General features: G+C 40.9%; 1 protein-coding gene across 5 annotated transcripts; it reads right to left on the reverse strand.

Moving 5' to 3' along the window:
• Positions 1–8,482: 8,482 nt before the first annotated feature.
• Positions 8,483–48,702, reverse strand: Glb1l3 (galactosidase beta 1 like 3). Of its 5 annotated transcripts, none has more exons than XM_006976580.4 (20): positions 48,363–48,702; positions 47,642–47,755; positions 47,273–47,485; positions 42,754–42,822; positions 42,070–42,165; positions 40,719–40,827; positions 38,740–38,832; positions 36,648–36,729; positions 35,765–35,829; positions 25,158–25,242; positions 22,766–22,903; positions 22,187–22,267; positions 21,392–21,495; positions 20,421–20,561; positions 20,031–20,102; positions 19,342–19,420; positions 18,812–18,899; positions 18,417–18,528; positions 8,797–8,913; positions 8,483–8,672 (listed from the first exon to the last, which is right to left on the reverse strand). In XM_006976580.4, the coding sequence occupies exons 1-20, from the start codon at positions 48,374–48,376 to the stop codon at positions 8,601–8,603; spliced, it is 1,944 nt and encodes a 647-aa protein (XP_006976642.1). In that variant the 5' UTR covers positions 48,377–48,702; the 3' UTR covers positions 8,483–8,600. The 5 variants fall into 5 exon arrangements, with proteins under 5 accessions (XP_006976642.1, XP_042136513.1, XP_042136516.1 ...); XM_042280579.2 differs by having other exon boundaries at positions 19,342–19,423; positions 48,363–48,701; XM_042280582.2 differs by lacking the exon at positions 20,421–20,561 and having other exon boundaries at positions 48,363–48,701.
• Between the last annotated feature and the right edge of the window lie 23,387 nt (positions 48,703–72,089).

A 72,089-nucleotide genomic window follows, 5' to 3' on the forward strand; every position in this document is an offset into this window, starting at 1 on the left:
GAACGCTGTCTGGGGAAAGAGCCCAGCCAGGGCAGAACAGAACTATCCAGGAGTAAAGCTTTCTTTTCTATCAGAGAAAGCATCTTTTTGAGAAAAGCTTTGTTTCAACTGACTCCCTGAGATGAGGGAGTGTAGCCCTGAGGGGTGATTGCCTCTGGCATAAGCTCTGTCCTTGAGCACCCAGAGAAGCAAATGCAACCCACTGGGGGACTGGGCCAGGTGAAGGCCTGATGAGGCAAAACACCTTCCTACTGGGAGTTTAGAGATGGCAAAAACCTCCCTTGTTAGATTTTCAGTCTGTACGCAAACCACACAGACCCCAAAAACAGAAACAGACAAAAAGCCCCTACCTTTAGTAGCAGGGAAAGCCGCCACTGTAGTGTCGGAAACTGTTTCTGGGGTAGAGGGGATAAACTGAGACCAAACTGGATACTGTCAGGGAGAAAGACTCTGAAGAAACAGAGGGGACAGATTCCTCCCCAGAAAATGCATGACCTGACAAAGCTGCTAAAGTTTGAGGCAGATTCAGGGGGAGAAAAAAAGCCCCTACCTCCAAAGGCAGCTAGCAGAGGTACAGAGCCGCAGACAGATACCTTGAAGCTCTGCATCTAGGGGGGAAGGAACAAGCAAAATGAGAATAAGATCAGTGGGAGAAAATCTCTCTGAAGGAGCTATGGAAAAGCTGCTGTACGTGATCTTGCTTTTCACTGACTGGCTAAAACAAACACAACCCCCGAGGAAAGTTGCTATCAGAAATGCCAGCCTCAATGCCGGCTAACCAGGCAGGTGTGGTTCTGATCCAGGGCCAGTGTCTGATGCTGAAACACCTGTTGAAGCCAGCTGAGGAGAGAATAGGAATCTCCCAATGTGCCATAACTGAAAATGTAAAATGCTTGTTCAAATCTCCGGTTGCAAAGGCAAGAGACTTTGTTCAAACCTCCCAGGCAAGTCTGGTAAAAGAAAACCAGTTGACTATCAGACCCAAAAGAAATATGGGAAATGATATAAGGGACTGATATTATTATGGACTGATATAAGGGAAATGCATTCTGGGAAAGGTAGTTTTTCCGCTAAAGATGGCGACATTGCCCTGAAACACTTTTGTCAGCTCTAAAATTAAAATACAGCTTTTAAAAGAATAAAGAGGAAAATTGTCTGAGTTTAAGTGTCAGTTCCAATGAAAAATTGAAAGGATACGGAACTAAGTGTTGGTAAAATGCCTTATTTACCCTAATAGCTGTGCAAAGTTTTTATGGTAATTGGATGACAAAAAGCTACCTATAAGAGCAAACTAGCCACTTTAAAATCCTTAAAACAAGGGAAAGCAGTTTATACACTGAACGTTGTCTTAGATATGAAGAAACTTATGTTGAAATTAAAAAAGTTCTTTGCCTTTTGAACAAACTGCCTGCAATGAGTAATTCCTTTACAAAATCTAATAAGGATACAAGGAAACAGGCATTCAAAAAAGAAATGACTGCTTTATAGATGGGAAACAAACTTCAGAAAATCTAGCTGTCTCACAAAATAGTTGCTTCACCTGAAAGTTCCTTATAAGAAATCAATGCTAAATATTACAGCTGCTAATAATTACATCAGGAGTTAAAGCTAATGAAGTGAAAATGCTAAATCCTGAAAATGCTTTTTCTCAAAGTAAGCTAATGAAGGATATGTTTCATGAAAGAATATCTATGTTCTTGACTCCTTTGAATAGTAACAGTTTTGGTGAAAATATTGGAACTAACAACAATCAGGTCAAAATGTTTCAACAAATTCAAGACGCTATCCACAAAAGAAAGCTGCCATGCTTTGTGGGCCATATTAGAGCTCACTTCAATCTTCCTGGTCCTTTAGCTGAGAAGTAATGCCATGGCTGAGAAGTTAACACAGATAGTAGCATTATCCCAAGTGGAAATGGCTCAACAGTCACATGCTCTTCATCAAAATAGCAAAAGCTTAAGAGAAAGTAATTCAATCTTGCTAAAGAAGCAGCTTGTCAAATAATTAAACGATGTGGGGTATGTCCAAAATATTTTCCTATCCCTCACTTAGGGGTAAACCCTCGAGGTCTTCTTCCCAATCATCTATGGCAAATGGATGTTACTCATATTGCAGAATTTGGCAAATTAAAATATGTACATGTGACCACTGACACTTATTCAGGATTTTTAATGGCTAGTGTACAACCTGGGGAAGCCACAAAACATGTAATTATGCACTGCTTGAAGTGTTTTTCCTATATGGGTATACCAAAAATTATTAAAACTGATAATGGTTTTGGATATAGTAGTAAGGCATTTCAACAATTTTGTACCCAATGGGAAATCGTACATAAAACAGATATTCCTTATAATCCTCAGGGAAAAGGTATTGTGGAAAGGGCTCATAGCAGTCTTAAAATACAACTTCAAAAAATAAATATAAAAAAGGAAGAAATTAACCCTCAGTCGCCACAATGCATTAAATCATGCTCTTTTTGTTCTGATCTTTTTGAATATGGATGTCTATGAACAGTCTGCCGCAGACAGATTTTGGCACAGTGGCACCCAAGCGACTTTTGCTCAAATGAAATGGAAAGATCCCTGCTCAGGATTATGGAAGGGCCCTGATCCTGTTTTAATATGGGGTCAAGGACATGTTTGTGTTTTTTTCACAAGAGGAGAATGAAGCTCGGTGGTTACTGGAGCGTCTGGTAAGGAGCGTGGAACTAAGTAAGGGTCAGCTCCAATGACATTTCCTATAAAGGAACCAAAATGAAAGTGGCTCGATTAGTATTTCTGAGGTTTTGTCACTGGTTAATGCAAACAGTGAGGAAATAGAGTTCGGAGCTGTGACGCTTTTGGCTTTACTAGCTCCTTTAGAAAAATACTTTAGAAAAATACTTTAGAAAAATTACCTAATAGCTGTGCAGTATTTGGCGAAGAGCTTTACAGCAGCTAAATATGGTAATTTCACCCTCATCGTGAAGTGAAGTTTTTCGGTAGGACGAACCAATAGTACTGCTGTAATAGAAACGTTTGTCTGAATTGAGGCATTTAGGGGAGCTATTATGAATTTGGGTGAAGGGACAGCCTCTAGTTAAAAAACGTTTACTGCTGACAGTGCATCTCTGCCGGTTCGGAAAGGCTGAGAGAACTCGGCAACTTTGGAGTGTCATTTTGTCCGGAGAATGTTACAGTCCCCTAGCAACAAGTATCACAACTCTATAACGACAACACTCACTAAATCCCAGTGTTGTATAGAAAAGCTGACTATAAACTCTAAACTTTAGAAATGATGTACGTACTTCCTGTCTAGTTAAGAAAATCTTTCTAATAGAGATAGTGATGATAATTGAGTAAGAAGTAGAAAAAGATGAAAATAAGATATATGAGTTTTCAGAAATTATTCTGTCTTGTTAGATCTGTGTTAAGAAATCTTTAGGTGCGGGCTGGAGAGATGGCTCAGCGGTTAAGAACACTGGCTGTTCTTCCAGAGGATCTGAGTTCAATTCCCAGCAACCACATGGTGGCTCACAACCATCTGTAATGAGATCTGGTGCCCTCTTCTGGCCTGCAAGGATACATGCAGACATTACACTGTATAATAAATAAATAAATAAATCTTTTAAAAAAAAAAAAGAAATCTTTAGGTGCTTGCTAAGTTAAATATATGCTAATGGTAGCCCTATATAAGTTTGTAAAATAGATCTATAGAGTTCCTCTAAGGTTATAAGCTTGCAAGAAGTATCTAAGGTAGTCTTAAGACATGTAGTAATAAGCTTGTAAGTAAAGATGCTAGTTGTAAAAGAAGTATATAAGAAGTAATAAGAAATATATTTGCTAAAGTAGTTCTATAGTTTCCTTAAGGAGTATAAATAAATAGATGTTAATACGTTATATGTGAGTTTGTAAAAAAAAATGTAAATATTGAGTGTGAGTCTAAATGCTTTGCAAGGCAAAAAAAAATGTTATATGTGAGTTTGTAAAGTGTAAATGTTAAGTGTGAGTCTATTCTTAATGTATATGGTTGAAAGAACCTGAGACACAGAAGGTAGTGTCCTAGTAGACTGCAAAGTAGTCAGTTTGAGCAGTTTTCAAAAGCTCCAGAAGTCACTAAGAAGTTAATGGCGGACGCCAGAACAAGCACAACAAGGCATCCGCAGCTGAGATCCGTGGAAAATCAACGCAACACAGAAAAACCTGAGCTAACATCAAAAACGGTGTGGTTTAGACTACTGCTGTACCTAAAAAGGTCTCTGGCTTGAGAATAAAAGTTCAAAGACGCTTGTTTGAACAAAAATTGTTAACTGCAAAAAGTTTTGGTTGAAAAACATCTCTTCATATTTGGAAGTGAAAGCCTGATACCAGAATTTATTTTTTGTTTGAACTTTTTGAACTTAAAATGAGATAAAATTACAAAAAGATTTTGGTTATGGATTTCTCATTATTTGGAAAGCTAGTACCAGAATTTATCTTTTGAATTTTAAGACTTAAGAAATGAAATAAACAATAGAGATTTCATTGCAATGGGATAATTTTGAGTAATGACCTAGGAATGGTTTTCTGGAATTGGGGTAAAAATGGAACTGTTTAAATGAAGAAATTTATTTCTACCTAGAATCAAGATGAAGTTTTGTGTATGCATATATGCTTTATTAACTAGTGATTCATGAATTGTTTTGTGGAACTGTTTATGTAAAAATGGAATTACTTATGGAACTGGTTTTGTGTTACAAATGGAACTGTTTAAATAGAAAAGTTTGGATTTTCTAACTAGGCTTGAGATTTTGCTTAAAATTATAAAGAAAAGGGAGAGTTAATATTCCTTAGTTTATTTAATTTAAATTGTTGTTTGAGTGGATTAATGTCATGTTTTGTTAGTAAGAAATGCAAATGGGGTATACTAAGAGACTACTTTTAAAGTGTGTAAAGAGTTTTATTAAAAAACTGCTTTTGGGGGGGCTGGAGAGATGGCTCAGAGGTTAAGAGCACTGACTGTTCTTCCAGAGGTCCTGAGTTCAATTCCCAGCAACCACATGGTGGCTCACAACCATCTGTAACGAGATCTGGTGCCCTCTTCTGGCCTGCAGTCATACATGCTGTATACATAATAAATAAATAAATCTTTAAAAAAAAAAAACAAAAACTGCTTTTGGATGTTTTGCTAAAAGTATTCAAAGTGTTGATGGTTAGATTGAAAATATTGCTTTTCAATATGGGTTTGTAGGAATTGTATAAGTTTGGGTTCCTCTAACTAGGTTTGAAATTTTGTTTAAAAAATTATAAAGAAAAGGAGGAGTTATGAGATTGAATTATGTTTGCAGAAACCCATTGATATTAATGCACCCTGGTTTTGTGGAGTTAAGGAAATGTTTAAGTTTGATGTGAATACATCGAAGTTTTTCCTATGTTCTGTTAACAAGAAAATTCAAATGATTGAGTTAAAGTTGTAAGACGGAGAAAATTGTTAACTATATATAGCAACATATATGCGAATTCAAATGGTTCTGTTAAGAGTTTGCTTTGAGTTGTATGATTGAGAGAATTGTGACTACGTATAGTAATATTTATGTTAACCAGTTACTGGTAATGATGAAGCTAAGGGATTCTTTAAGTTTGTAGTCGCCTCAAGAGTTTTTGGTTTAGAAAGGGCTTGAGGCAGCTAAGACTGCTGTAGTCACCTTGGACCTAATTCAAAAGAGAAATGCCATCTTTATCATCCTCTACTCCCATACTGGGAGGTGTAACAGCTATGGAGATTGCTGTAAGCCAGTAATGAGTTATTTTTCATATATTAAGAAGGGGGGGACCTGTGGGAGCCCGTTCTCAGGTTCCTTGTGGCTTTACCCAGCAGGTTCCAATAGAGGATGATTAGGGCCACGGGCCTGAGTGCAGGTGTCTGAGATGGTCTGCACTTGGCTATGCTGGGGGAGGAGGTCTTTTGCTCCACCCCTTGGCGTCTCTATAAAAACCCTGGGGCAGAGACAGGGCCCGTTGGAAAAGGTTCCTCCAGGTCCTCTTGAGTTATCCTTTATTTTCTATCTGTTTATCTCCATAAGATTCTCCGCAATAAATCCTTCTATCTAATATTTCCTGCTGCTCACACTCAAGAAAACTCTGGGAAGCTGTGGGGTTGGTGGGTAAACGCCCCACATGAGTTCTACCTGTATGCTACAGCAAATAGGACCATAGGAGTCCGGCCTAATATTTGTTATCACCACCTAGTGTTTAGAGTCATGCCACTACATCAGCTTCATAGCTATTGAGATTAAGGTCTTGAGAAGATCATCACCTGTTTACCTAGTTGGCTTAGTTGGCTGATTTTGAAGTTTGAAATCTGGCTTGGAATATTAATGGAACATGACTTTATAGGAGGGAACACGTTCACATACAGAACCATGCTAGTGTTGAAAAGGGACAATGTGACCAATTGTCTCTAAGGCTGAATCTCATGTGTAACAAAATGAAGTGTTGTAGTTTTCTCTGTGCCCTGATATGATGTATAGTATTAGATTATCCAAACTTCAGTGTGATTTGATCAGTATGAAATGGCCTTGTAACATCTAAATTTTGTATTTGTAGCAGTCCAGTGCAAAAGTGCATTTATAGTTTTTTTTTCATACAACTTATACTTGGAAGGGGAAATTTTTGAAGAAAAAAATGTAGTATTTGAGAGGAAAATGTGACCAATAAAGAAAAAAAAAAAAAACGGAAATCAAAGCAACAGCCTCTTGAGAGCTGATATTTGGTTACATATGTGTGAGATTCCGGTTATTATGAATTGTGTCCATCTCCCTCATGCTGTGAGATCCTGTACGCTGTGTTGCTGTCATTGGTTGATAATGAAGCTGTTTGGCCAATGAGAGGCAAGATAAGGTTGGGTAGTACAATCAAACTAAGGACAGAGCTTAAAAAAAAAAAAAAGGCAGAATCAGGGCAGATGCCAGTCAGCTGCTGAGGAAGCAAGACATGTAGAAAATGAGGTAGCAAGCCACAAATCATGTGGCAAAGCATAGATAAGAAATATGGGTTAATTTAAAAGTAAGCGCTATCTAGTAATAAGCTTGAGCTATCAGCCAAGCATTTATAATTAATAAAAGCCTTGGAGTGGTAATTTGAGAAGCAACTGCCAGGTATAATCAGGTGTACTGGAAAGAAAGCTCTACTTCCTTTACACCCTCTCCTGTGCTACTCTCTCGATGTTTTTATAAATGATTTCCAACCTAAGACACTAGCTTCTTGGATAAGTTACAGCTGCTAGTACCTTCTGGTTACCCACAGTCTGCTTCTTACTTTAAAAGACCTGGGGACTGGAGAGGGCTCAGCCAGTAAAAGTATGCCCTGCTCTTGCAGAAGACCAGGATTCCATTTCCAGAACCCACACTGGGTGGCTCAAAACTACCTGCAACTACAGCTCCAGGGGAATCCTGCATCCCTGGTCTCCAGGAATGTTTATATTCACACATATGTATGTACACACACACACACACACACACACACACACACACACGCACGCACGCACGCACGCACGCGCGCGCACACGCACGCACGCGTACACACACACCCATGCATATACACACACACATTGAGAATCTTTTTTAAAAGACTCTTTGATCAGTGTCATTTTTCTGTATTTCCATTTTTATTGAAACCAAGCAAAAATTTGATCATCAAAATTAGAATATATAAAAGGGGCTGTTTTTTTTTTCCTTTTTGAACACCTGACACTTACTACATTGCTTGAAGCACATGGGCACTATAATAAACAGGTAAGATCTTGTAAAGGGTTAGTGATTGGAAGTTGAGCCAGAATATTCTTTCTAGGTGAGAATATGTTTGACTTCAAATGGTGTGATTTGAGAAGTTTGGTAGGATTATTCATGGATGTGTGTTAATCTCACTAACACCTGTTCACTGTACATAAGAGGCTCTACTATACCCAAATAACCAAGAAGGAATAAGCTATAGAGGCCTCAGTGCCAGGCTTTGCCACTATGTATATCTGAGCCAAACCAAATGGCTATCTGATCTTTGATTGAGTGTCACCCAAGAGATCATCTTAAAGACAAACAGGACAGAGAAATGCCTAAATACATTGATCAGTGACCTATGTTGCCTCTTCCACCATGCACGCATGCATACACACACACACACACACACACACACACACACACACACACACACACACACCGCAAAGACCATGAATTTACAAGTCACTACTTCAAAACTCTCTTTTGCAATGGAAGGCCAGCATGCTTATTCTCCCCTGAGATAGAGATAATTCTTTTCCTCCCAAATGAGCACGAGGAAGCAGAAGTTAAACTTGCTTTTATTGTGTTCCTCTCTAAAGGCACTTCTGAACAGAGAAGAAGAACCTACTACGGATTAAGCATTAAACTAGATAAATTTGTTTATTAAAGATTTTTAAAGACTATAGCCTAAAAATAGGAATTAAATGGAGAGTATAAAACATGTAATCATTTCTCTGGGTATTTAGGTTAGTTCTGTTTTTTTTTTTTTTTTTTTCTGCAGGCTACACTATGTTTGATATTCTTAGCAGTGATCAATATTCTGAAGAAACATTCTGGAATGGCTCCAACGATCCAGACTTGTGTTATACTAGTTTTGCAGCTGGGGTTTCTTTGTAGTTTGGATGTAAAATCCCTTCCTTATCTTCTCAAACACGATGATCTGGGAGAAGAGAATACTGGTGGTGAGAACAGCCAGGCCTGGTTGGCAGAGGATGAAGCAAACACTGGAACAAAAGGCCCATCTAAAAGTTTATGACACCTTGGGGCAAGGTTAGGTAACTCACCTCATTGTCTTCTGGATTAAGCCAGGGACCAGGAAGGTACAGTGTTCTCTGAGGCCCAATGTCCTGATATCTTCCAAGATTACGTCCGTTGATGAACACAAACCCGTAATGCCAGTTCTGAAAAGAATGGGCGTTCGAGACACAGGAACAGAAAGTGAAACCTAAGGCACTGTGGAGTGAGAGCAAGACTAAGGAGCCTAGGGGTACTGAATATGAAAGCGACTTAGAACGGAAGACATCTAGAACTTCTCCATTGTCTGAGAAGATGCAAGGATGCAAGAAGACAATGGAGCCAACCCTTCCCTGGAGATGCTGCTGTGGTCCTGCTGAATGATATGTGTGTGTTGCATTTTTAAAGCAGGGATTTTTATTTCCAAAATAAGTACAAGGTAAATGGACGAACAGTACTGCTGACAGTGATGGGGACATCTACATGGTCTTTTTTTTATTACATTTTTATGTTCATTCATTTGATTTGTATAGGTCTGAGAATTCTGCCTTAATGTATATGTGCATTCCGAATGCCTTGGTCTAGATGAGGTCGGAAGGAGGCATCAGACCCTCCTGGTACTGGAGTTAGACAGCTGTGAGCCACCATGTGGGTGCTAAGAACTGAACCCAGATCCTCTGAAAGAGTGGCCAGTACTCTTAACTGCTAAGCCATTTCTCCAGGCTGAACATAATCTTTTATAATCTACTGGCAATACAGCATATAGTTACAGGAAGAATATTTAGGACAAGAAAACGAAGAGTCAAGGGGACTTCTTGGTGACTTTTTTCCTCTAGAGAAATCTTACTCATGGAGAGCTGCTGAGAACCTAAATAGAGCCTTCCTAGCTCACCAAGGGTTAAAACATGGCTATCGAGGAAGCTCATTAAATAATGTACTCTCTGAGTTGGGGCTCTTAGGGATCGATACCCTAGGAAAGGGTGAAATAGAAATTGTTCATTCACCAGAAGCGATAGTATGCTAGCAGCTGAGTGACAGAGTCATCCTTAGGAGAAATTCTACGTGATTCCAGTTGTGTGTTCATTGTAAAGTCTCCATAAAAACAGCTGAAAAAAACCAAAGACTGGGGAAAAAGGATAATCAAAGTTTGTACACCCGAGAGGCCACAAATAAATGCTCCTGTAGTGAGTCTACAAGACATAAATAGGTTATTTAATTTAAATGCACATAAAAATACTAAGTGGTCATCCCTAAGATAATATACATAAAGGTAACATTATGTGGACTGAGCTGGTTATATTTATGTATTTATGAATATATATATAGTACATATATATATATTCAACAATTAAAGAAAAAAGACATGAATTTGAGAAAAAATAAGGGGAGTATATGAGAGGGATTGGAAGGAGGAAAGGGAAGGTAATAATTTAAAAATATTATTTGAGGCTTGCTGCTGGTGTTGATACAGATGATGGTCCCCTTAAGAAAGGTGGTGGCCACCTAACAATGAGATACCTCCTTGGGGTTGGTTATTGCGTTTAAGGACAGTTGCTAAAACTTCACTGCTTAATAAAAGACAACAAAATCCTGATTACAGGGCAGTCATTGGGCAGTTCGAACCCCACACTAGGTATCTAATGCTCTGGGAACAAAGTTATCACTGGTTAATAAGTAAATAAAGATTACAGTACCACTCTCAATCAACACACTCACCATCAACACCATCACCCCATTTTCCTTTAAAATCTTGTCAGAACCTTAACCCAGTCACTCAGGTACCTGTTTCACAAGAGCCTCTAATATGTGATTGTTCAGAGCTAACAGTCAGCTGTGCCAAACAGAAAGAAAAAAAATGCAAGCTGAGCTCTGGCCAAGTGAGGCAAAAATACAGTTTGTAGATGGAGCAAGTCTATGACAGTGAATGTCAAGCTGGTTACACAACAATCTTATCCCATGGGACTACTGAGGCAAAAAGTCTTTGTCACCAGGCAAAAAAATTTTTGATACAAAAGCCTGAGAAACTAATCCTGACTCAGAAAAAAAAATAGAAGAGCGTTAACTTTATTTTGTAGATTCCAGATATGCCTTCTGAGTTTACATTCTCATAGCACAATCTAGAAAGAGAGAAGTCTTCTAAACACAAAGGGAAAAGAAATTCACACAGAAAGGGGATCCACAGGTTGCTCCAGGCAGTAAATGACTCTGAAGAAATGGCAGTGGTGTAATGCAGAGAACACAGAAGAGAAGACTTAGAAACAGCAAAAGAAAACTCCAGCTGGCACTACAGCTAAGTGTGTCATCTGGTCCAAACAGGTACCCTGCCTATCCTTGGTCCCCTCCCTGCCTCTACCAAAAGAAATCATTCCCCCCTACTCTAAGGAAGACATTTTAAAACAAAACAACAGATTTTGAGACATTTCCTATCTTTGTGGGCAAAGCCTTCCCCAGGTGAGGCTCAGGGAACTGGCAAAGCCTCCCTCTGGTCCATGGATTAGTGCTTCTGAATGATTTATCAGTGTATGCAGAAACTATCAACCACAGCATCCCAGACTACTGCAGCCTGAAACTGTTCTCCCCTACAGACCCCCTACCTAGGTTAACTAAGCCTGCTTCCTTGTGCAGCCGTGCATCACAAACCCACTTTCTTAGTTACTGTTCTATTGCTATGAACAGACACCATGACCAAGGCACCTTATAGAAGAAAGCATTTAATTGGGGGCTTGCTTACAGCTTCAGGAGCTTAGTCCACAAACAACATGGCTGGGAGCAGACATCAAGCTGGCATGGTGCTGAAGCAGCAGTAGAGAGAAAGGGGGCCTGGGCCTGGTGTTAGCTTTTGAAACATCGAAGCCCGTCCTCAGTGACACAACTCCTCCAAGAAGGCCACACCTCCTAATCCTTCCTCAACACTTCCACTAACTAGAGACCAAGCATTCAAACATAGGAGCCAATAGGGGCAATCCTCATTCAAACCACCACACCCACCTCTGTTTCCAGCTATATACAATTAACACACCTCCTCAACTCAGATGAATAGAATAAAGCACATTTTTCCAGGTTGCTGCTTTTGCTGGTGTGTCTTCATCAGAGCATACATGGCCCACCTGATCCTAGCTCTTCTGTCCATGTATCTGTTCTTTCTTCATTCCTCCATCACCTTAGATTTCCAGAACAAAGCCATGCAGGACAGGGCAGTGTACTGTCAAAAGACTAACATTCAACTAAGAACTGCACGCTCACTGGGAAGAGCAGGACAAGCCATAGGCATGCTGCCAGGAGAGGACTTCCAAGTACATTGCAAAGTCATGACAACTACCCCAGGAGGATTTAAATATTTCATGGATTCCTTGGCTTGGGGAGGGGAATGGAAGCCTTTGCTGACAGGACAGGAAAAGTAGGGAAAGTTATTCAAGGATGTTTAAAAGAAGTTATCCCCAAGTTTGGGCCATACCAGTCTATCCATAGTAACACCAGGCCCACTTTTATTTCAAAGATGGTGTATGGGATTTCCCAGAGGTTGGGAACACAATGGACAGTGCAGGATGGACACTCTAGTCCTCTGGCAAACCTTAAAGGGCCAGTCACACTTAAGGTCAGCCCAGCCACTTTACCAGAAAGCTGCTTTCGCCCATTGTCCAGACTCACATCAGGGATGACACCAAAGAAGCTCAAGCTCAACTCTGTGAAATGTTATATGAATAAAATCCTTCCTGGGGGGGCACAAGCTCCAACATACCCGTGGATGCAGAAATTGGACTGCCAATTAATCACACAACCCATCTAGGGCAAGCAATGCCCACCCTTGTTAAGGATACAGACCTAAAAATGTATTCTCATTCAGGGATAAGATTTCACCCCTATCAACCAGAAGAGTAGGTATTTCAAAATGTGAAAATCAGGATCCTCTTAAGACTAGTGTGGTGGTTTGAATAAGAATGGCCCACATAGGCTCATATATTTGAATGCTTAGTCATCAGAAGTAGCACTATTTGAGAAGGATTAGGAGGTGTGGCCTTGTTGGAGGAAGTGGGTCACTGGGGGTGGGTTTTGAGGTTTCAAAGACCCACACCAGACTCAGAGTCTTTCTTCCTGCTATCTTTGGATCTAGAAGTAGAACTCTCAACTACTTCTCAAGTAACATCTTTGTCTGAGTGTAGCTGTGCTCTCTGCTATCATGATAATGAACTAAACCTCTGAAATTGTAATCAAGCCCCAATTAAATGCTTTCTTTTATAAGAGTTGCTGTCGTCATGGTGTCTCTTCACAGCAATAGAAAAATGACTAAAACAAGAGGTTTAATACAACCTGGGAAACACTTTTGACTTAGTCATTATTCTACTGCTTTGAAGAAATATCATGACCACAACAACTCTTATAAGAGAAACCATTTAACTGGGCACTTGCTTACAGTTTCAGAGGCCTGGTCCATTCTCATCAAGGTGGGAAGCACGGTGGCAGGCATGGCAGTGCTGGAGAAGTAGTTGAGAGCTACATCCTAATCAGTATGGGGGAGGGGCAGTGAGATGGAGAGGGATAAAGAGACTGGACCTAGCATGGGCATTTGAAACCTCAAAGGTGACCTCTACTGACATGCTTCCTCTAACAAAGCCACATTTCCTAATCCTTTTCAAATAGTGCCACTCCATTATTACTAAGCATTCAAATATATGAGCCCATGGAGGCCATTCTAATTCAAAACACCACAACCTTATTGAGAACTCATACAAGGATAGCACCCTGGATTTATTATAAACCAGAATAAAGAGAGCACAGAACCAATGTACTAGAGACAAGATATTCATTTGTTTGGTGGAGGTTTGTGTATACCCATCGTGATATAGATAGATGATAGATGGATGAGAGACAGACAGACAGATAGAAAGATAGATAGATAGATAGATAGATGGAAGGTTTGTCAAACTTCTGTGTTGAGGCATCTGATGACAATTTTATTCATCTACCATCTCGAGAAAGTAAACACTGCCCCAGCTAACCAATATTGTTCTTGAGAAGTAAGGAAACCCTCTGAGTATTTGCCTTGGAACCAGGAAAGTGGATTCTGGCACACGTCTGAAAAAACATTTTTGCCCTAGTAGGGAATCATGTACACACAATTTAAAACTCTAAAGATTATTTGGTATTTTGATGTCTAGTTTCTTGAGTTCTTTATATATTTTGGGGATCAGCCCTCTCTGTCAGATGCTAAAAAATGGCTACAGATCTAAACAGAATTCTCAACAGAAGAATCTCAGATGGCCAAAAGACACTTAAAGAATTGCTCAACATCCTTAGCTATCAGAGAAATGCAAATCAAAACAACTCTGAGATACCATCTCACACCTGTCAAAATGGCTAAGATCAAAAACACTGATGACAGCCTCTGCTGGAGAGGATGTGGAGCAAGGGGAACACTGCTCCATTGCTGGTGGGAGTGCAAACTTGTACAGCCACTTTGGAAATCAGTATGGTGGTTTCTCAGAAAATTCTACCTCATGATGCAGCAATACCATTCTTGGACATATACCCAAAAGATGCTCAATCATATTACAAGGATAGTTGCTCAAATATATTCACAGAATTATTATTCATAATAGCCAGAACCTGGAAACAACCTAGATGCCTCTCAACTGAAGAATGGATAAAGAAAATGTGGTACATTTACACAACCAAGTATTACTTAGTGGTTTAAAAAAAAAATAACATCATGAAATTTGTAGGCAAATGGATGGAACTAGAATAAACCATCTCGAGTGAGGTAATCCAGACCCAGAAAGACAAACATTAGGTATGCACTCACTCATAAGTGGATATTATGTAAAGCAAAGGATAACCAGGCTACAATCCGAAACCCCAGAGAAGCTAGCTAACAAGAAGGACCCTGAGAGAAACATGCATGGATCTCCCTAGGAAGGGGAAATAGATAAGATCTCTTGAGTAAATTGGGAGTGTTGGGGTGGGGAGAGGAGATAAGGGGAGGTGGGAAGAGAACATGAAAAAACCATCGAGTTGGGGGAGAGACAGAAAGGGAGAGCAAGGAAAGAGATATCTTGATAGAGGGAACCATTATAGAGTTAGAGAGAAACTTAGTGCTAAGAAAATTCCCAGGAATCCACAAGGAGGACCCCAGTTAAGACTCTAAGCAATAGTGGAGAGGGTGCCTGAACTGGCCTTCCCCTGTAATCAGACTGATAACTACCCTAATTGTCATCATAGACCTTTCTCCAGTAACTGATAGAAGCAGAAGCAGAGATCATTGCTAAGCACTGAGCAGAGCTCCTGGAGTCCAGTTGAAGAGAGAGAAGGGATTATATGAGCAAAGGGGTCAAAATAATGATGGAGAAACCCACAGAGACAGCTGACCCAAGCTAGTTGGAGCTCACTGACTCTGGACTGACAGCTGGGGAACTTGCGTGGGACCAAACTAGGCCCTCTGAATGTGGGTGACAGTTGTGAGGCTTGGGCAGTTTGTGGGGCCACTGGCAGTGGGGCCAGGATTTATCCCTAGTGCATGAACTGGCTTTTTGGAGCCCATTCCCTATGGAGAGACACCTTGCTCAGCCTTGATACAGGGGGGAGGGGCTTGGCCTACCTCAACTTGATGTGCCAGACTTTGTTGACTCCCCATGGGAAGCCTTATCCTCTATGAGGAGTGGATGGGGGGTGGTTTTTGAGGGAAAGGGGGTGGGGGAAAAGGAGAAGGAGGAAAAAAGAAAGGGAGGGCGAAAAGGGGAGGATATGTAAAATGAAAAAAAAAACTTTTAAATAAATAAATAAAACTTTAAAGAAAGTACCTAATGATATGGCCTGGGTCATTTCTGCTCAATAGAGAAGGATAATTCCTTGGCCAAACTAGTGTTCAATAACCAAATCACCTTAGTGTTCAATAACCAAATCACCTTAGTGGTCAATAACCAAATCACCTTAGTGGTCAATAACCAAATCACCTTAGTGTTCAATAACCAAATCACCTTAGTGTTCAATAACCAAATCACCTTAGTGTTCAGTAACCAAATCACCGTAGACTCTATTCTGCCTCAGCAAGGACAGATACATTCTATCACAACTGTCTCTTCTCTTTCCATTCCCACTCTTTCCTAACTTAAAATTTATTTTTAAAGGATAAGAAGACATGCATCCTGGCTTTTAGAAATAACCCCCAAAGCACCAGAATAAATGACATTGCCTGGGTTGTTCTGGCACTTTCGATTCACAAGCCTGCACATATCGGTATAGCAAAGCATTTTTAAAGAAAGCACATTCATGAGCAAACTCAGTTTAAGATGTATGTTAATGAGCATGCTCAGTTTAATGTCACAGTTCAACAAGGAAAGATGGTGGACACATTCCTAGGAAGGACTTCAAGGTCATGGGACATGTGTTTAAAATGTTAGAAGGAACACTTCTGGGTATACTCAGCTTATGTCATTAAGATGGGAGACAAAAGCCCTTTAGCATGTTGAGCTTCTTTTTCTCAAAAAGATTTATGCCCCTTAAGGACACTTGACTCATTTAGGTATAAAGAGGTTTGCCACTCTTGCCCACCATGCTAAGATATGTTACTGTGCATTCTAAAAGGGAGCCATGGCTGGTGAGGTATGTTGTATAAAAGGTTAGGGGATTTATTTATCGTCATCATCATCATCATCATCCTAAAATAAGCCTTAGAATTCTTGGGACATCCCATAACACTATAATTTGCTTCTTTGTATTGTTTCACTATAACATTTAAAGACATATCTACTTATGACATAAGCCACAGAGAGATTTTAAGAAGAGAAAAAGGAAGGAGGAGACAGCCTATGAAATGATGAAATGTCAGTAAGCAAATACTTCCACACATCACAGTAGGAAGGAAGAAGAGAAGTGGCATAGAAACATACTTGTTGAAATAATAGTAAAATTTTCCCAAATATTGGACAAGACCCAGACACTCAAGAAGTTGAAAGAACCTCAATTACATTCTGGCAAAAAAAAAAAAAGGTTTTCTCTGAAGCATATTATTATCAAACCAGCAAACCTTCAAAGAGAATTCAACATCAGTAAGAGAAAAACACCAGGCTGCACAGAGGGGAATCTTTGCTACAGTAGCTGTACATTTCTCAGAAGAACACTTACAGGCAGAAGTGAATGAGATGGCATGCCCAAAGCCCAAAAAGAGAAAATATGCCAACCAAGAACACTACACCTGAAAACGTGTCCTTCAGAAATGAAAGAGAAGTAAATCCTCCCCAAGACTATAGGAAACTAAGGGGTTACAACAATCACAAGAAATGTTTGATTGAGTTATACATCTAAAAGCAAAAATATGACAACTAAAATCAGTAAAGCAATTAAAATGTAGGATTCTCAGATATAGTAAATGTATAGAAGAAAAAGATGAAAGGCCCAACCCTAATTTAAAACAAAAAACTGAAAGTGAGGTGTGGTGGTAGTTCATGTCTCTGTTCCCAGAAGCCAGAAGACTAAACCAGGCACATTGCTACAAATTCAAGCCAGTGGGAAAGAAATAACAAAAAAGTAGATAAAAGACAAAATAGAGATTTTAAAAAATAATAATATTATTAATTATCAATAAAACTACCATTTGCCTTTTTGAAAAGAGAAAATCCACAAACCTTTAGTAGACTTAACCAAGAAGAAATTTTATGTTGTGTATCTAAGCACATTTAAATATAAATACATACTTTGGGCAAAAACAGAGATGAAGTAGAATGTGATAAGTTTGAAAGAGAGTCTACATTTGTTCTGTCGATGCTATAATTGTTTGAATTTTCCAATTGTGTTTTCATATACCTTATAAATAGTGATAAGTTAGATGACTGATAAAGAGCATACAGTTTTATTGGAAGTAAGAGGATAGAAACAAGGGCGAAAATTCCTCCAGGCGTATCATGGCCTTGCTTAGGTTTTATTTGCTTTAGGTTTTTTTTTAACATATATATATTAGTTCTCTGAGAATGTTGTATATATTTTGAACATATTCAACCTTCCTTCCAACTACCCTTTACTGCTTCACTTCCTACTGAATTTCGAGTTGTTTCCCCACCCCCACCCCCACCCCCATCAAGGCCAATCGGTACTTCCCAAATATTCCTGGATGTGTCCATCTTCCCCTGGACCATGGTAGAATCATCAACAACTCCCAACAGCTAAGAACTGCCAATAGCTCCCCAGCTAGGAGTGGAACTTTATGCCCCACTCTCTTTCCTCTCCCTTCTGGGATTTGGTCTTGCTTAGGTGTGCACAGGTCCTGTACATGCTGTCACAGCTCCTGTGAGCTGGTCTGTCTACCTGCTTGGCCATATCCAGAGACACTGTTTCCTTACCATCATTCACTCTCTTACATTCCTTTCTCCTCCTCTTCCGCGAGGTCCTAGAGCCTTTAAATGATGCGTGTGGGACTGGAGATATGCCCAAGTAGTCAAGAACACACACTGCTCTTGCAGAAGACCTTAATCCTGTTACCAGTACCTATGTCAAGCAGCTCACAATTGTTTATAACTCCAACTCCAGGGGATATGACTCCCTCCCGCCGCCTCCAGGAGAGGCCACACACATTCACATGTACATATATGAACACACATACATACACATAATTTTTAAAACAAAATAAATATTAAGAGAAAATACATGTTTAGGACATCAGAGAATAGGGAGGCTTACTTACTGATAGGTCCAAGAAGGTATCCTTGGGAGAAGGGCCAGCCTCTAAGGTCCCCTGGTAGAAGGCAGGGCCTAGATAATCCTCTGGGGCAAGCCTCCAGGTGGCAGAGCGGAGCCTGGAGAAGGGATCAAAAGATGGGGCTAAGGAGAACTCTCCCCAGCTCTCCTTCCAATACTGACCCAGCCTTCTCCCACAGAGACCAGGATCCCATCTACATATTGAACTGGAAGTATTGGAGTAGTGATTAGAACACCCATTCCATTCTAGTGCAGAAGGGGAGCCTCTGATATCTGCAGTATGCCCCTTCAGGTGTCTGAATCTTGGGCTTTTCATCAGCAGGGGAAGAACTCATAACCCCTCAGATCCTCAGTATACATTGTGGGTAAGGAGGAGCATACCTCTCAAAGAAACTCATCTTCATGTCCAGTGAATAGATGGTGAAATTCGTCAGCAAAATGCCATTGATGCTGGCATTAGCACCTAATCCTATGAATGGGGAGCAGAGAAGAGACTGGCAACAGGGGCTGGATATTCCAAGGTTTGGGACAGAGAAATAAAAATTACATCTGTTTTCTATCAAGGAATACAGCCAAGAGAATAACTACTGCACTGACTTATTGTCACTTAAAATTTCTTGCTGTATGCTTCCACACTACTAAAAACATTTCCCATTAGTATAGGGACCTTTCATAAAAGAAGACTGAGTCCTGGTCTAAGATGGGCCAGTATCCAACATAATTGCTCTGCTTTCCTGCCATGGACAATAAGAAAAGGCAGAACAAAGGAGGGGGCAGGAGGTAACATCCTCGTTGCCAGGACTGAAGTCGCCCACTTCTCAGGGGTACATTTCTATCTTCCCAACCCCCAAACAGCCACAGCTATAAGTGAGCGAGAGAAATTACACTTGTTTCTCAGCACCAACGCCTACCTTTCTGTTCATTTTGAATTTTCCATGAATAATTGATTCGGCCTTGATTCTCAACCAGGATCCTCAGAAGCTGACAATCCTGCTTAGATGACAAGTGAGCAGGAACAAAATAGCCACCTAGAGCCCATATTCTAGAACACACTCTCCACACTCTCTTTTCCAGTTCATTCATCTCTCTCTCTCCTCTCCCCTCCTCTTCTCTCTCTCTCTCTCTCTCTCTCTCTCTCTCTCTCTCTCTCTCTCTCTCTCTCTCTCTCTCTCTCTCTTTCTCTCTCTCTCTCACACACACACACACACATACACACACACACACACACACACACACACACACACACACACACACACACACACACCACCGGGTTCCTAACCCATACTCAATCTGCTCTTTACTGCTGTTCCTGTTAGGACAGGCAAGAAGAATCTTTCATTCTCCTTTTGATAAGTGATCCAAACAGGAGATGGGGGTTGAATCAGACCAAAGGAAAATCTCTACTCTTGCTAAATAATTCATCCTATAGGTCCTTAGACCACCAAAGCTTAGAAGATGCCAAAAGATCGCAGCCCTACACACTTCCTGCTTACAGCTCTTCGTGAGAAGCCCAGTGGGAAAAGGTGGTAGTCAAGCCCCATAACCAGGCTGCCTTTGAAGGGACAGTTAAAAATATCACCTGGTCTGGGGGATTACTTACCTGAATTTTAGAAATTCTCAGATAATGAGTATTCTCATTCAGAACTCCTATACTTAAGTCATTTAAAAACACCTGTGAAAGAAAAGCCAGCATCAGATTGATTGACAGGCCTGCCTGAAGGACAGAGCTTTAGGAAGAAAGTGGTCTTAAGGAAAAGAAAAACAGGTACTGACTTTAGTGCTCTGATGACTAGAAGCTGAGCAGGACTCCCCAGAAGACTGTGAGTTATATCAAAACAAACAATAAAAGTCTATTTGATCTGCTCTAAGTTTCCTATGATTCCAGCATATTGGTAAGACAAATATTAGCATATGGTAAAATGAATCTGTGACTATACCCCCGAAGATAGAGGTAGGCTCCATGCCACCAGGACACCTACTGTGGCCCTACCTGTGCTGAGTCATGAACAGAAGCGTGGAGCAGGCCTCCAGAACAGATGGAAGTCTCATAGAGGACCAGTCCAAAGGGCTGGCCACTGCCATTGTTTATTGGGAGATTCTCCATGGTGACTGGAGTGTATAACATGACAGGCTAAGATGGAAATAGGACAGGAACAGAAGACAAAATGAGGAGCGGCCATGATCCTTCTCTTAAGACTCTTGTAACTTTTTGTTGGACCACACAATGGTCCTCAAGCATTTCTTGAATGAAAACAATCACACAATAGATGCTATGGCAATGCTTCTATGGTAAGACAATTACTATCCAAGAAATTTGGAGTAATGTGGCATTGTGATGACAGCATAACCACTATAACCATAAGAATGAATCAGCAGAATAAACAAATATATTGCAAAATAACGGAAGACGAAAGGTAAATTTCCAGCTCAGCAAACCCAGACTTATACGGACCATTGACTCTCCCTGCCTCTTGTCTGAAATAGCAGCGGGATTTAGCAATACAAATTCAAGAATTTGGATTCTACAGAGAAGACAGGTTTCTCATTTAGAAGGAGAGAAAACACAGAGAATTAAAAAAAAAATACAGCCTGACTAATGGGTGATGAAGAAGGTTGCCTTCATGATTCCCAGCTAGGCGATTTTCCAGTTGTGGACCCTTTCATAGCACTCACCACATGAGTCATCTAAGCTGGGAATAGGATCTGCTATAAGATAGGCTATCCTGCTTGGCCTGCTTTCTCATGCCAGTTCTTCAAGTTCTTTACCATCTTCTCCAATGGAAAAGGTGGCGCCTGACCAGTAGTTCCAGGTGTGGATACAATGCCATGAAGTAACTTTCAAACTCCCCCATAAAAAAGTTCCTTGATGGAATATCTCCTCTTGGACCCACATCCTCCCCCCTATTTCTCCGCGGTCCCATCCTCCACCCCTGCTCCTGCTAGTGCCCAAGCAGTTCTTACCTTATTTAAGTAGGGTAGGATATCAAACAATGGCAAGTAGAGTAACAGGCTCACAGCGGGGTATACAGTCTTGGGAGTAAGGGGAGGCAGCCGAGGCAGGAAACCTTGTGCAATGAGAATGGGTCACAGGGCAAACTGGTTAAAATGGGCATTCCTTTCTCTAAGCACTCCCAGGACTATCTGTGACCTCTGTATCCAGAGACAGTTAAAAAAAAAAAAAAGAGCTTTGTACTAGGATACACTTCTCTAAGGGAGACAATTGGAGCCGTTTTGCATTTTGAGATCTAGTAGAGACACATATCTAGGAAACATTAATTCCTGGTGGACACATATACCACATAAACATGTATGTCTGATGTAACAGGAGACATAGAGAAGGAGGACTAGAAGAAAGCTCTGTGTTACATTTTACCTCTGTTCTAACCCTCACTAGATAGCTAATTGGATGTATTTAGTCAAGGTCAAAATAATAAGTTTTCTTTCTGCATATGTGGTTACTAAGTTACATATAACACCAAAGCTTTGCAGATAGGAAATTCCTTGGCCTTCATCATCACATAGGAATCTGGTTTTATTAATTTCATATTTTAGTAAAGACGGTTAAAGTTTTAGAAGTGCTCATACAGCCCATCTAGCTTTTGTGTGGGAAACCTGGAAATAGATGTAAGATTGCCCTTGGTCTCAAGAGCTCATGATCGTCTACCCTCCCCCCAAAAAGACTTCTCCCTTTTCTTGTTCCTCCACAAACGATGGACAGCCCATGAGAGAGCTATCCCCCACTAAGGTGCTCAGTACCTGAAGCAGAAGTAAAGAGTTTCCGAAGCTTGAAATACTTTACTGTGTAGTCTCCAGCCTCGGTCAGCACAGCATCATAGTCTACAAGACAGAGGACCCTGTTTGGGCCAAGCAGTCCTCCACGGCAGGCCCTGCTTCACCATGGGGACATGTGACAACCCAGATCCATGAGAGTTGAGATAGAAGGACCATGCACCCTCTGTCTCCATCACATTTTGTAACAGACTGAGATGTGAGTGTGAAATGTCCACCAGGAAACATTCCCCAAATCCTATCTGGAAACACGAGGCTCATCCTGCTCTTCTACTTTCTCTTATACCTGGTATCCTAGTTCTGCCTAGCTAGATCTGAGAACAACGGGGTCAGTGCACAAAAATGGAGCAGAGCCTACCTGTTAGAAGGACAGCTTGTCTGGGCAGCGTAAATGTCAAAGAATAAAGGAAAGCAGACAAAAGGCTTCGGTGCTCAGCATAGACTGCATGTTGAAATCTCATGATACAAGAACATGACTGCGGAGTCTCCTCCCCAAAGCTGTAGGACCACCCGTCCCAGAGAAGTGACCCCACCATCATCACTTGCCATAGCTAGTCACAACACTTAGGCGGCGACTGTAATGATGGGCTCCGTTTATGAAACCAAAGTTGGTTCCGCCGTGGAACATATACACGTTGAAGGAGATTCCATACTTGATAAAGCTAGACACAGTATCTTGAATTTCTGTTGGGGGGCGGTGAAAACAGAAGGGAGACAGAGACCTTAGATGAAAACTATCAATTCCAGCTCCATCCTCCACAACCAATTCTTTTTTTTTTTTAACCAACAAGTAGGTCGAACTACCCAGAACCACTCTGAAAGAGCAAGTCCTGGAGCTTGTAACACTTATTTTTTTTAAGATTCCCTCCCCCCACCCCCGCACTACAGCTTTGGTACAAATTGAATTCAAACTGCATGTATTAAGTAACAGTCTAAAACTCTTATCTTATAAATACCTAAATTTCAAAATTATTTACACATAATTAGTATATCTTCATTCCTTCCTTCTTAGAATAATGTCTCTAGAGGTATTGAGTTAAGAGCACCATATCGCTGTACTGTGCTCATGGCCACTTATAATTTTGGCCACAAAAACTTGCATTTTGCCAGCATGTTTAACAGTGGGCTCCCCTTCCCTCTGGCAGCCTTGAGAAGTGGGAAATGGCAGTTTAGCACGGGCCTTGGCTCTGGCTAGGCTCTTCACTGTTTACATGACGACACCTGGCTTACTCTCTATCTCTCTTTCTCTGTCTGTCTCTCTGTCTGTCTGTCTCTCTGTCTCTGTCTCTCCTGGATTCTGGATTCTGGATTCTGTCTTGCTATCAATCAAATGAAGCCTTTAATTCCCACACCATCATAGGAATTATGAGTAAATGAACTGATGAAAAACTATGTATAACAATCATGACACCATGTCCCAGACACAAGTGATCACATGTCTGTTGATTGGTGGCATTGTGGCTGGAGATGGGGGCCGGGTTTGGGCGATGCCAGGCCTTGTATGATCTTTAATAGTTATGGTAGTCGTGTTTTCCTTGTGTTTTTTTTTTCTGTTATGTAGTCCAAAGCCAGCTATTGTCTGTTTCTCAGTCACCAATGCTTGGGTAATTGTCCCACTTCAGTACAAGTGAGCTTTTCGTACAGTAGTAATAAGAAAAAAGCTTCATGGAAATGCACTTTTGCTAAGTAAGTGGAAATTGCCAGGCATTATTCTGAGTGGCAGTATTAAATCTTTTCAGAAATCCTAGATTCTCCTCCCCCATCCCCACCCCTGCCCCATTCTTTGCTTTTGAGAAAAGGACTTCTTCCATCTTGTTTTATTGAGTTGTAGTCCTTCTTTACCTTTATAGTAGTTTGATAGATGTGTACGAGGCACAATGATTAAACCAGGATAGGAAGTATGCCTCTGTCACTAGTCACTGATCGTGCTTGGCCTTTTACAGCCATCTTCTTTGGGTGTTGTTAATTCCTCACAGATTGTTTTAACAAGTAGTGCCTCACTAAGCCACACCAAATATTTCCTTTCTGGCTGCATTTTGGAGTCCCTCACTCAGCTTCCTCCTCTTCTCTCCACATCCTTTTCAGTCTCAAGTAACTATTCTTCCACTCCACTCGTCTATGAGATCAACATTTTCTTTAATTTCAACAAATGAAGGAGAAGTCACATTTGTCTTTCTTTAACTGGGTAACCTCACGTAACACAGAGAACTCCATTTCCATCCCTGCTGCTGAAGATAGCAGGATTTCCTTCTTTTATAACTGAATAATGCTCCATTGTGCATATTAATCACATTCTTTGGATCCATTTATCCACTGATGGGTACCTAGGTTAAATAATCCCCATTTTGTAGGAAGACAGACATGTCTACCTAGAATTGAAAGATATCTTCCTCAAATCGCAAAGCTAATGCTGAGGTGCTGGGACTAAAATCCTGCTCTTTGGCTCTGGGATCCAAGTTTTCGTCTCCCACTGCTTGTGGGTCCCGAGTAATTACCACCATTTTGTTGAAGATACCGCAGATTCTTATTTTCTAGAGATGAGTAAGACATCATCATGCAAATGGGCCAGACCCTTTTTTAGGAATGTCAAACTCTCGGAGATACTTTCATGTCCACCTTCCCTGACTGAAGACAGCTATTCCTCAGTTCTCTCACTGCACCTGTTTTGTTTGCAGCAAGGAGCCTGAGAAATAGGGGCTGCTACAATAGTGTCTCAATTTCTAACAATCTGCTGGTTTCACTCAATTGTAGAACTACTGTAGGGTAAGCAGCATATAATTTTCACTCACAAGGTCATCTTCAGAACATAGATGGTGCCTGTAATTAGCAAAGATGGATATTTGTGACTGTGCAGGCATGCCCGTCAACAGAGAGCTGTGTGAATGACCCATGGCATGGGACCTTCCTGACTCAGCGTCAGAAACTCTGATGCACTTACTCTTTGCACTTTTGACATTGTGCTTATTCCCCCACGTGTCATACCAGCCAGTCCAGTATTCCATAACCATAATGGGTTTATCATTCTAGAAAGAAAGCAAAGCAAACACAAAGTGTATGTAACAAAGGAAAATAAATTGGAACAGGGGTACTATGAGAGAGAACACATGCAATGTTTCCCACCTTTTCCCCAATGCAGACATTTTCCTATTTTAATACAAACTCTCTCAAACTCATATAATTTTATTTCTTTTTTTTTTAAAGATTTATTTATTTTATGTATTGTACACTCTGTCTGCATATACACCTGTATGCCAGAAGAGTGCATCAGATCCCATGATAGATGGCTGTGAGCCACAATGTGATTGCTGGAAATAGAACTCAGGACCTCTGGAAGAGCAGCCAGTGCTCTTAACCACTGAGCCATCTCTTCAGCCCCTAATCTTTATTTCTAACAGTACTTATTTGTATATCTTTTTGCTAATAAACTATTACATAAAGGTTTCAAATTCTCCTATCTGTATGAATTATACCTTTCATGGCTATAAAATTAATAACACATCAAAATGACTAGTAATTATTGAACTTCTGCTATTATGAGGCACTGAGTAAAACATTTTATTTAGGTAGTTCTATGTGACAACCACAAAGTGATCAACCACCATCCCACTGTACAAATGGTAAACTGAGGTTAGGTTACTGTCCAACTTAGCTTGGAAGTGGTAGAACTGGGATTTGAACCGGCAGATGTAGTTCCTGCAGTTACAGTCCTAAGCACTGCTCTGTGCTACAGGTGTGAGCAAAAAGAGTTGTTAGCACAAACTATATGGAAATATATCAAAGTCTTACATTCCCCAACTCTCCAGAACTTATTTTTTCCTAAAATGTGGGCATTTCTTTTAAATTTTATCTTATGGATGCCTAAACTCTTGATCAAACACATTTTTAAGTTAATAACTCTATTCACTCCATTTCCACCAGCATTCTCAAGTCAGCTAAACAATGAAGGCTCTTGTTAAAAAAGTAATTATCTTACTAGCAAGCCCTGCTCTTGGGCCAAATGTATTAAAATTTTGTCTGCATACCAATTTCTCTGTCTCTCTCTGTATCTCTGTATCTCTCTCTCATCTCTCTCTCTCTCTCTCTCTCTCTCTCTCTCTCACACACACACACACACACACACACAGCACTAAAAGAAAACTAAAGCAGCTACACTTATATTAGACACATGACAACTCAGAAAAACAGGAAGTATATTACATAATTCTAAAGGGATAAATTTCTCAGCAAAATACAATATACAAAATGCAACTTTCCAATAAAATACTATATGTGAATGCACCTTAAAGGACCCTCAAAATACTTAAGACAACCATTAACAGAACAATTAAGATGAACAAATCATAATCATAAATTGAAAATAAAAGCAAAGTACATATTATTCTCAAATATTCAAATATATTTGATCAAATATATCAAAAAGTACGTATTATTCTCAAATTATCTTCTGACCTACACTTGCGCAGTGTGGCATGAATACACACACACACATACACACACACACACACACACACACACACACACACACACACACACACACTATAAGAAGAAAAATTAAGAATGACTGGGAAATCCCTAAAGATTCAAAACTTCAACAACATAGTTTAAGCATGGAATAAGGAAAAATCTCAAGAGAAATTTTTAAATGTTTTGAAGTCAATGGAAATACAATATACCAAAATTAGTGTGATGTAATATAGGAAAATTGGTATCAATAAGGATTTATATGAAGAGAAAATTATCAACACAATAATGTACGTTTTAACCAGGAAAAAAAAAAAACATAGGTTAAATAAAAGCAAATACAATCCAAAGACACAGAGAACAAAAACAATCTTGCTGAAAACCTCAGGGCAGATATCTATCTAATTTTTAAAAAATAGAGAAAAGGATGTGACCAAGGTCATTGACTGGGGAATGCCCCACATGCTTCCCTCCTTGAAAACTAAAATTAAAATAAACAAAAAAGACTATGATGGTATTTTACTGGAATGCTTGAGAGAAGATGCAGGAGGCATCTTACAGAGACACCATGGAATGTCACTGTGGAAAGCGCACTCCCTCTCCCCAGGTGGCTTCATTTGGCTTGAGCAACAGCAAGGCTTGGTGGGTGGCTTTTGGCTCAGTGATAGTTGCTGAGTAGAGTCCAGTTGAACCTAGCTGAATCAGCAGCACTTCTTTGTGACGACCAAATCCCAGATCTATGCATGAATTTCTGCATCCCTTCATGTCCTGATTTCCTTATACAATGGGAGACAACAACAGTACCTACTGCATCACCCTGGGAGAGCTGGGAAATAGCAAACACCTAGTACAGTGCCTGGCACAAGAGTGATTAGCCAATGTTAGTGACTCACGTGGCTTGAATATAAACTGCCCCACCCCGACCCTCACACTCATATATTAAATGCTTGGTCCCCATCAGGAAGCAGTACTGTTTTGGGAGTTTCTGGCAAATTTTAGAGGTGGGCACTCCTAGCTGAAAGAAGGAAGTCACTTCAGGTGGGCACTCTGGGGTATTTTTCCCTTGGCCCCATCCTATCTTACCTTCTACATCCTGTGTGCTCTCATGATCTGCCCAACAGGACTGAACCCTCTGAAACCGTGAGAAAACAACAAAATTTCTTTCTTCCTCTAGTCGCTTATGAACTAATGCTCTGAGGCTAGATGAGGAAGACAGTGATCCGAATGGGATTTTGTCAGGTAGCACAGCTGAGCCTCCCTTTTGATGCCTTTTGGTATGTTAATTAAGTAGAAGGACCCAGGTACTTCTGGTCTCCTTCTCACAATCTTTTAATGGCCCATCCATCCTTTTATATGTGTGTGAGAGACCTCTAGGTCAGATTCTGTGATGGTCTAGACTTGACTTTACAGGCTCCATCTTAGGGAAAGGGCTACCATCTCAGAACACCTGCTGTACTCAGTTCCAGGAAGAATCTCAGGAATGTGCCATGGCAACTTGAACAGACACAGGGCAGTAAAGTTTGGCAAGATCCAGATGCTCCTGCAGACATACTGTCTGAGATTTATGGCCCTTGAAGATATCTAGACAATCCTGCTGAAAAGTCCAGATAATCCTGTTCAGCAGGTTGTGGTTCCCTGCCAAAAGTCTAACCCATTGGTTTCAAATGTGGTTTTGCCCAAAGTCTAGACCAATAGTTTCAAAAAATCACCTTGCCCCATATCCCTTCTACCCAATCCCAAGTTGCCAATTCCCAGCTCATGGTTTTTCCCTATAAAAACTCTCTACACCTGGGCTCATGGCAGCTGCCACATTTCCTTGCATCTGCCAAGCAGTGGCCCACGTTAAACCTGAATCAAAGGACCCTTATGAGCTTGCATCAGAAAGCGGCTCCTTGGTGGTCTCTGGGGGTTTTGAGAAACAGATACAACAATTCAAATTTAACTTTCAAGAAAAAGCGTTGAGTTGCACTCAAGAGAAAAGATCTGCCCAGCATGACTCTCAAAGGAAAAGTTGAGGGGAAACTGCACCCTGATAAGGACTCTGCCTGGCTGTGGATTTTCTACCTACTGTTCCATAAAGTCCCACAACACCTAACCCCATCTCCCTGAAGACAGAGAGCTGAAGGAAGGACTGCTCTATTTTCCTCAAGCCAAAGCTTGAATCAACCATTCTTTCCACCCTTCTCCATCTCCTGGTTCTCTGGTAAATTGTGGAGCATTTAAAAAAAAAGAAAGAAAGAAAGAAAAGAAAAAAAAAGAAACCTCCCTTCCTGGTGAAAGCTTTGATGGAGCGAACCAAGAGAAAGAGTCCAAGCTGCATGGCTCCCCTCAGTTCCGGTAGGGGTGCAGAAATCATTAGGGAAGAAGAGACCCACCCGACTGCTCACCCTGCTCACCGACAGACAGCTGGTAGCCCAGGTTCTGGGATATCCTAGCAGCTCCTGGAAGACACATTATATCCCAGGATTCTTTCTTTCCAGCTCATAGTATTGGCAGAAGGAAGAGGGTTTGGATTTTGACAGCCAGGGGGCTATAGCTTGAACCTTAGGCTGTTTGGTACCTCCTTGCCTGTTTCATTTGGTTGGAAAATATTTGTTTTGATTTTGTTTTTAGAGAACTTCATTCATTTGGCTGTCTGCTTGTCTTATGAGTTGATGAGTTCCAACCTAGGTACCACCACACCAGGGCTCTGTATTTCCATGCTGGAGGCTTTAACCGCCATCTGACCTTGCTCAGGGCACTCTGCAGTATGAGCTGGCCCAAGCTGGCAATGCCACAGTATGAGGTTTGGACAGAGGTTCTAGACGTTGAGGGCTGCACTGCTAGTATAAGATGAAAACGAGAGGGTAGCAAGTCCCAGGAAAATGTATTTCTATGAAGAATATCCATGTGTTCACTTTCGGTTTTTGTCTTTGTCTTCTTATAACTTGTTTCCTAGGGTGTGTGGTGCAGTTTCAGTACCAGGAATACTCGGAGCCACACATTTACTAAATGGGCAAATACCGTCATGGGCCTCTGACTGAGAAGGAGTGGCATATTATCAAAACATAGGGTCGGCCCGTTTGTGTGTGTGATTCTTGTGAGTGATGGCTGCCTAGAGGTTCTTTAACTTGTCATAGCATGCCTTAATTGGAATCATTTTGTCAAAATTGAGGTAAATGGGATAAATCTCCTCGTGTATAAGCTTTCATGCTCTTGCTTAATAAGGATTCTGAGAAAGAAGCCGAACCAAGGCTTCTGACAGGAGTGAAAGGTCTCATTCCTCTCCTTGGCAGAAAGCGGGGAAATAACGAATTGGTTTTATGTGTGTGCTTGATTTGGTTTGGTTTGGGGGTTATTGTGTTTTAACTCTCTAAATCTGTCTCCAGTCAGTGTTGAACCCACAGCATAGCTCTCATAAATGGAATCCCTCCTGTCATTTGAAATATAGGCAGACATGTTTTCCCTTTGAAAACTTAAGTACTCAGCCTAGATAGGAAGCATTCTATTCTGAGGCAAGACATATCCTTTAATGTAGCACCCAGTCAGAGGATTGAATGAGAAGAACAAAGAAGCAAGACATTCCTGAACTTACAGTCAATTCTCATCTCCAGATATGTTTAAAGTAGAAAAACACTAATTATACCAATAATTCACAGAAAAAAAAATGGCTGACTTGTGTGTCTATTTTTATTGTCTAACACCTTACCTGGGTGTTATATATTCAAGCTCTTTTAAGTATTCTATAAACTGTAAAAAAAAGAAAAAAAGAAAAAAAAGAAAAGAAAAGAAAAATAAAACATTAGTAAAAGACAGCTAAGGTTAGTAAGAAGCATAGAAACCCACCAAGAAAACCCTATAGGGACACTTGATGATAGAGGCTACACATCAGAAGAATCTAATTGTAATCTAAACGGCAGGATAATGCCTAACTTAGATCAAGCAATGCGTTCTGGAAGGGCTAAGCCAATGACTAGCTAATATAAATTTAAATGAAATACAAGAAATACAATAAAAAACTTCTAAGAACCCTTCAGAATTAAAAAAAAATGTTATCAAGTATATTGGAAGCACATTAATGCTGATCCAGGGAGTATGGCCATGGTTGGCATCACCTTTATAGGACAAAGTGCCCCTAATAGTCGCAGAAGACACAAGGAGTTGGACATGACTACAGGAGTGAATTGACCTCAAATTGTAGGTATTACTTTCAAAATCTATAATGTAAGAGTACCGAATAATAAAAAATATGAGAAAAGAAAAGAAATGGATGAGGCAAATGGTGGAAAAGAGAGTGTCTGGGTCACTGTGCCTGTTCCAAGAAAGAAGAACATTGGAAGCATAAAGACTGAAAATTAAATAAAGTAAAAGAAGCAAGAGAAAGAAAAGTTCATAGCTAGATGAAAAAGACAAAACTGTGAATTAGAAGATGATTCACAGAAGAGCCTAGGTGTTCCCCTAATATTTCAGAGCCAATTCGAAATTCCCACAGGAGCCCTCAGTACAGCTAACAGCAGGAAGTCAGCTTATGGAGTTTCACTTGGATATGGGTGCTAATTGTGCTGTTCTCAATACACAATGATTCAAAACAACAGAAAATCAGAAGTAACAAGGGAAATGGAACAAACTTTTCCTTCAACCTGTGTCTGTTAGCTAGGAGATTGGACTAAACCATATTAAAATATCATCTTCTCTATATGTTAGAATGCCCAGCTCTATCATTGGACACAATTTATTATGTAACTTAAGTTCTCCAATGACATTCTTTCTAAAAAAAGACAATGAATTCACCTACAGGTCCCAATTAGTAAAAGCCATGTGCATACAAATGCTTCTTGCTCTAAGAAACTTTTGCCCCTGAGACCAATGAGAAAGTAAGACCATGTGGATAGATGGGGACCCCCTGGTTAGGTGTCAAATGCACAACTAGGAAAGTCTGAATTTAAAATGATAATTACAGGGTCTCAGAGAAAGGAGTAGTTCCCCAAATAAGAGGCTTTGGAAAGAATTCAGACAGTATTGCAAAATTCCTTAGCTGTGGACTAATCTGGCATGCCAATTGCCCTCTAACACCGCAATTCTGATGGTTTTAAAAAACCATATAAATGAATTTAGGGGTTTTGTTTCACGATTTGAGAACTATAAATATATTCATTCCACCATGCCAAACCTTCAATCGCTGTTATACTGGGAAATAATGGTGATTTTCAATTGGGGTTCTTTAGGGTTATTTCAGGTTTTGTTTCTCTAGGGTTTTGTGTGTGTGTGTGTGTGTGTGTGTGTGTGTGTGTGTGTGTGTGTGTGTATTTGGTGATCTGCTTTTAGTTTTATTGGTTTTCGTTTGTTTTCACAGCCCACTTGGAGACAAAGCCAGAAGATCTTTATTTACTTTTGAATGCAAGAATCCACCATCCAAACATCTCAGAGTTTCAAAAGTTCTCCTTGTTTGCCTACACAAGAGCAAGTCAGTCAATAGTCCAACACAGAGGGCAAAATGGCCCACAAGCCCAGACCATAGCTGAGAGACTGACAGTTGATGACTACCAGGGAAGAGAGAGTCCTGTTTCTTAGAGGGTATGGCCCCTGAGAGGTTGACTAAGCACCAGTGGATGGCCCCCCTACCTACTACTGAGTATACGGGCAGTGGACTCCATAGTTTATTTTTTTTTTTAAAAAAAAGAGGACATAAAGTTAGAGGGGGTGAGTTGTGACTAGATCTGGGAGGAGTTAGGGGCAGTAAATATCATCAAAATACATTTTATACATTGTGAAATGCTCAAATAATTAATAAAAATTATATTAAAAATTATCCTGCTGTCTTTGGTGAGATTTTAGCTGAAGACTTTGAATTCTCTGAGACTATCTACTGTGGGACTTCTGCCTCATTAGGTACTAGCACTGTTGGAACAAAAGAGAAGACGCTGGTTGATGACAAATGAATGGGAAAATACCAGGCTGGTGGAATAAGCCTTCTAGAACTGAGGAAACAACTACAATAATTAAATCTTGCTCAAGGAAGTCCTTTCCAGGTTTGGAGTACCAAGCTCTAGTCAAGGTAGTGAAGAACTTCTGAAGTCACCTAAATGGTGAGTGAAGATTTCCAAACAACCTAAAGATTACATTCATCCTGGGCATTCTCAGATTTGGGTTATTTGGTAATCTTTAAGTTAGTGTTGTCTGGTCCATCAAACTGTATTTGTATGAACAGTATTTGGGAAAAATGAAAAGGATGAAACATCTGCTTAATAAGGTGGGGCTGGTTGGGCAGTGGCAGTGCACGACTTTAATCTCAACACTCGAGAGGCTGAGGCAGGTGGATCTCTGTGAATTTAAGGCTAGTCTGGTCTACAAAGCAAGTTCCAGGACAGCCAGGCTTGTTATACAGAGAAACCTTGTCAAAGGGGGGTGGGGGGGTGGAGCTGGAGAGATGACTCAGCATTTAAAAGCATTGGCCGCTATGACAGAGGACTGGGGTTCAGTTCTTAGCACCCACATGGCAGTTTACAACCACCAGTAACTCCAGCTCCAGGGCATACACTGCCCTCTTCTGTTCTCTGGAGGCATTGCACACCGATATCACTCTTGCATACACTAAAGCAAAACACTCAAACATAAAACAAAGGTAAATAAAAATTTCATTCAAGAAAAATACATTGGCTAAACTTTTCAAAATATCCACTAAGCTTTGCTTATGATTCAGCTCTCAATGAGTGTGGCTCCTCAACACAGACCTCAGTGCCTTTAAAATTGTATATGAAAGAGACTTTCTAGCCTCTATGATAAATGCCCCACCCATTAAGTTAGAAGACGAAGCTGGGATCAAACAGGATGTACAGCAATTAAGCCACTTTCTGATGTCTTTCCATTAGTCTGCATCTCTCAAAGGATGAGCCCACTCCATCCCTTTCACTCACAAGAAAAGAGGCTGATGAAACCTGGAAAGCCCAAACCACTGACAAACAGCTGGCTAAAAAGTGAACCGGGGACCTATGAGATGGCTCAGTGGGTAAACACTCTTGCCATGAGAGTCTGACAAACTTGGTTTAATCTCCAGAACTCAGATACATGTGCAAGGAGAGAACCCACTCCTCCAAGTTGTCTTCTGACCTCCACACATGCACCGTGATACACACATACCTACACTTCACACACATAGACACATATACCCATAGACACACACACACACACACACACACACACACACACACACACACACACACACACACGTTTTCTAAAAGGAAAAGTAGAAAGAACTCTGTTATACTACTAAGGACCAACAACTCAATGACCACAGCACAGTAGAGCTGACCGTTTACTAGGGCTATGGGCAAGCTGGCCCTGAGGGCATGAGAGTGGGGTAGCTGGTCTCACCGCCCTTGTCTGCCATGTGGTGGCATGGGTGAGGGAAAAATGCCCTCCCTTCCTCCCTCACCACCTGTGGCAAGTAGGAAAGATGACCCAGCCCCTCACCAGCTGCAGCACTCAGGAGAGTGGGCCTTGAACTGGGCAGCACAGTAGAGCCGACCCTGTCGATGGTGGGGGGGGGGCACAGATGAGCTGGCTGGAGAACAGTAAGCGTGGGAGATCTGGCCCCACCCCTCATCTGCCATACAGTGGCATGGGTGAGGGAGAGAGGCTCCCCACACACCTCTCACTGCCTGTAGCAGGTGGCAGAGCTGTCCCTGAGGTCATGAGAGCAGGAGAGCTGTCCCTGGCCCTCACCAACTGCAGCACTGGGGAGAGGGGCCCCTGCACCTCACTTGAGTAACACCATAGAGCTGGCCCTGGTGGTGTGAGTGAGTGAGCCAGCCCTGAGGGCATGAAAGCAGGAGAACCAGCCCTGCCCCTTGCTCTTTGCTACGTAGGGTGAACTAGACTGGACAGTGCTGGAGAGCTACCCTGGTGGTGAAGGCAGGGGAGAGCTGGAGGGCTGACCAGCCATGCAACCACCCAGGCACAGAACCAGGGCTATGCGTTGGCCCACCCCAACATCCACCCCATCTATGATCTGCAGGAGCACATGAAGGGGCTGGATCTCCATGACATAGGACAACAACAGAATACCCAAGAGGAGTCCCAGTGAGGGCCCAGTACTGACAGTGTAGCGGAAACCAGAGATTTCAAACCAAACCAAAGACTCATAGCAATGAACACTTGCAAGTAAAGATATATGGACTAAAGGGTTTACTGTGTGACTCACTGTGTCACACTGCAGATTCTATGACAAGATTTTTCTTTATCTTTTTTTCCCTTTCCTTTTCTTTTCTCTTAAATTTTATTTTATTTGGGGGGTGGAGGTTGCAAAGGCAGAGGGTGGATACGAAGAGACAGGGAAATGCATGGGATTGAGATATATGATGTGGAAGCCACAGTGGATACATTAAAGGTTTTTTAAAAAAAGAAAAAAAAAAGAAAGCAGAATGAGCCAATAAGTAGTGCTCATCCACGGCCTCTGCATCAGCACCTGCCTCCTGGTTTCGGCTCTGCATTCTTGCCATGATGTCCTTCAGTGATGAACTGTCAGTTGGAGATGGAAGCTGAAATAAACCCCTTCTTCCCCAAATTGCCTTGGTCATAGTATTTCCCGGCAGCAACAGAAACCCTAACTAAGACACCCTGCTCCCTTAAAATGAAGGTTGGAGACAGAAAAGTTTACATTCCTTAAGACTGGTCTTGACTATACCCACTTCCTTCCAGCACTATTTCCACTGGGGTTTCAATACAGCAGCCAACCCAGAATCCCAACATTCTAGTAAAAGCACCAACAGATGAGAATGAGCTTCCCACGAGCACCAGCCATGGCCCATTTCCTAAACTGTGTCCTCTGGGAGGAGGGACACCGTTTGTTTCCTCTAATCATATTTACTTCTCTTCTGACATAAGCCCCTCATGCTTCCCGAAGTAATCTCACTGACATGACCCATGAGACATGGCAGAAGAAATTTCTTCTCCCCAAATCTTGCCAAGGGGCTTTGAACTCCACTGAGGCTCAGGGTGAGGTGGACATATCCTTGCAGTTCTTGCTGTGTCCTCTGACATCAATGGCATAGATAGCAAAATCTTGAGGGAAGACAGACAAGACTCCGCACTGCTTGAAAATCTTACCTGCACTTCAAGAAGATTCAGAAAAGAATCCTTCACAAATGATGGCATGTTGATAGTAGCCAATGCTGTAGAGAGAAAGAAGGGGTACCTCTGAAACACTGTGAAAGGGGTGAGTAGAAGGGATAACAAGATACTGTTTGCAACCTCCTTTGCAAAGCATAAAGGACTGTCCTAGCTATTGTCACATCATGCATGCAGGAGCACTATATTTGTTGATAGGGAACAACTAAATTTAACCATGCTTTGAACATATAGGTGGACCAAAGCAAGGCCAGCTAACATAACAACGCCTAGGAGCTGAATGAAAGCTCCTGGTCCTAGCTAGACTCAACACTTGCCAGATTGTAGTATTAAGAGCAGAGCTACCAAAGAGAAGAAGGAAGCAGTCCACAATGGCTGCCAGTCGGCACTAAAGAGCACCTCATTATTTTCCCTCATTTTTCCCATTCTTTAGGATCTGCCAAGTCTAAGACTATGCGATACCAGGATTGAAACTTTGACTGCAGTGTGTTTTGTTTACACCCATCCAATAGCTCCCTATGTGAATGCCCATGCTGGTAGGAATGAGCAGGACCCTGAGCCATGTCCTGCACCAGCCTAGACTCCTACCTATGGAATTATTTTTAAAATTAAAAGATATACTCAGGATGAAGAGCTCCATCAATGCTCTGTTCAAAGGGGAAAAAAATGACACACATGATATTTGAACTCTGAGCTTTGATGTTGAACCTCATTTTGTATCATATCAAATCTCTGGGATCCATCTCAATAGACATGGGAAAGAGGATCAGAAATATATCTGGTTCTCTCTGATACTTGTTTACAATTTATATTTGCTGGCTAAGAGCCTTGGTTGTCCTCTAAAGTGACTGTAAACCAGTACCTCCTTTGACGGAGCCAGACTGAATTCCTTTGTCGTTATCTGAGGTCAAGAGGAGCTCTACAATCCCTCTCTTCAGCAAAGCCTGTTGGGAAAATGAAGATTATGAATCTACTTTTCTTGCTCCCATGGGAAAGAGCAAAGATTGGGAAGTTAGATAATAAAGACAATTTGGTTCAAAGGGAGCATGTGTGAACTACAAAACAGGTATATGGAATGTCTCCCAAATGTCCATATGGTAAAGAATTAGTGCTCAGCATGATGCTAGTGAGAGACAGTAGACACTTTCAAAAGTGGAGCCTAAGGGGAGGTCTTTAGGTCATTGGAGGTATGTTCTGAAAAGAGACAGTCGTAATTCTGTTCTTTTCTTTTTCTTGCACTACCAGATCAGGAGGTAAGTGGTTTGATTCTGCCTGGCACTTCTCACTGTCTTTCTATACAAGTCGCATTAGAGCTAACCAATCATGGACTGGAATTACAACTCTATGAGCCAATATGTTTCTATTCTTGTAGGTTAATTATTTCAGCTATCTTTTACTTTTCAATTGGCATGTATTAATTATACAGAATAATAGGTTTCATCATGATTTTTCAGACATGCCTATAACAACTTTCATTGTATGTAAGGTATCTGTTACAGCAGTGGGAAATTGGCTAATACAGAAAGGCTTGAAGGCAGAATGACCATCTACAACTTAGACATTGAGGAAATTGTTCCAGATGCTGCACTAATACAGTGGAGGGCTGTGGGCTCTGACACGACACACATGGAAAATGAAACCTGAGTTTCTCAATGACCATACTATGGAAGTACGTAAATTACAACAAAGAGAAAACAGATAGAAGGCATTTGATGCTATTGCAATGTTAAAAACTAGCTCCATTTCAAACTAAGTTGCTGTGTTAAAAAAAAAAGAAAGAAAGAGAAAAAGAAAAACCTAGGAGTCTTGAGGATGTTATACTTAGCCCAAGGATTGTTAACCATGGGATGTCTGGACCATGACTCTAGGGTCAGCCCCATCAGCAGTTAAGTCATACAACTATGAATACTATGAACCAAAAGAATGGGAGTACCAAATTTTCATGTTTTAAGAAGGTCCTGAGAGCAATGATTCCTAATATCACATTTGCCTAATAACAAAGTTATCCATATTTATCTTGATTGACATGATTATGTGGGAAATTTACTTAAAAAATTGAACTTGATTTTTACATGTTAATAGTGGAGATCATCAGTAAGTATTTATTTCCTCCAAATTAAAACATTACCCCCTGGGTGGAAGAAAGATGCTCATAAAACTCAGAAAGTAAATGAACATCTATGTGAGACCAGCTCCCACATTTATTTACCCCATGGACTCTTAAGGAGTGAGGGATAAGAGATTTAGATAGAAATACAGAGGAAAGAGACAGACAGAAACACAGGGTAGCCTCTGGAAGGCCTGGGTCAAAACCCACCAATCCCTTCTGTCTCTTCTAAAGGATTTCTAAAGGAATACCAAGGGGTGGAGCAAAAGACCTCACCCTAGCACAGCCAAGTGTAGAACATTTCAAATACCTGGTAGCCACGCACGCAAGTGGTCAAGCCATCCTCTAATGCAGCTCTGCTTTGTAAAGCAAGCTCAGATCTCACTAGGAAAACTTTGTGGATCCCAACAAACATTTGAAGCCCAAGAAGTAAACAAAATTTACAATGATCAAAAAGCTCCTGAGACAGAAGATTCCAAGGCTCCTTCCCAGGGTTACACAACCAGTAACAACTGCTGTAGAGGGGAGACAGCAACAGGCCAAATGACCTGCAAATCATGCCAGGAGCTCCAAAGATAGTGCTGCATGGGCTTTTCAGGGATGCAGCCATCTTTGAATCACCCATGCTCCTGTAAGTCACCCCAATAGGCTCACTGATTCATTAAGCTAGACTTGGATGAAATCATTTCTTCATTCTATCATAAGTTTCTTAATGGGTTATTCACGTCTCTCCAAGAAAAGTCACCTGACGCCCATGAGGCTGGAAATCAGTTATGCATTTTAGAAAGGTACAAAATTAAGGAAGAAGCCATAAAAATGTTGGTGCAAAGCAACTATTCTTACTTACCTCCTTAATGTATTCCATGTAGTCATTATCTTTATTAAACGAGCCATATTCATTCTCTACTTGGACAGCAATAACAGGGCCACCATGGCGGTACTGAGAAGCAAACAGATAATGGTAAAAGAAAAATCTTGCTATTGGAGCAAAAGCCTGGAGTCCAGGTCTGCTAATAAAGATCCCAGAACTGATATGGTGCTTTGTCCCAGGCTTGTTGGAGACTGGTACCTTCATTCGTCTCCAGGCATGTAAGCTCCTGGAGCTGTTCTGCCTTCCACAATGCTTTCTGGATATAGAACCAGTTTCCTTCTGTTTCTCATATTCATTAGCTCTCAGACCTACAAACTCACTTCCTATCTACCTTTCCACCTAATCCATTATGTAGGCTTCCTCTCCACTCTTCCTGCCTTAGAATGACTCCCCCCCCCTTCATTCTCTTCCCCACCCCAACCCCATGAGCAGGTACTTCATATAGCTCCCTCTCCTTGATGTACCATACTCTTTTCCATCTAAACTGACTGATTTCCATTATCCCATTACCATGGAAGCTGCACAGAGCCTGTGCTTGGCAAGGACTAGCAGATGCTATCAATATCTAGGAAGAAAACAGCTGACTTCATTAGTTATCAACTAACTTGTCCTCAGCCACAAGGAGTTCTCTGCTTTGTATTAGAAAGTATGTATTAAAAACCCTCATGAGGCTGGAAATAAGGTATGCATTTTAGAAAGGTATTTCACATTCTTTTGTATGCTGAAATTTGGGGAAGGGGGGTTATATAAAAATATGGTTAAAAAATGATTGTCCCCTAAAAAGGCAACTAAGTTACTATGGGGCAGCATGGGAGGAATTTAATTCACCATAATTTCTTGTATTTTTTTTTAATTCCCCCCAACATTAATCAGTTAAAACAACAGGGGTAATTTAGAGTATTCACTCTCAGTGAATCTGTGAGCTGAGAAGATATTAGGTGCATACAGACAACTGGAGCAAACTTTTGTGTGCTCTCTGTCTCATGTGATGTCTTTTTAGAAGCTTCAGGGCAAAGTCACAAGGACCAATCAAGGAGTCTATGCTTAACTTGAGGGTCTAGACATAACTTGTAAGAAAGTCAGTTTAGTATCCCAGAGACACTTGGAATGACTGTGGAGGCCCAATTTACTCAGGGTCTGAGAATCTGAGCTTGCTTTACCCAGCAGGGCTGCATAAGGGGATGATTTGACCATGGGTGTGGTTACCAGGTCTTTGGGAGGGTCTAACTTGGCTGTTTGATGTGCTTTGACCTAGCAAGGGGGAGGTCTTTAGCCCTGACCCTTGGCATTATTATAAAAAGCTCTTTGAAAGAGGCAGACGGGCCATTGGGTTTTGATCCAGGCCCTCCCGAAGCTATCCTGTGTTTCTGTCTGTCTCCTCTCTGCTGTCGTTCTATCCAAAAGTTTCTTATCCCTCTCTCCTCCTCATAGGAACCCTTTAAAAGGTGAGAGCTGGCCTCCCACAAATGACCTTCTCAATGGTGAGACACAGTATTTCTCTAAAGTGAACACTGTTAGATCACAGACCTAGCAGCCCCCACCCCTCAGAAATCAGGCCAAGCTCCCTTACAGCTCTCTGAGATAGAGGATCAAGAAACCATGTTGTGGCAGTCTGAGCTACAATCTTACTCTTATCTAGAGTTTTCCTGCTTTGTGACTCCCGACATACAGGCCAGGTCAAGCTAGGTCACTTAGTACAGAGCTCACTCCCAAACTCTCCAAAACACAAAACAATAAAGTCTGTCAGAATGATAAACTACCCCCGTCCTTTGGAACTGGAGACTCTCCCAAGATGCTAACATACTGCCGGTGGTATGATGCCAATACTCATCTAACTTCAGTTCATGATTCTCTAACCCTGCCAGTAAAGTGCATCTGAGGGGTAACTCATCCCGACTTTCCTTCTCCATAGCCACCCTGCTCTTTCTGATGAATATGAAGGGAGACATTCCTACCTGGAGAGGAAGTATTCTGGGAAGCAGATGATCAAAATACTTATCAACAGCCTCAACAAAGTCCTGGTGGGTTGTTCTCAGTTGTGACTCCGGGTAGCGCAGAAGCCAGCTAGGAACAAGAGGCAAACCATGAGTGTGTGAAACAAGAAGCAGGAGAGAAGATGGGTCTGGTCAGCTGAGCACAGCTGCTCTGCTCAGAGCCACCTATACAGCTGGATGTGTTTCTGTCCACCTAACAACCAGAGCATCGGAATACTCAAAGTGCTCAAGGAATCTGTAGCATGTAAGCTTTTTGTACTCTCCTCAAGGACTCCAGAGATGCGTGATTCAAATGAGGACAGAGCATCTCAAGGCACTTTAGATCTTCCCAGCACTGATGAATTGAGCTGAAGGGCTGATCCCGGCAACACTCCCAAGTGTTAGCTTTTTTCCATGCTTTTTTCCCAGAACCCCATTCTCATTCAAGTCTCTAGAATAGAACTCGATCTCTATCCTTATCATAGTCTCCACTCCTCTGGCACAGGGTCATATTTTTCTCTAAGAGTCGAGGCTTCAAGCAAAACAGTGGCTCACAGGCCAATGAACATCCTACACAGGTCGCTGGGGAGGGTAAGGGCCAGGCTCCTAAGCCATTCATGGAGTAATTGGCCTTCCCAATACTCCCCCAGCTTACGCTCAGGCTTTTTCTATACACCACCTGGCTGCAGCAGATCCTTGGCTTGAAGAAAAGCTTTGTTTTGCTTTCTGACCTGAGGAGCAGCAGGGCTAACCTAAGGCAGAACCTACAAGTACCAGTGTCCTGTCACTGAGAAGGATGACAGAAAAGGACCCTGTATTCTCACCCTAGGCTGAGGGAAGGTGTTATGATGAGAGAAAAGCAAGAAGGCAGAGAAGTAGCTGAGGTCTCAGCATGTGAAAAGGTGGCCTGCCTTCAGTCAGAGACATCTGGGGTCTCTAGAACAAGCCCAGAAGTTGTCATCATGTTCATCTAGAACCGTGGGTCCCTTTCTTCCAGCTCGTGAAGAGAACGCAGATGTCCATTACACCTCTCCTGTGGAGCAGCCGGATGGTGATCCCTACATTGCCAGAGCTCCCTTTGCACTGGTCTTCATGGCCACATGTTCATTGCACCAGGACCCACATCTCAAGTCTGCTTCTGCAACCCAGGACGACGGCAGAACACAAGCCTCCCCACCTCACTCTAGGTACCACCTGCCAGGGCAGGAAGTGTGCAATTCAGTTCAGGACACAGTCAGTGACAGTAGCAATCATGCTCACTGGCTTGAAAAGTTACTTATTGTAAAGCCAAACACCTTCCGAAGCCACAGCACTGGATTCTGGGGTAGCTCACCTGGGTAACCCACCTAGGTCAACCTCAGCACAGATGTATGGCCCTGGTCGAAGAATCACCCACAGCCCTACAGTTGCAGCCAGCAAAACATAGGCCCTAGAAAGGGAAACAAAGTCAGCCCCTTTCTGAGTGGTCTAAAGGGGAAGCTGGGCATAGAGGGAGCCCACAGATACAATAGGATATGAGGATGTCCCTCATCTCCTTTCCCTTCCTCTACCAACTGGGGTTGGGGAGTGGCTTCTCCTTAGCCCAACACATCAGGGAACCCCTGCACCAGGCAGGAGACCAGAGGCCCTAAGAGCTGGGTGTGTACAAGCTCCCTACATCACAACCATTTCCAGAGGCCTACTGGAGGGGTTACATTGAGTACAGGCACTCAGTACCCAGCATCAGCATTGCTAAGCTGAGAAAGCCCCAGTCCCAACTCAGGTACATTGACTCCTCCTGTAGTCTGGCAACATCTGGTGTCTTAGCCCCTTTGTTTCCGTGAAAAGAAGGGTCAGAAGCTACAGGATGGCAGGTCATGGCTAGGGAATGCCCAGATTCTAGGTGCAGACCCTTTCCCTCTTGAGAACAAGACCTCAGAGCTGAGACACACTGAGTGCTCCTCTTAAATATCAAGCATCCTCCTCCCTGGCTGCATGCTTGCTTGGGTCAGCTCACAGAAGCAGAAAGACCACATACTCCAGGTCCAGGATCTCAGAGAAGTCAAATTTCCCCCTCTCTTGCTCATGGAGGTTCCATGGGATGTAGCTAGAAGAGAGGAGAAAGAGGTACAATAAGCATCGTATTTCCCCCTATTCATACGGCGTACCAAGCCTAGTGTCTCTCTCTATTGCATCAAGTTGAAGTTTCCCGTGAAAATTAACTTCTGCTACACAGACTCAACCATCTTTCCCCTATTATCCAACTATGTTTCAAGATATCGATTATCCTAGGTTTTCATAGGTTTATATATGTTCTCCCACAGCCCCACTCCTTTAAATAACTATCAAAAATTATAAACAGAATGGGAAAACACAACAAAAATATGTATAATTCTCAATAATTATTACTAAGAATTAATTAAAATAAAAGTAGTCAAATAGTTTCTATAAGCAAGTAAGATAAAGGACAGTTCCACCTCTCCATCTCCGGAAGGAGAGAGGAAGCCAGGGCCAACAGCCACAGGGCTAAAGTTCCCTGTGTCAAAGGACATGTGTTTTGCGTGTGTCAATGACACAGTTTGGAGCGTAGGGCTCCTAACATCCTGTTTCCCGAAAACTTTGATTTTGAAACATGCAGTTTTTGTGCAGTGAGAGGTTTGTGGTGATAAAAGTCTTATATGACAATTGGAACTGACTGCATTTAGGTGGAGGAATGAAAAAGTTGGTCTGCTGAAAAGAATATCCATAGCAACATTCATATTTATAATTTGTGAGAACAGAATGAAAATTATGAACACTACTTACCAGTGACTTTAAGGAAAAAGTATGGAAACAATAAAAATCAAAAATATACAGATAAGGTAAAATTGCTCCTCCAACTACTAGCAGGCAAATCAATTCTAAAATTGCAAATCGAGAGTAAATGTGGCCTGCGATAAAAATGGGAAAGAAGGATCCACCCGGCAAACACACTATCATGACTTTCAATCCTCTTAGTAGCATAGCATTGAGTAAAGAAGAAACTGGCTGAGAGAGGAGATGGATAAAGCAGCTCCAAACCAGAGTTAGAGGAATGAAAGTCATAAGGAACAAAGAAAATCAACAGCAAAGGAGTGATACACAGGAGGAGATTAAGAAAGGAAAAGCAGCCCAACTGTACAACACAATGCATAACTTCTGGTAAGCACAGGACAGAAAAATGGGAAATGTTTAGTCTGAGTGAATCCAAAAATAGAAGGGTAAGGAAAAGACATAGACAAATGGGATACATTCAGGAGAAAGAGAAGATATGATCTCATAATCATCAAAGGTCCCCAAATCATCACCTCATAGCCATAGATTACATCACAAGATCTTACAGGTAAATTTTAATAATTCACTGTGAGGGTAAATCTATATAAATCATTTTCAATGAGTAGAAAAAGATGCACTCTGTGACCTTACTCATAGGACTGAGATGATTACTGGACAAAGGCACACATAAAATATTTGTAACAAACCACTACCAAACCATGTCTACCAGTCAATTCATGCATGGACACCTGTGTGTGTCTTACAACTAGAGTCCATTCAAGGACTGTAAGGTGACTGAATATCAGCAGAACTGTCGATGCAAATCACCACTTCAAAAGAAGAGTGGGAAAATCATACGATGCCACTCATAGATAACTCTAAAGAAAACCCAATAATTATAGGCTGGGAATATAATTCAGTGGTAGATTGCTTGCCTAGTGTGTACAAGATTTTTTATCAACTGTACTGCAAAACCTAGAAAAAAAATCAATTCTTTCTAACTAAATTATTGACACATTAAGTGAGCCACTGATAAGTTCACTGCCTCTCAGCTTCACATTTTCTTTAGTTGGTTTTGGTGATAGATGTTAAGCTCTGCCACCAAAGGGTAGTGGAGGACACACAAAGGAAGGATCTCAAGGATGCTCAAGCACTCTTGGATTCATGTAGTCCTGCAGGATGGATAGCAACTGAGAAGTTTGGTTTTTTTTTAAACTGCTCAGTATAGTATAGCCCATGACAACTAATGAAGAGCTAAGAAGGCAATGTCAAGTTAAGTGTCCTCACATTTATATAATTAATAGTTATTACAGATGTAAAACCTTATCTACTACATTGCATTTTGCTGATACTTTCTGTGCTCTTTTCTCTCCATATATTAGATACCAAGTTTCACAGGATCACATTTATTTTTTATTGATTTTTCTTAATAAAACTCTATGAATTGACCGTGTAATTAACAGACTTATCTAATTAACCAAAAATGTAATCAAGAAGTAGAAAACCAGGAAGAAGAGGAAGAAAGGGAAGGAAGGAAGGGAGGGAGGGAGGGAGGGAGGAAGGAAGGGAGGGAGGGAGGATGGACGGACAGAAGGGAGGGGGAGGGAGGGAACTCATGAACAATCTTACCTATGAAACCTGCAGGTTCCAATAATGACCACCCTGGCAAGATGTGCCCATTGACCCAATAATAGCATGAATATTAAGGGGTAACCAACTGCTTCTTTATTGGATTTGAGCCTACAACACAGGAGGTAACTCATGCCTGCTACTATAAACCTGGGCAGCTGGCTAGGAAGGTCATGGGCTACAGAGAAGAAACTACTACTATCAGTCTGCTAAATGGAAATATGGTCTTTTTGTTTTGTTTGGGGTTTTTTGTTTGTTTATTTTCCTCTTATTGAAAATAGATTCTTCTCATATAATATATCCTGATTACAGTTTTCTTTCCCTCTACTCCTCCCAGTTCCTCCCCAACTCCCATCAGCATCCACTCCCTTTCTATCTCTCATTAGAAAAAAAAAACATCCTTTTTAAGAGATAATAAAATATAACAAAATAAAATATAATAAGCTAAAACAAAAACTATCCCATGAGAGCTGGCCAGACAAACCAACAGAAGGAAAAGAGCCCAAGAGAAGGCATAAGTATCAGAGACCCACTCATTTGTACATTCAGGAATCCCATAAAGACACTGAACTGGAAGACATACTAATAAATATAATAAAGTTAACCCTAAATAGATTTCTATCCATAGATCAGTGCTGCTCTCAGCCTTCCTTGGAGAAATGTCAAATCACAACAGCAGGTTAGAGTGCTGTGATAAAGGATTGCTGTAGTGCTCGATCTAATGGTCTGCTTGTGCCAGCCTGCCAAGGAAACAGCACCAAAGAGAAGGTGGAAAAAACAAATGAGTCAAAGGATGGCAAGGGGCGCTTCGAAAGACGTTCCCTGGACATGACATGGCCGTGTGCTCATGACCTCACAAGGGCTGCTGTCACCTGTAAAGATCTTCACAAGTATGGACCTGTCAACATGTCATCATGGAAGAAGGGAAGGTTTATGAACACCCCAGGGACTACAGATAGGCTAGGGGAAGGAAGGGACATCACCTCCTTTAGTGATGTGGCCACTGAGAAGTTGCCCAGACCCCAGGAAATAACTTCCCATTCATGCTCATGCAAGAAACCCTAACTAAACTGAGTCTGTGAAAATAGACATGAAAACAGAAAAGGAATTTGTTGGAAAGAAGGTTTTCAGTGGGAAAGTTGGGATGTAATGGAAGGTGAAAATGACCAAAATTTACTGTATACCTGTATGAGACAGTCAAAGAGGAAAACAAACAAACAAACAAACAAACAAACAAAAAGACTATGCAGCTATTATAGACGTTTCAGACTAAGATCTTTTTGTTTCCATGACCATGGGAGAGCTGTCCCCATTTCCCATCTGCCAGACCAACCCCACAGCTGGCCAGGCCCAGACCCAAGGTTATGACTTGGCCTGCCCCAAAATCCACCCTATCTATGATCCGCTGGAGCACGGGAAGGGACCAGACCCGCAGACTCAAAGCAACAGGAACTCCACAACATAGGGTGCCAGCAGGATGTCCAGGAAGAGCCCTAGTGAGTGCCCAGTATTGAATGGTATAGTTGGAGACCAGGGTTCTCAAACCAGACCAATGACTCTTTGCAATGAACACTTGCAACTAGAGATATATGGACAAAGGGGTGTGTGGCATAACTTGTTGGGTCATACTGCAGCTTCCTCTATGAGATTTTTAATTCCTTCTATTTTTTATATTTTACTCATTTTATTTTCTTCCTTTTTTTCTCTTGAATTTTGTTTTATTTGGGGGAGGCAGTGTGCAGGGGCAGAGGGCAAAGCAACAAGGAATGAATGGGATCAAGATACATGATGTGGAAACATTAGAATAAATAAATAAATTTTTAAAAAGATCTTTTTTTCCATCATTAAAAATAAAAAAAAATCAAATATGTATCCAGTAAATGACCCAATGACACTTGCTGAAACAGCACCCATACTCTATCAACTTTATCCAAGGCTTCGATCACAAAAGAAACTAAGTATGCTGTTTAAGGGACAATGGGACACAATGGCGAAGGACCCGCTGGAAATGGCTAGTCCAGAGCTAAGCATTCATGCTGTGCTCTCAAAAACAGGACCCTGACTTTGCCAGTCTGCAACCCTGCCAGGAGCCCCATAGGCTACGTAGGTCATGAAGGCAAAAGGAAGGCACTCACGTGGTGACAGTGTTGAAGCCACAGGCCCGAAGCTTCAGCAATCTGTCCTTCCAATATTCCCTGGGCACACGGAAATAGTGGATGGAGCCTCCAACTATCATGAACTTCTGACCTTCCAGGGTGAAGTAGGCTTTACCCTGAGCATTGTTTTCAGTGCTAAGTCCCACTGTTCTGTTCATCATCTTGAAAGGGGTCAGACGAGACCAGCGAAACCTGGATTGGAGGGAAAAGAGAAAAAGGGGTGTGTAGAGGCTGCTGCAGACCTCTAGGTCAATGACGCTCCTGTTAGGAGGACACACTAGACCACTTGTGCTGCTTACCCTTCCCCAGGAAAAGAGACAGAGCTCCCCACTCCCTGCTCGCACCAACCTGGCAGGAGACGGTTTCAACACGTCATATGTGAAGTCACAGCGAGGAGCAAGGCCTGATAAGACAAGCGGCAGGAAGAAGATGGCCATTGTTCTCTTCCACGAAAGACACTTGCTGCAAGAAAAAGTTGCAATGACAAGGGGAACAGGACTAGGAAGCTGATCCAGACCCTTCTAGAGGCCCATGGCAAAGGATACCCATCACAGGCAGGTGTTCTCCCAGGAAACCCAGTGTAAGGGAGGCTGCAGCCCCATACAAGTCCACAAACTCCAGGGCTCCCACAAATCCTCCTCCCCCCTCACCCCCCGTGGGACTTGAAACTCAGGTCACACTACAACAAGACAAGGCTGGGCACTTGGGGGTAAGGGATTCAGGACTCTCCATGTACAGGGTCCAGGGAAGACGCAACCAAAGCACCTCCTCACCATCCACAGCTGCACTGTAATGCCCAGAGGCAATGTGCAGACCTAAGCAGGGTAGGGTAGAGGGGGACCTGCAGAGGAAAGAGCTGGCATGGAGAAACTTGAAAAGGGCTTCTGGGTACTAAACTTGCAAGCGACTGACTGGCTGACCTCCAGAAAACGGTGTGGGAAGTCTAGAGGCCTCTAGGTGAGCACACTCAGAATGACGAGGGTGGGGGAGTTCAGGAAGGGCATGTGCCTCGAAGGGCTGGCAGGGCTGGGGTCTTAGACTCCAACACAGGGGAAGCAGAAAGAGTCACCTGAGGTACGCCATCACTGGAAACCAGGGAGCAGAGGTCCCTGCAGCTCCTACTCTCTTGGGTACCTCAGAAACAGGACCTTCAGTCAGGGCTTACGGCTGCCAGGCCTGACCCAGGCTCGATTCAGCTAGTGACTGGATGAAATGCGTCAAGAGAGTTGGGGGCAGGTCCCAGAATCTTGACACCGCGGTGCCATCCAGGCCAGCAGCCACTACAGCCAGTGACTGGGTTCAGGATTTTCCTGGACAGTACCCATGGACAGCTATTGACTCTGGACACTGTGTATCAGAGCCTACAGGCTACTCTGGCTCCCTTAGCACCTAAATGCCTCCCTGCACTGGGAATACAATGGGAGGATCATCAGGGTTATCTTGTCAGCCTTGGCTTGCTCACAACACAGAGATCAGAGAGAGGAGGGAGAACGGAAGACTCCTTCAGGAAATTCACAGAGCTGATACCACGCTGCAGAAAGTGACATGTCACAAAATTAATATACCAAAATCAACACCCTTACTATATACCAAGAAAGGCTGAGAAAGAAATCAGGGAAACAAGCCCATTCCCAATAGCCTTTAAAAAAAAAAAAATAGCTTGGAGCAAACCTAACCAAGAGAAAAAAAGATGAAATATTTTATTAAATACCCCTTCAGGCTGCTCTTTCCCCATCTCCTCCCATCACTCAATGATAAGAACATTAGATCCTCTGTCATTTCCCATGGGCTTTTGTGTTTCTGGGGTTTTGTTTGTTTATTCCCACTGTGTTTTCAGGTTTTGTGAATTCTTTTGCTCTTTCAGTGCACATATTCTTTCCTCTGTCCACTTCAGACCATATGCTGTTAGTTATAAAAAGTCTAGCAAAATAACACAAAAAATAATTATGATTTTTTAAAAATGTCCAGTACCCAAATAAAATGATCCAGAAAAAAAGAAGAAGAGCCAGGCCTGGTGACACACACCTGTAATACCTGTTGGTGGCTACAGAGCCAGATTCTGGAGGGGGGAAGCCATCTAACCTGCAAAGCAAGAAACACAGAAGAGCATAACACACAGCTGGGCAAAAAAGCCCAGGGGGTGAGAACACGTGAGCCCTGCACTCTGGCTTCTCTTCCCTACCCAGTCCCCACCAGCTGGCTCAATGCCTTGCCCATGCTCACAGTGGCAGAACTCTCTCGGTTCTGTAGTTCAGTGTCTTCACCCTCACAGAGCTCGTCTCCAAAGACCATGATACTCTATAAACAGAAATGACTGTGTTCTTGCACAGCCAACACCTTGGACATTTCCTTCACAGCACCTCTCTGGTGTTACACTGTTTACTTGTCCACTCACTTCTTGAGGTGGGGGTTGTTTGTTTGTTTGTTTGTTTTATTTTGCTTTGCCCTTTGCCACCATAAGATAAGGTTTAGATAGGCAAATTCTCATTGCATTAAAAAAAATGTATTTCCTGAACTCAAGGTTTAACGCAATGGTAGAGTGTATACTTAACATATATGAGGCCCTGAGTTCAATTCTCAGCACTGAAAAGGTATAGAAATTCCTTTCTTAGACATCACAAAGTTCTTTTTTTTAAGTTCTTTTTTTTAATAATGTCATGGGCATTTCATAAAGTCAAAACAAAAGAATCTGTTGTATTATGACTGGCAAGGGCCTTGGTCATTTATAGAACACCACCACAGACTGTGGTTAGTGAGGCCATAGGCTAGGATACAGCTGATATGCACGTTTCAGTCCTGTGTAGTAAACACATTCAGCACACTCTTTGGAAACAAACACAGTGAAGAGAATACACTTTCCCACAACAACCACATAATGCTACATCTCAGGTTCAGGAATTCCAAGATTATCTTCCAGGAATAGGGCAGGACTTTGTTGTTCTCACTTGGCGAGCATGCCCATGGTTCCATGCCCAACTGTAATCACTTCAAAAATAAAGATTAAAGGAAAAATTCTAGTTTGGAGAGGAAAAAATTATCAGCATTCCTTAAACTTGATGCAATTTTGAAGGGGAAAGCTTCTTGTCTTCCTCAGCAAATATGCAAAAAAAATTATTTTATGTCTAGACGCAGGGATGGTCCATTAATAACTTCAGCAACATCACCCATGGGTGGTGCTCTGAACTCTTTGTGTCCTTTTGAGAACTAACTGAACATCGCCAGTATTTTCTCCTTTATCTCCACAGCAAAAAGAAACATTAATCTGGAACTTTTCATTCTCAGGACATTTAGGTTGACCTTGACACCACTTTGAATTGTGAGCCCTTACCCTGGCTCCCACAAGCACTCTACCTTTGAGCCACACTCCAAACCCCATGTAAGCTGGATTTTAATTCCATGTCTTGAGCAAAAGTGAACCAAAGAATTGAGATTTTATGATATTCTATTCCTGTAAACCTGTGCTTTGGTGAGAGCAGAGACGATCAGTGTCGGATTCATTACTGGACCCCAGCAGCCCAAGACTGCCTGGCATACACCATGTCCTCAACAAGTGTCTGTTGGCTAAACAAATAGTTTAGACAGCTACAGGGGAAGGGCCGGCTCCTCCCAACGTGAGTGCCCCCTGACGTGTGAAATAGTGGGCTCAGAGTGAGGACTCCACATACTAGGAAAGGAGTTTTAGCCACACAAAGCCAAGCGAACAGGACTGGCCACTCCTGAGACACCAAGAGCAGAGCCTGTGATCTTTGTGAAGCTAGTTAACCTGTATGACTCCTCTTAGACTGAGATAGTGCATGCATGGTTCAGTAGAAATATTCTCAGTCTTAAGAGCAAAAATTTCAAGAAACCTAGTTCCACAGATCCTGTGTATGTGTGTGTGTGTGTGTGTGTGTGTGTGTGTGTGTGTGTGTGTGTGTGTGTGTGTACGTGCAGGTGGGAACTCATGCACAAATGGAGGCCAAAGACCAGCCTCAGATATTACACCCTCAGGTGCTGCCCACCTTGATTTTTTGAGGCAGGATCTCTCAATGGGACTGGAACTCCCTAAATGGGCTAAGCTGGCTGGCCTCGGAATTCCAGGGATGATCTGTCTCCACTTCAAGCAGATTCCCATGCTAACTTACCTGACTGAGCTAGCTCCCCAACCTAATTTCACAGATTTTTAATTGGCTATGTGTTACATGTATCTTAAAAGGTTTTAATAAAGCCAAACTTGAAGCCAGGTATTGGGGTGAATGCTGAAAGATCAGAGAAGCAGAACAAGCCACAGCTACCTCACCTCATCAATTCCTCAGCTGATCCTGTTTCCTCAGACTGGAAGCCTCTGAGTCCTCATTCAAATGGATCTCAGCTGAACTGCTTCTCAAAAGCCTAATGCTTAACCAGGCTCTAGTTTCTGGTCCTCATGCCTTATGTACCTTTCTGCTTCCTGCCATCACTTCCTGGGATTAAAGGCGTGAGTCACCATGCCTGGCTGTTTCCAGTGTGGCGTTGAACTCACAGAGATCCAGGCGGATCTCTGCCTCTGGAATGCTAGGATTAAAGGTGTGTGTGCACCATTTTCTGGCCTCTATATCTAGTGGCTGTTCTGTTCTCTGACCCCAGATAAGTTTATTAGGGTGCACAATATATTGGGAACACAATATCACCATAGCTATGTGATTTCTCATTTGAGCAGCAATGTAGACTGGTGCAGCCATATCTGATGGGAACAGTAGAAGTCATAAAGCCAGCACAGCTGCTTGACAAAGATCCAGCAAAGCTGAACCACATAATGGCCACCATGCTACTTTTGGTTTTCATCTCCACCTGTTGTATACTTGGGAGACTTTTAATATTTGCACAATATGGGGATGTTGGATTGATGGAAAATTTCTTGTGAATTATTTATGCTGCTTCTAAACTTCCCCAAGAAAGTCCTGAACATACTACCTCTTCTTCTTTTAGGGAGATATCCTTACCTACTTGAAAGTCTTCCTTATGCCTTGGAGGTTGTGACTCACATAAAGAAGCCAGAGGTCTCTTTATGAGGCTATGAGACATCTGTCCCTGTACCTACACAGGAACAAGATATTCAAAACAAAGTAAACTTAAAAAGGCCAACAAGACTTGGTGGGCTAGAGGAGTTGGCCACAGATCATGTTGCAAAGCCTCTTCCCACTATACACGCAGGCAATTACGTGGCATATATACAGCAACAAAGTTAGACTAGATGAAGTTACCTCTGCCCTATACAGAGACTTATATTGATGAACAAAAAATCGAGTGGAAAGATGGTAAATGAACGAGATGTCAGGACCTCTCTTTCTTAGAAAAGTTAGCACATACAGACTCACTGTAATGTCATATGACCAAGGAATAACAGAATGACAGGATTAGGCAGATAGACAAATTCTGTAAAGATATAAAATATAAACATTGAATGATGCAAGAATTTTGAATAATAACTGCAGCAGCTTTGGCCTGAGGATTTTTCTTGGGCACTCTGACCATTAAGAGTTAATAATACACTGCGTGGGACATGGCAATATACCTGGGCTGGCTTGAAAATTTTGTTTTGGTCTAATGTCCTTGTAGCCACAAAAGCTACCAGCCTGAGAACAGGCTGTCATATTCCTTAAGATTCTTAAAAATTGGGTTATAGGGTTAATGAGTAAAAATGATAACTCTGTTTATCAATGATGTCAAAACTTGAGGGAAAGTGATTGGAAATGATAACTCTGTTCTGTCATAGTTTATTAATGATGACTAAAAGATGAGCAAGAGGAAATGAAACACATATTCAAAAAACAAAAATTATATGATCTATGTTTTGGGACAACATCAATATATCCCTACTTACTAAATTCTGTATAAATAAAGAAGCACCCTGGCTTGCTAGTCAGTCAATCTGCAAAATTCTCCCAACCCCCATGACCTGGCTCACTCCGTCCCCCACCAGTTCCTTACATCCTCTGCTAGCACCTGTCCATTGCCAGGGATGGCTCTCAGCAGTAGACCCAAAATGAATCAGAATGCCTAGTCCCACCACATGAGCAAGGTATGTTAGAGGCAGAAAAAAGGAGAGACATGCAGAATCAAGTGAGATACAGAGACATCTAATCGGTCACAGTTCCTGTGCACCATTTTGAACTTTATTTAAACAGTTGTCTCCAGTGATTGATTGAGACTCAGACAGACACTTGTCCCAAGAGTAGGGTTATTCTGCATTTTTATATATCAAGGTAGGATACATCTCATTACAAAGGGAAAAATATGTACACCCTACTTAAAGTATGTACAGACACTATCCTAGGTAAAACTGAGATCAGTTTAGGAATTTACAGAAAAAATTGAAATAATACCCTGAACCTATCTGACTACAATGGACTAAAGCTAGATAGATATGAACATCAACAGGAAGTACAGACAGTGCACGAACTTATGGAAACAGCACACTACTGAATGGTAGCTGGGTCAAAGAATAAATTAAGAAGTAAATTTTAAATTTCCTAGAATTGTATGAAAATAAAAACACAGCATGCCAAACTCTAAGGGACACAATGAAGGGAGCCTTAAAGGAAGGTTTATGACACTAAGTGTCTACATCAAAAAGCTTTAGAGATCACAAAATAATAACTTAATGATGCACCCTAAATTTTTGGGAAACAAGGGTAGATAACACCCAAAAGAAGCAGATGGGGAAAGATAATCAAAGTCAGGGCTGAAGTGGACATTTTTAAAGTGCAAATAATCAATGAAATGAAGAATTGGTTCTTTGAAAAGATTAATAGGGTTGGCAAACCTCTAGCCACATTAAATAAGAGAGAGAAGATCCAAATTAATAAAACTAGAGACAAAAAGGGAGATGTTACAACAAGCTCAGAAAATTCAGAGAATCATAAGGACAGACTTTAAAAGTCTGTATTCCACAAAACTGGAAAATCTAAAAGAAATGGGTGAATTTCTAGACCTAGATAAATCAAGATGAAATAAATAACATGAATACATCTATAACATCTGATGAGATAGATGGAATTAAAAATCTCTCAATCATAATCTGGAGAGATTGCTCAATGGTTAAAGCACATGCTGTTCGTCCAGAGAACCCAGATTCAGTTCTCAGCACCCACGTCAGGTGGACCACAGCCACCTCTAGCATCAGCTCCAGGAGCATGTGACACCTCTGGCATCCTTGGCACTGGTACCCACAGGCACATATCCATACACAGACCCACAGATGCATAGTTAAAAACAATTAAGTAAATTGTTTTCTTTTTAATCTCTCAACTAAAAATAGCCCAGGGCCAGATAGATTCAGTACAGAATTCTAGCAGACCTTTAAAGGAGAATTAACACCAGTCCTCCTCAAACATTCTATAAAACACAGAGTGGAGGAACACTTCTAAATTCTTCTTACAAATGTAGTATGATCCTGATACCAAAACTAAACAAAAAACAAAAAAAGAAAAGGATAGGCTAAAATCTCTGAGGAACATGGATACAAAATGTATCTCAATAAAATACTTGCAAACTGAATTGAAGAACACAGCAAAAACATTATTCACCATAATCAAATCAGTTTCACCCCAGAGATACAGGGATGATTCAAAATATGTAAATCAATAAACGTTATCCACTAAATAAATATACTCAAAGACAGAAACCTCACCAGATGTAGAAAAGGCCTTTGAGAAAATTCCAAATCCCTTCATGATAAAAAGTCCTAATAGACCTAGGGATCTTAACATAAAGGCAATATTCAGCAAGCTCATAGGCAACATCTTGCCAAACTGAGAAAAACCCAAAGCATTCCACTAAAATCAGGAACAAAATAAAGAAACAACCTGTTCAACATAGTCCTTGAAGTCTTATCTAGAGCAAAAAGACAAGTGAAGACAATAAATGGAATACAAATGTGAAAGGAAGGAGTCAAAGTACCCTTACTTGTTTATTTTATACATAAAAGACCTTGAATATTCCATCAGAAATTCCTATAACAGATAAACACTCATCAAAGTAGCAGGATACAAACTGACATGCAAAAAATCAGTAGCTTTATTATACAGAGATGAAAAACACTTAGAAAAAAAGAGGGGGCAGTACCACTCACAAGAGCCTCAAAAAATTCCTTGGAATAAAACTAATCAAAGAAGTGAAAGATTTATACAATAAAAACTTTAAGATGCTGAAAAAGAAATTAAACAAGATATCAGAATATGGAAAGACCTCCCCTGCTAATAGGTGAGTAGAATTAATATTGTGAAAATGGCCCAAAAATTCAATGCAATAACTACCAAAATGTTAACACAACTCTGCACAGAAATGGAAAATATAATCTTAAATATCATGAGAAAGCACAAAAGACCCAGGATAGCTAAAAATGTCCTGAACAATAAAAACATCTAGAGTTATCATTATCCCATATTTCAAGTTACATTAAAGAACTATAGTAATAAAACACCAGGGTACCAGCATAAAATCAGACCCATTGATGAACAGGCTGGAATTTGAGGACCACCTCATAAGCACTACTGTAGTGAGCTGGGCTCTACCACACCAACCATTCATCACGTGTCCCACAGACTTGCTTGCTTACAGGCCATTCTAATAAAAGCATTTTCTCATTTGAGGTTGTCTCTTCCCAGATAACCTAGTTTGTGTCAAGTTGACAAGAAAATTAAGCAGCACAATAGGCAATTGATAGCTTCCAGGAGAGGATGAGTCTTTACAAGTGGACCATGCTCTGATAGAAAGCCACACATCTGAGAATATATGGCCAGAACTCAGTGGACTTGTTGGGTAAAAGAAAAAGAGGATATCTGGAAGGAGTTGGGGAAGAGGTGAATATAATCAAAACACATCGTACAAAAATCTCAAAGAACTCATTTAAACAATTTTATGAAAAACAAAACAAAACCTTGGGTCAGATTCCTGCACAATCCTGAATGAGGGCATGTTAGCCATTTAACAAATATGTCTCTAAAGCTGCTTGCTCTCTTCTCTCAAGACTAAAGACACAGAGAAAAGCAATCAAACTATTTTCAAGATTTGCAGAGATGTTATAATCAAAAGATTGTCCTGTTCCAGGCACTGCCCTAAGCCTGGCAGGAACAGTAGCCTCATAATGAGAAGGCCTCACCTACAAGCAGAAGGAAGGGATCATCTCATAGGAACCAAATTACCCTCAAGGGTCACCTCCCCCAGCGCCTCGCAGATCTAGGACTCTTCGCCAAGCCCGGTTTGGCCAACCCTGCAGACTGTGTTGTGTTTGCCCCGCTTTACAATGTGGTCTCTGGGCATTCTCATCCCTACCCCCAACACAGGACTAACCACTTGATCCCTTTACCGTCCCAGTATAACTAGCTACATCAAATAAATTCCCTCTTTGCCTCTCAGAAAGGGAACTTAGTCAAGTAATTGTTCAGTTTGACTTCTGGGGTGAATGAATGGCCAGACCTGATTTTTGAGACACCTCTAAGTTAGTCCTCTGCCATCTAGGGCTCCTGTTAGCTCAAAGTTAGCTGAAGAAGCTACTGTTGTAAAACGTTAATTTCAGGACAAAGGTGGCATACATAAAGATGGAAAACACCGAGAGGTCGGACCTCCAGGATACCAGAGAAGTCTTGACTTGTGACGAGGAAAGTGGTCCATGTCTAGGATTTGGCTGCTTCTAGGGAGAAATTTCCAGTCAGCGTTACCGTTGGGTTTCCAATGGGCATAAAGCCCAAGAGTCTGGAAAAGCTTTTCTGAGTTGCGAGAAGTGGACTCAGGGTTTCCAGTCTCAATGCTTTCTTCATCGTAATGTGGGTGTGAATAGAATTTGATATGTCCATTCCTAAAGGCTCAAGGTCCTCCTCTGGCATCATTTCTAGAAAACTCAGTCTTTGGGCTTTTACATAACAAAAGCTTTACTTGTCTATGGTGGTGTCCCTTGTGAAAAAGAATTGCAACCCAGTGTTCCTTAACAAACATGTACATCAGTTGATGGAAGAAACACAACCCTCACCTCAAAGGAAATAAAAGATAATTCATTCTGGAGCCAAATTTGAATATCCATTGCTCAGAAACACAGATTAGGTCTCCTCAAATCCAACATGGAAGCAGTTTCATGAATTTTGTTTTTTGGTGTTTTTTTTATAATTACATTTAAAAAAGTAAAAACTTCAAATAATTACAGAAAAAAGAAAGTCGTAAGTCAAGGCACCTTTCAAATACATTGGTGGAACCATCAGAGAGGCATTTATAGCAAAATGGGGGAAATTTTTCTACAGGCCTCAGATGCTATCTGATAACATTCTTAGTTTAGGGATTAGTAGAGGTTAATGGCCAGCTAAGTTAATAGATTCAAAAAAGTTTTTACAGATACAGGCCCAGCGGCGGCCCACAGAGGTAGACAGGCCCAGCTGCGGAGACAAGCACATGCAGGTAGGCCCGCGGAGGCAGCCGGCAGAGGTAGACCGGCCCGGCAGCGGCAGCCGACAGGGATATTCAGGTCCGTCCGCAGCTGGCAGAGACATTCAGGCCCAGCGGCGGCCCACAGAGGTAGACAGGCCACGCGGCAGAGACAAGCAGACGCAGGTAGGTCCTCAGTGGCGGCCCACAGAGGTAGACGGGCCCGGCGGTGGTGGCCCACAGGGACATACAGGCCTGGTGGCAGCCGGAAGACACATACAGGCCCGGTGGTGGCCCACAGAGGTAGACGGGCCCGGCAGCAGTGACAAGCAGAGGTAGGTAGGCCCGGGGTGGCAACCGGCAGAGACATACAGGCCCAGTGGCAGCTGGCAGAGACATACAGGCCGCGGTGGACCGCAGAGGTAGACAGGCCCAGGGATGGAGACAAGCAGACACAGCTTGGAACAGGGACGTCTCTAACCCCAACACCTGGGGAAGAAGCTATCTCCATGGGACGGAACCTGAACGAATCTGAACACTCCATCTGAGGACAACCCAGGGCCCAGCTGCTGATCCTGCGAAACCCAACAACTTGGAGGTGTTGGTGAGACTATCCCACTCAGCTGAAACCCATATGGGAGAGGATTTGGATGCCTACAGTTTGAAGTGTGAATAAACAAGATCAGCTGAGGAGTTGACAAATGAACAAAACGACCTGGGAACACAGAAGAAGGCGCTACCCAGCCATCAAACCAGATCACCAGAATCATAAGTATGTACTTCACCGATTGAAATCAGCTGCCCCTGAAGAAATAGCCCAATAGCACCAATTTAACCAAAAACCCCTACTAAACCAAGACTAAAAATTAGAACAAGAGAGGCACTCTCAGACACAGACACCACTTGCACTGCACAGAGGAAGAGATGAGTAGACGCCAGTGCAAAAATACAGGCAACATAAAGACCTATATGGCAACATCAGAACTAAGTGATTCTACACCTGCAAGACCTGAACATACCAAGACAGAAGAAACAGAAGAAATCAACCCTAAAAATGACTTTAAGAAGATGATAGAGGCCCTTAAAGAAGAAATAAAACATTCCCTCAATGAGGAAATAAAAACTTTCCTTAAAGAGGAAATGAAAAACTCCATTAAAGAGGAAATAAAAAACTCCCTTAAAGAAATGGAAGAAAAACGAACAAAAAATGGGAAGAAATCAAAGAAAGCCAAGAAAAAGCAATTAAACAGATGAAAGAAACATTCCAAGATCTGAAAAATGAATTTGAGAAAATAAAGAAAACACATGCTGAGGGAATGCTGGAAATAGAAATCCTGACTAAACAAACAGGAACTACAGAAACAAGCATAACTAACCAATTGCAAGAGATGGAACAGAGAATCTCTGACACTGAAGACACAATAGAGAAAATAGATTCGTCAGTCAAAGAAAACACTAAAGACAAAAAAGTTGTAACACAAAACGTCCAGGAAATTTGGGACACCATGAAAAGACCAAACCTAAGAATAATAGGGATAGAAGAAGGAGAAAAATACCAACTCAAAGGCACAGAAAATATATTCAACAAAATCATAGAAGAAAACTTTCCTAACCTAAAGAAAGAAATACCTATGAAGATACAAGAAGCTTACAGAACACCGAATAGGCTGGATCCAAAAAAAAAAAAGTCCCCTCGCCACATAATAATCAAAACACTAAACCCACAGAACAAAGAAAAAATATTAAGAGCCGCAAAGGAAAAAGACCAAGTAACATATAAAGGTAAACCCATCAGAATAACACCAGACTACTCAATAGAGACTATGAAAGCTAGAAGATCATGGACAAATCTCATGCAGACACTAAGAGACCATGGATGCCAACACAGACTACTATACCCAGCAAAACTCTCAATCACCATAGGCGGAGTAAACAAAATATTCCAGGATAAAACCAGATTTAATCAATACCTGTCCACAAACCCAGCCCTACAGAAAGCACTAGAAGGGAAAATCCAACCCAAAGAAGCTAAACACATCCATGAAAAATCAAGCAATAGATAATCCTATACCAACATACACCACAGAAGGACAACACAACACAACCACAAAAAATAACAGGAATTAACAATCACTGGTCATTAATATCCATCAATATCAATGGTCTCAACTCACCTATAAAAAGACACAGGCTAACAGAATGGATAAGAAAACAGGACCCATCCATCTGCTGCATACAAGAAACACACCTTAACTTCAAAGACAGACACTACCTCCAAGTAAAGGGCTGGGAAAAGGCTTTCCAAGCAAATGGACCTAAGAAACAAGCTGGTGTAGCTATCCTAATATCTAATAAAATAGACTTCAAACTAAAATCAATCAAAAGAGATCAGGATGGACATTACATATTTATCACTGGAAAAATCCACCAAGATGAAGTCTCGATTCTAAACATTTATGCTCCAAATACAAAAGCACTCACATTCATAAAAGAAACACTACTAAAGTTTAAAACGCACCTCAAACCCCACACATTAGTAGTGGGAGATTTTAACACACCACTCTCACCAAAAGACAGATCTACCAGACTGAAACTTAACAAAGAAATAAAGGACCTAACAGATGTTATGACTCAAATGGACCTAATAGATATCTACAGAACATTCCATCCTAACACAAAAGAATATACCTTCTTCTCAGCACCCCATGGAACCTTCTCAAAAATTGACCACATGCTTGGACACAAAACAAATCTCAACAGATACAAAAAAATTGGAATAACCTCCTGTATCTTATCAGACCACCATGCCTTAAAGTTAGACCTCAACAACAACAAAAATTATAGAAAACCCACAAACTCATGGAAACTGAATAATGCCCACCTGAAACATCAATGGGTCAAGGAAGAAATAAAGAAAGAAATTAAAGAGTTCCTAGAATTCAATGAAAATGAAAGTACAACATACCCAAACTTATGGGACACTGTAGCTAGAGTTTTCCGCCTTGCCCACAGTCAGGACAAATCTTTGTCACCAGCCAGGCCCACAGCCGCTCAGACCCAACAAAGTAAACACAGAGACTTATATTGCTTACAAACTGTATGGCCGTGGCAGGCTTCTTGCTAACTGTTCTTATAGCTTAAATTAATCCATTTCCATAAATCTATACCTTGCCACATGGCTGGTGGCTTACCGGCATCTTCACATGCTGCTGGTCATGGCTGCGGCTGGCAGTGTCTCTCTGCCTCAGCCTTCTGCTTCCCAGAATTCTCCTCTCTCTTTGTCCCACCTACTTCCTGCCTGGCCACTGGCCAACCAGTGTTTTATTTATTGACCAATCAGAGCAACAGATTTGACATACAGACCATCCCACAGCACTTCCCCTTTCTTTTTTTTTAAAAGAAAGGTTTTAACTTTTACACATCTCCAAAGTCAGCTTGGTATATTTGGGAATTTGGGCGTAGCTTCTCTTACTACTTCCTGCTGGAGGGGGTGCTGTATCTTATGGGGACACAAAGAAAATTTTAGGATCATGGAGTAGTCCGTGAGACCGTATCGTCTGAGCCAGTTGCCTTGAAACGATTCTGGATGTTGGATCATCTGGGCCATGGTGTCATCGGAGACCTTTCAGGTGGTCTTGGCTGGTCAAACCTGATGTATCTTAATCTGGAACAAATCCATAGCCTCTGGCTTTCTGTAGAAACAAAAGCAGAGCCTCCTTTCCAAAGCAACATATCCTTACATCCAAATTTTGAAGTTAAGGTACCTTTAAAATATACATTTTGGCATAACTCAACAGCTTTTGCAATCAAATGTTTTTCTTCAGTTACAAATATCAAAGAGAACATAATCCATATTCTCTGTGTGGTAGCCATCTTTATGTGGCTTATGTTTTATATTACCTTGAGCCTATTGCTTTAAACTGCAGCCTTCTAAGCCTGAAACGGCGTCGTGGCTGCTGGCTCCTCCAACTTCAGCTTCCCAACATGGCGGTGGTACGTTTTCCGCCAGCTCTGGGAGCCATCAACTCTCAGAAATAGTGGGTCTATGCTTCTTATCAAAGCAGCGTGTAGCCCAGAAATCTCTTTTCGTTTTGTACTAGCAAACGCTAAATCCACCATGCAGCTTAATGTGCCACTTGCAGAGGCCTCATTCCCGCCATACTGCAGATCGAGCGCACACACCAGGAACCCGCCAGTAACTCAAACCGGCAGCTGCTGCTCATTTGAGAGAGACAATTAGGAAGCTGTTTTTAGCTCCATTTTAGAATCTTTTCTCAGGTTTTAGGTGGAAACTCTTGCCCTCTCGTTGGGCGCCATTTGTAGCTAGAGTTTTCCGCCTTGCCCACAGTCAGGACAAATCTTTGTCACCAGCCAGGCCCACAGCCGCTCAGACCCAACAAAGTAAACACAGAGACTTATATTGCTTACAAACTGTATGGCCGTGGCAGGCTTCTTGCTAACTGTTCTTATAGCTTAAATTAATCCATTTCCATAAATCTATACCTTGCCACATGGCTGGTGGCTTACCGGCATCTTCACATGCTGCTGGTCATGGCTGCGGCTGGCAGTGTCTCTCTGCCTCAGCCTTCTGCTTCCCAGAATTCTCTTCTCTCCTTGTCCCACCTACTTCCTGCCTGGCCACTGGCCAACCAGTGTTTTATTTATTGACCAATCAGAGCAACAGATTTGACATACAGACCATCCCACAGCAGGACACTATGAAAGCAGTGCTAAGAGGAAAATTCATAGCTCTAAATGCACACATAAAGAAGATGGAGCAATCCCATACCAATGAATTAACAGCACAACTGAAAGCTCTAGAACAAAAAGAAACAAACTCACCCAGGAGAAATAGACGCCAGGAAATAATCAAATTGAGGGCTGAAATCAACGAAATAGGAAACAAGAGAACAATACAAAAAAAATCAATGAAACAAAGAGTTGGTTCTTTGAAAAAATCAACAAGATAGACAAACCCCTAGCCAAATTAACCAAAAGGCAAAGAAAGAGCACCCAAATTCACAAAATCAGAAATGAAAAGGGAGACATAACAACAGACAACGAGGAAATCCAGAAAATCATCAGATCATACTTCAAAAACCTATACTCCACAAAAATGGAAAACCAGGAAGAAATGGACAATTTTCTGGATAAATACCACATACCAAAATTATATCAAGACCAGATAAACCATTTAAATAGACCAATAACCCCTAAAGAAATAGAAACAGTCATCAAAAGACTCCCAACCAAAAAAAGCCCAGGACCAGATGGTTTCAGTGCAGAATTCTACCAGACTTTCAAAGAAGAACTAATACCAATACTCTTCAAAGTGTTCCACACAATAGAAACAGAAGGAACACTACCAAACTCTTTTTATGAGGCTACAATTACCCTGATACCCAAACCACACAAAGATGCAACAAAGAAAGAGAACTACAGACCAATCTCCCTCATGAACATTGATGCAAAAGTACTCAACAATATATTGGCAAACCGAATCCAAGAATACATCAAAACAATCATCCATCATGACCAAGTAGGATTCATCCCAGGGATGCAAGGATGGTTCAACATATGAAAATCAGTCAATGTAATACACCATATAAACAAACTGAAAGAAAAAGACCACATGATCATCTCCTTAGATGCTGAAAAAGCCTTTGACAAAATCCAACACCCCTTCATGATAAAGGTCTTAGAAAGATCAGGAATACAAGGAACATTTCTAAACATAATAAAGGCAATTTATAGCAGGCCAACAGCAAACATCAAATTAAATGGAGAGAAACTCAAAGCGATACCACTAAATTCAGGAACAAGACAAGGCTGTCCACTCTCCCCATATTTATTCAATATAGTACTAGAAGTTCCAGCTAGAGCAATAAGACAACAAAAAGAGATCAAAGGGATACAAATTGGCAAGGAAGAAGTCAAACTTTCACTATTTGCAAATGATATGATAGTATACATAAGTGACCCCAAAAACTCTACCAGGGAACTCCTACAGCTGATAAACTCCTTCAGTAAAGTGGCAGGATACAAGATCAACTCAAAAAAATCAGTAGCCCTCCTATACACAAATGATAAAAGGGCTGAGAAAGAAGTCAGAGAAACATCACCCTTTACAATAGCCACAAATAATATAAAATACCTTGGGATAACACTAACTAAACAAGTGAAGGACCTTTTTGATAAGAACTTTAAATCTCTAAAGAAAGAAATTGAAGAAGATATCAGAAAATGGAAGGATCTCCCATGCTCATGGATAGGTAGGATTAACATAGTAAATATGGCAATCTTACCAAAAGCAATTTACAGATTCAATGCAATCCCTATCAAAATCCCAACACAATTCTTCACAGACTTGGAAAGAAAAATACTCAACTTTATATGGAAAAACAAAAGACCCAGGATAGCTAAAAGAATCCTATACGATAAAGCAACCCTTGGAGGCATCACCATCCCTGACCTTAAACTCTACTATAGAACTATAGTAATAAAAACAGCTTGGTACTGGTATAAAAACCGACATACGGACCAATGGAATCGAATTGAAGACCCTGACATTAATCCATGCACATATGAACACCTGGTTTTTGACAAAGGAGCCAAAACTATACAATGGAAAAAAGAAAGTATCTTCAACAAATGGTGCTGGCATAACTGGATGTCAATATGTAAAAGATTACAAATAGATCCATATCTGTCACCATGCACAAAACTCAAGTCCAAGTGGATCAAAGACCTAAACATAAATCCAGTTACACTAAACTTAATAGAAAAGAAAATAGGAAGCACTCTTGAATGCATTGGCACCGGAGACCATTTCCTAAATAAAACACCAACAGCACAGACCCTGAGCACAACAATTAATAAATGGGACCTCTCGAAACTGAGAAGCTTTTGCAGGGCAAAAGACACAGTCGCCGGGCGGTGGTGGCGCACGCCTTTAATCCCAGCACTCGGGAGGCAGAGGCAGGCGGATCTTTGTGAGTTCGAGGCCAGCCTGGGCTACCAAGTGAGTCCCAGGAAAAGGTGCAAAGCTACACCGAGAAACCCTGTCTCGAAAAAACCAAAAAAAAAAAAAAAAAAAAAAAAAAAAAAAAAAAAAAAAAAAAAAAAAAAAGACACAGTCAAGAAGACAAAAAGACAGCCAACAGAATGGGAAAAGATCTTCACCAACCCCATATCTGACAGAGGATTGATCTCCACAGTATATAAAGAACTCAAGAAATTAGACATCAAAGTACTGAACAGTCCAATTAAAAAATGGGCTAAAGAGCTAAACAGAGAATTCACAAAACAAGAACTACAAATGGCTGAAAGACATTTAAAGAAATGCTCAACATCCTTAATCATCAGAGAAATGCAAATCAAAACGATTCTGAGATACCACCTTACACCTGTTAGAATGGCTATGATCAAAAACACCAATGACAACCAATGTTGGAGAGGATGTCGAGCAAAGGGAACACTCCTCCACTGTTGGTGGGAATGTAAACTTGTACAACCACTGTGGAAATCAGTATGGTGGCTTCTCAGAAAATTAGGAATCGAACTACCTCAAGACCCAGCCATCCCACTCTTGGGCATATACCCAAGGAATGCTGTTCATACCATAAAGATACATGCTCAGCTATGTTCATAGCAGCACTATTTGTAATAGCCAGAACCTGGAAACAACCTAGATGCCCATCAATGGAAGAATGGATGAAAAAAACGTGGTACATATACACAATGGAGTACTACTCAGCAGAGAAAAACAATGAAAGCATGAAATTTGCAGGCAAATGGATGGAACTAGAAAAAAATCATCCTGAGTGAGGTAACCCAAACCCAGAAAGACAGTCATGGTATGTACTCACTCATAGGTGGATTCTAGATATAAAATAAAGAACAATCAGACCACAACCCATAGAACCATAGAGGCTATATATATATAGCATGGAGGTCCCTAGGACGACTGTGGCTTATAATAAATTTCAGTTTTACTCAATTATTGAAAAAAATAGCCAAATGAATGGAAACACATGAACTATGAACCAAAGGTTGAGGGGCCCCCAGCTGGATCAGGCCTTCTGAATAGGTGAGACAGTTGAATGGCTTGATCAGTTTGGGAGGCAACTAGGCAGTGGGACCAAGTCCTGTGTTCATTGCATGAGTTGGCTGTTTGAAACCTGGAGCTTATGCAGGGACACTTGGCTCAGTCTGGGAGGAAGGGACTGGACCTGCCTGGACTGAGTCTACCAGGTTGATCGCAGTCCTTGGGGGAGGACTTGTCCTGGAGGAGGTGGGAATGGGGGGTAGGCTGGGGGTAAGGGGAGAGGGTGGGAGGGGGGAGAATAGGGAAACCCATGGCTGATATGTAGAACTGAATGGTATTGTAAAATAAAATATATATTAAAAAAGAAAAGAAAAGAAAAAAATTATGGACAGAACGTGAACCTTGACAAAGAGCTTACAGTAATTATTTGAAAAAAATTAACAACAAATATCCCAAAAGCAATAAAATTGATCTTATAAAGAGAGCTGATTGGATCTTGCCTCGAATTGTACAGGAAAAACCCATATCTGGAGTTCGTACATTTTATACAGATGCCAACAAACAAGGAAAGGCAGGTTACAAATCAAAAAATTTAAGTAAAATGGTTCAAAGTCCTTATAATTCGGTTCAAAAAATCAGAATGTATGCTATTCTGTTGGTATTAATGGATTTTTCAGAACCTCTCAACATAGTAACTGACTCTCAGTATGCTGAAAGAGTGGTATTACACATTGAGACTGCAGAATTTATCCCTGATGCTTCAGAATTAACTTCACTATTTATTCAATTACAAGATACAATCAGGAAAAGGAGTCATCCTTTATATATAACTCACATCTGATCCCATACGGGTCTGCCAGGCCCTCTAGCACAAGGCAATGATGAGATTGATAAATTATTGACAAAAAAAATGTGCTGGAGGCCTCAAAATTTCATAAAAACATCATGTCAATAGTAAAGGTTTAAAAAAGGATTTTTCCATAAGGTGGCAACAAGCCAAAGAAATAGTAAAAAAAAAAAAAATGTTCTACTTGTTCCTTCTACAATCAAACATTACCAGCAAGATGTAACCCAAAGGGTACTCAGAGGAATAAAATCTGGCAGATGAACATGTTTCACTTTACAGAATTTGAAAAATTAAAATATGTACACCATACCATTGATACTTATTCAAGATTTCAATGGGCAACTGCTTTAAGTTCTGAAAAAGCTGATTCTGTAATCATTCATTTGCTAAAAGTTATGGCCATCATGGGTATACCTGCACAAATTAAAACTGACAATGCTCCAGCATATGTCTTCGTTAAAATGAAACAGTTTTTTGCTTATTACAATATAAAACATATTACAGACATACCACATAATCCTACAGATCAAACAGTTATAGAAAGATCAAACAGAACTCTAAAGGATATGCTAAATAAACAGAAAGGGGTAATTAAAAAAAACCCAAAATAGACTACATAATGCTCTATTAACTTTAAATTTTCTCAATGCCAATGAGAAAGGAACAACAGCTGCAGAGAGACATTGGATAATAAAAAAAACTACAGAATTAAATCAGCCTATATACTTTAAGGATGTGCTGACCTCAAAATGAAAACCAGGGTATGTGTAACGTTGGGGATGAGGTTTTGCTTTTGTTTCTATAGGAAAAGATAAGCTGTGGGTACCATCAAAATTGATAAAGGTTCGATTTGAACAAGAGAGACCTCTTAATTAGAGGAGGTGATAGTTCAGCAACCAACATCCAATTTAAACTAACTTATACCAGTAACACATGCCTTTTCATTTAATCAGATAATAACCTGCCAAAAAGGAGCATCCCCAAAATTAGTCTTGGGAAAAGATTTTTGTTTTTGTCTTTTAGGAGAATGAAGGTTAAGGAATCTAAAGAACACAGGACAAATGAGACAACTAAAAAAAAAGGGACAAATCATCTATGCCAGGAAACAGAATGAAATGGCGTATGGATATATTATCTAAAAAATTTTATGTCTTCCTAAATGTTTGTTTCTGCTTTTCTCTAAAGATTTAACACTATTGGTCTTCTAATAGTCCCAGTTCAATTAAAATTTAAAGCTGACTTTGGAGTTGGAGAATGGCTCTCTCCTTCTTTAAACTCAAACATATTGTTAAAAGGAAAATTCAAACTCCCTGTATCATGCCAGAATAAAAGAGCCATCTTCTGCTATGGGACAGGAGAAAAACCAAATTAATTAAGAGACTATTCTATTACTAATCTCAACTCTTTGATTCTATTCTGATTCTTTAAACTTTTCTTAAAGTATAAATTTTATATCAAAATTTATAAGATCAATATATAGAGAGAGATATACATTTTAAACTTTGTTAAGATATAAATAGTCATATAGAGTACTAACTAATTCTAGAAAGAAAAAAGGCTTCAATTAGTACATATATATGTCTTTGTGTTCGAGTCTCTTATCAATTTTCTGCAGGAAATCATGGCTAGGCCTAACATCAACTAAAGTCTCCAAAAAGAAGATGGGGCCCCACAACAACAACAATTCCACGTAGACAATAATAATGTCACTAAGCTGACAAACATCATCTACAGATCAGCTTTAAACTACAAGATGCTCAGAACAATTTTGAGAGGGCTAGCTGAGATGATTCAGTCTCAAAGACTACTTAAAAAAGAACTTGAGATAAACCCTGAACTTTGGCATTATACACAGACTGGATAATAAAGGATATAGTTACCTTTCCTAGAATTTGACAATTAACTTAAAATTTTTCTTTCAGGATAAAGATATATTCGCCCATACCCAGCAGGAAGCAATTTTAAAAATATGACGCCCACATTCCCAAAGAGGTGATGTGGAGCGGGTGGTTTTTTGGTCTTTTTAATGGGTTTTGGGTCTGAGATAATTTTCATTGTTTAAGGGGGTTGGTTACAAGTTGTTGTCAAGGGTTAAAAAAAGGGCTAAACTAAGGAGATTAGATTTAAGGTTCTTGTTTTTTTTTTTTTTAAAAAAAGACAATTACTAGTTTTAAATACTTTTCATTGGATTGGATTGTTTTATATTGTATACAAATTTGAAATTGATATTGTTAGAAAATGCTATATGTATATTTCTAATTGTACTTATACCGTTCATTTAACAATGTAATGCAATTTTCTGATCCTTGAATGTTATTATTACCAACTATTAGGATATAAAGAAAATAAAGTTAGTAGTTAGACATTACAATGGAACTTATAGTCATATTAGGTATGTTTTAGATAGACAGGTCATTTTCAAACCCTTCAGAGATCTACAAAATATGGCATTTAAAATGTTTTAATAACTTAGAAAATTTTTCTTTTTTGAGACATGTCAGCTCCTGGCAGTACTAATCTACTTCAGAAAAAATATGGGCATTAAAGAAACTGCATATGGAGTTAACTTTCATTGTGGCAAAAGTTAGCCACTGGACAACAAAATATCCTCGAATCAACAGGACAAAATGGACAGACAGGACACGAAACAAAGGACTACTGATTCTTGCCAAAACAAGTGTGGTTAGAGCTTTATCAAAAGGCATCTTCTGAGGCCAGGACAACATGGCACCATCCCTAAAGTGGCCTTCGCAATTGGGAAATAGTACAGTGCTCTTTTCTTCGAAGGCAGCTGAACAGGCAGTGGGCCAATGGCTTCTGATGTGCAATGGAACAGCAGCTGAAACCGTTATTCTTGAAGAGTAACTAAGCTCACGCCTCTCAATAGTAGACTGGCATTTGATAGAGGGATGTGGAGAAGAATGGGATGCTGAGATGAAGCCATATATACACAGCCAAAAAGAATGGACAGCTAAATTAAAAAACCATCAACAATTTCCAGAATTTAAAATCTTGAATCATGACAGGACACTAGTGGAATTCAGGTGTTTCTGGTACATGGACTGCTCTCACCCAACGTGAGGTTGAACTGTTGAACTTGTGTACATCCTATTTCACAAATGAGTCTGTCAGATACACTAAGCCTATAGGCTGAAGATGATGCCCCAGCACTGCGGAGAAACCTCAGGTGACTGTCCAGGTAGCTGGCTGTTTCTGTCAACTCACAATTTTTTTGGAAGTTGCTTACATGCACTTCCTGTTTTTATTTTTGTTAGCTAATATTATTTCCTTCTTGGGTCTCTGAGGGAGTTGAAGATTAGTTAGTTATAGTTGAAGGTTAGTTAGTTATAGTTAAAGATTAATTAGCATAGAAAGTGAATTAGATACATTTTGGACTTACCAAAATAGGATAATGAAGTTATTTTCTCTGAATTTGTCAAATACAAATGGACTAGACATTGTTTAGGTATTTATTGTTTGTATATATTGTATATAGTTATTATACTTTGGTATATAGTTTTTCTTTTGTTTTTTTTTCTTTTTATTAAAATAGAAAAGGGGAAATATGGTGGTATTTTATTTGTACTGAAATGTGATTTTATTTGTATGTTAATAAATAAAGTTGCTTGGGGATCAGAGCTAATAGCAAGCTATAGCAGAGCTGGGCGTTCGTGGCACATGCCTTTAATCCCAGAACTTGGTAGAAGAGCTAGGTAGATCTCTGTATGGTCAAGGATACAGCCAGCATTGGAGACACACGCCTTTAATCTCAATACCATAAAAGACCTGGAGGGCTGTACAAACAGGCAGTGACGAGGCAGTCATTGTTTGGGTTTATAAACAATGAAAAGGCAGAACAAAAAGACTATATAAAGACAAACACACAGGAAGTAGGTCCCTTTCAGAGAGGTCTCTTGGCTTAAGAGGCTAGCTGCAGCAGGTGGTAAAGCTCTTAGCTCTGATCTCTTAACTTTCTTCTTTGAAAAAAAAAAAAAAGTTTTTACCTATTAGCCACATGGTTAGTTCCAACACAGAGCTAGGAAAGGAATGGGTATTCAGAGGGCTAAAGCTAACCCTTGGGTAATTAGCCTCTGGACCTGCAACATTCCAACCTCTTCACATCACTGCAATTCTATCTTCACTCAGTCTTTGCTGACACAGCTTCTTTTTAGGGCTTCTCATTGACATATCCATCACTTTGCATATATCATAGCCTTAAAATATTACATTTATCAGTTATATATTAAGAACATGCCTAGTGGTCGGAGAGGTGGCTAGGCAGTTTAAAACACTGGCTGCTCTTCCAGAGGACATAGATTGAATTCCCAGCACCCACATGGTGGGTAAGAACCATCTGTAACAAGGGGATCCAATGCCCTCTTCTGACTTCCATAGGCACTGCATACGTGTGGTACATAGACGGATAACACAGCCAAGATACCCAAACACATAAAAATAAATAATAATAATAATTATAAAAGGATCTTTTTTTAAAAGGCAGAAGATTTTTACAATCTGAAAAGAAACAAGAGTATAAGGTCTTTAAAAGAAAGAAAATTCTTGTAAAAGAAACATAAAAATTAAACTAATAAAAGGTACATTTAATATACATTATTTAGAGCTATTTTGATTAACATAAAGAATCTGTATGTCCTTTTATATTTGTTACCCTTGACTATAAAAAATGAAATATTTTTTTTTTTTTACAAAATCTGTTTTGGAAGAAAATCTTTATCAATGCCACTTCAGCTAATATAAAAATTTGAAGCTCAATAAAATTTTTATATTATAGTTCAATGAATGTCATTTAAAATACAAAAGTAGCATTGAAAGGGGGCTGGAGTAACGGCTCAATGGTTGAGCGCACCTGCCACTCTTCCAGAGACCCCAGGTTGGATCCCCAGCACCCTCTTTCTGCTCTTTTTCATCTTCTTTCAGATCTCAGTTGTTAACACTGAAAAGGAAGGCAGTGTCCAGCTGCAGAGGGTATGGAGTCGGGTCCCATCTGTAGCTTATGAAGCTTTCTCTGGGTGTCAGCAACTGATTGGCAGACAGAATGATGTCCCGAAGAGCCTGTCCTTCCTGGAATGAGAGCTCCAGATGAGTGGATTTTCTGAAGTGTCAATTATCCTCTTGAGAAATAGGGTGGGATTTTCATTCCTTTTCTTTGATTAAGCTTCCTTTTATCTTCCTCCAGCTCCTCTGTTTCCCTGGGGTACAATGAGTTCTCGGGCCATGAAGTCCTGTGCATAAGGCATTTGGAACATTCCCCTTGATTCCTACAAAATAGAAACAGCTGTGGAATGGTGCTCTGGGACTTCAATCTGTAACAAATTGATTAACTTAAAACAGTGGAAAGAAAAGATGAATAAATCAAGCGTCTTTATTTGGGTTTCAGATACAGAGTCCTGGGCTTTCAATGCAATATAGTTATTAGAATAAGACAAAAAAGGAATCTTCAGGTGAAAAACAAAAAATGAAAAGCCATTTGTATGAAGCATATTTTCAGTAAATAAATAAGTAAATAA

This window comes from Peromyscus maniculatus, chromosome 7 (genome assembly GCF_049852395.1).
Source record: "Peromyscus maniculatus bairdii isolate BWxNUB_F1_BW_parent chromosome 7, HU_Pman_BW_mat_3.1, whole genome shotgun sequence".
In the NCBI taxonomy this organism is placed as follows: domain Eukaryota; kingdom Metazoa; phylum Chordata; class Mammalia; order Rodentia; family Cricetidae; genus Peromyscus; species Peromyscus maniculatus.

Bases quoted from the DNA above. Each gene is read 5' to 3' on its own strand.
- Glb1l3 (XM_042280579.2), bottom strand. The intron at 47,486-47,641 runs GTTGGTGCGAGC...CCTCCAATCCAG, and splicing joins TTGAAACCGTCTCCTGCCAG to GTTTCGCTGGTCTCGTCTGA. The intron at 22,904-25,157 runs GTAAGTGCATCA...GCCCCCCAACAG, and splicing joins CAATGTCAAAAGTGCAAAGA to AAATTCAAGATACTGTGTCT.